At 50.9% G+C, this 72,089-nt stretch overlaps 2 non-coding genes across 2 annotated transcripts; one reads left to right on the top strand and one right to left on the bottom strand.

The window, feature by feature from the left end:
- Positions 1 to 31,244: 31,244 nt before the first annotated feature.
- Positions 31,245 to 31,317, bottom strand: TRNAV-AAC (transfer RNA valine (anticodon AAC)). Its single transcript has one exon. It is a non-coding gene; the product is annotated as a tRNA-Val (tRNA).
- A 26,563-nt stretch (positions 31,318 to 57,880) lies between these two features.
- Positions 57,881 to 57,952, top strand: TRNAE-CUC (transfer RNA glutamic acid (anticodon CUC)). The gene has a single exon. It is a non-coding gene; the product is annotated as a tRNA-Glu (tRNA).
- Positions 57,953 to 72,089: the final 14,137 nt, after the last annotated feature.

The raw sequence follows: 72,089 nt of genomic DNA, 5'->3' as shown, positions 1-72,089 counted from the left end.
AGAGCAACAGGGCCAGTGTCCACGGCACAGGGGAGAGTCCAATACAGCAGAGCAACAGGGCCAGTGTCCATGGCACAGGGGAGAGCCCAATACAGCAGAGCAACAGGGCCAGTGTCCATGGCACAGGGGAGAGTCCAATACAGCAGAGCAACAGGGCCAGTGTCCATGGCACAGGGGAGAGTACAACACGGCAGAGGAACAGGGCCAGTGTCCATGGCACAGGGGAGAGCCCAATACAGCAGAGGAACAGGGCCAGTGTCCATGGCACAGGGGAGAGTCCAATACAGCAGAGCAACAGGGCCAGTGTCCATGGCACAGGGGAGAGTACAACACAGCAGAGCAACAGGGCCAGTGTCCATGGCACAGGGGAGAGTACAACACAGCAGAGCAACAGGGCAAGTGTCCATGGCACAGGGGAGAGCCCAATACAGCAGAGCAACAGGGCCAGTGTCAATGGCAGGGGAGAGCCCAATACAGCAGAGCAACAGGGCAAGTGTCCATGGCACAGGGGAGAGTACAACACGGCAGAGCAACAGGGCCAGTGTCCATGGCACAGGGGAGAGTCCAATACAGCAGAGCAACAGGGCAAGTGTCCATGGCACAGGGGAGAGTACAACACGGCAGAGCAACAGGGCCAGTGTCCATGGCACAGGGGAGAGCCCAATACAGCAGAGCAACAGGGCCAGTGTCCATGGCACAGGGGAGAGTCCAATACAGCAGAGCAACAGGGCCAGTGTCCATGGCACAGGGGAGAGCCCAATACAGCACATCAGAGCAACAGGGCCAGTGCCCATGGCACAGGGGAGAGCCCAATACAGCAGAGCAACAGGGCCAGTGTCCATGGCACAGGGGAGAGTCCAATACAGCAGAGCAACAGGGCCAGTGTCCATGGCACAGGGGAGAGTACAACACGGCAGAGGAACAGGGCCAGTGTCCATGGCACAGGGGAGAGCCCAATACAGCAGAGGAACAGGGCCAGTGTCCATGGCACAGGGAAGAGTCCAATACAGCAGAGCAACAGGGCCAGTGTCCACGGCACAGGGGAGAGTACAACACAGCAGAGCAACAGGGCCAGTGTCCATGGCACAGGGGAGAGTACAGCACAGCAGAGCAACAGGGCCAGTGTCCACGGCACAGGGGAGAGTACAACACAGCAGAGCAACAGGGCCAGTGTCCATGGCACAGGGGAGAGTACAACACAGCAGAGCAACAGGGCCAGTGTCCACGGCACAGGGGAGAGCCCAATACAGCAGAGCAACAGGGCCAGTGTCCATGGCACAGGGGAGAGTCCAATACAGCAGAGCAACAGGGCCAGTGTCCATGGCACAGGGGAGAGTCCAATACAGCAGAGCAACAGGGCCAGTGTCCATGGCACAGGGGAGAGCCCAATACAGCAGAGCAACAGGGCCAGTGCCCATGGCACAGGGGAGAGTACAATACAGCAGAGCAACAGGGCCAGTGTCCATGGCACAGGGGAGAGGCCAATACAGCAGAGCAACAGGGCCAGTGTCCATGGCACAGGGGAGAGTACAACACAGCAGAGCAACAGGGCCAGTGTCCATGGCACAGGGGAGAGCCCAATGCAGCAGAGCAACAGGGCCAGTGTCCATGGCACAGGGGAGAGCCCAATACAGCAGAGCAACAGGGCCAGTGTCCATGGCACAGGGGAGAGTCCAATACAGCAGAGGAACAGGGCCAGTGTCCATGGCACAGGGGAGAGCCCAATACAGCAGAGCAACAGGGCCAGTGTCCATGGCACAGGGGAGAGCCCAATACAGCAGAGCAACAGGGCCAGTGTCCATGGCACAGGGGAGAGTCCAATACAGCAGAGCAACAGGGCAAGTGTCCATGGCACAGGGGAGAGTACAACACGGCAGAGCAACAGGGCCAGTGTCCATGGCACAGGGGAGAGCCCAATACAGCAGAGCAACAGGGCCCGTGTCCATGGCACAGGGGAGAGCCCAATGCAGCAGAGCAACAGGGCCAGTTTCCACGGCACAGAGGAGAGTACAACACAGCAGAGGAACAGGGCCAGTGTCCATGGCACAGGGGAGAGTACAACACAGCAGAGCAACAGGGCCAGTGTCCATGGCACAGGGAAGAGTCCAATACAGCAGAGCAACAGGGCCCGTGTCCATGGCACAGGGGAGAGCCCAATGCAGCAGAGCAACAGGGCCAGTTTCCACGGCACAGAGGAGAGTACAACACAGCAGAGGAACAGGGCCAGTGTCCATGGCACAGGGGAGAGTACAACACAGCAGAGCAACAGGGCCAGTGCCCATGGCACAGGGGAGAGCCCAATACAGCAGAGCAACAGGGCCAGTGTCTATGGCACAGGGGAGAGTACAACACAGCAGAGCAACAGGGCCAGTGTCCATGGCACAGGGAAGAGTCCAATACAGCAGAGCAACAGGGCCAGTGTCCATGGCACAGGGGAGAGCCCAATACAGCAGAGCAACAGGGCCAGTGTCCATGGCACAGGGGAGAGCCCAACACAGCAGAGCAACAGGGCCAGTGTCCATGGCACAGGGGAGAGTACAACACAGCAGAGCAACAGGGCCAGTGTCCATGGCACATGGGAGAGCCCAATGCAGCAGAGCAACAGGGCCAGTGTCCATGGCACAGGGGAGAGCCCAATACAGCAGAGCAACAGGGCCCGTGTCCATGGCAGGGGAGAGCCCAACACAGCAGAGCAACAGGGCCAGTGTCCATGGCACAGGGGAGAGTACAACACAGCAGAGCAACAGGGCCAGTGTCCACGGCACAGGGGAGAGTCCAATACAGCAGAGCAACAGGGCCAGTGTCCATGGCACAGGGGAGAGCCCAATACAGCAGAGCAACAGGGCCAGTGTCCATGGCACAGGGGAGAGTCCAATACAGCAGAGCAACAGGGCCAGTGTCCATGGCACAGGGGAGAGTACAACACGGCAGAGGAACAGGGCCAGTGTCCATGGCACAGGGGAGAGCCCAATACAGCAGAGGAACAGGGCCAGTGTCCATGGCACAGGGGAGAGTCCAATACAGCAGAGCAACAGGGCCAGTGTCCATGGCACAGGGGAGAGTACAACACAGCAGAGCAACAGGGCCAGTGTCCATGGCACAGGGGAGAGTACAACACAGCAGAGCAACAGGGCAAGTGTCCATGGCACAGGGGAGAGCCCAATACAGCAGAGCAACAGGGCCAGTGTCAATGGCAGGGGAGAGCCCAATACAGCAGAGCAACAGGGCAAGTGTCCATGGCACAGGGGAGAGTACAACACGGCAGAGCAACAGGGCCAGTGTCCATGGCACAGGGGAGAGTCCAATACAGCAGAGCAACAGGGCAAGTGTCCATGGCACAGGGGAGAGTACAACACGGCAGAGCAACAGGGCCAGTGTCCATGGCACAGGGGAGAGCCCAATACAGCAGAGCAACAGGGCCAGTGTCCATGGCACAGGGGAGAGTCCAATACAGCAGAGCAACAGGGCCAGTGTCCATGGCACAGGGGAGAGCCCAATACAGCACATCAGAGCAACAGGGCCAGTGCCCATGGCACAGGGGAGAGCCCAATACAGCAGAGCAACAGGGCCAGTGTCCATGGCACAGGGGAGAGTCCAATACAGCAGAGCAACAGGGCCAGTGTCCATGGCACAGGGGAGAGTACAACACGGCAGAGGAACAGGGCCAGTGTCCATGGCACAGGGGAGAGCCCAATACAGCAGAGGAACAGGGCCAGTGTCCATGGCACAGGGAAGAGTCCAATACAGCAGAGCAACAGGGCCAGTGTCCACGGCACAGGGGAGAGTACAACACAGCAGAGCAACAGGGCCAGTGTCCATGGCACAGGGGAGAGTACAGCACAGCAGAGCAACAGGGCCAGTGTCCACGGCACAGGGGAGAGTACAACACAGCAGAGCAACAGGGCCAGTGTCCATGGCACAGGGGAGAGTACAACACAGCAGAGCAACAGGGCCAGTGTCCACGGCACAGGGGAGAGCCCAATACAGCAGAGCAACAGGGCCAGTGTCCATGGCACAGGGGAGAGTCCAATACAGCAGAGCAACAGGGCCAGTGTCCATGGCACAGGGGAGAGTCCAATACAGCAGAGCAACAGGGCCAGTGTCCATGGCACAGGGGAGAGCCCAATACAGCAGAGCAACAGGGCCAGTGCCCATGGCACAGGGGAGAGTACAATACAGCAGAGCAACAGGGCCAGTGTCCATGGCACAGGGGAGAGGCCAATACAGCAGAGCAACAGGGCCAGTGTCCATGGCACAGGGGAGAGTACAACACAGCAGAGCAACAGGGCCAGTGTCCATGGCACAGGGGAGAGCCCAATGCAGCAGAGCAACAGGGCCAGTGTCCATGGCACAGGGGAGAGCCCAATACAGCAGAGCAACAGGGCCAGTGTCCATGGCACAGGGGAGAGTCCAATACAGCAGAGGAACAGGGCCAGTGTCCATGGCACAGGGGAGAGCCCAATACAGCAGAGCAACAGGGCCAGTGTCCATGGCACAGGGGAGAGCCCAATACAGCAGAGCAACAGGGCCAGTGTCCATGGCACAGGGGAGAGTCCAATACAGCAGAGCAACAGGGCAAGTGTCCATGGCACAGGGGAGAGTACAACACGGCAGAGCAACAGGGCCAGTGTCCATGGCACAGGGGAGAGCCCAATACAGCAGAGCAACAGGGCCCGTGTCCATGGCACAGGGGAGAGCCCAATGCAGCAGAGCAACAGGGCCAGTTTCCACGGCACAGAGGAGAGTACAACACAGCAGAGGAACAGGGCCAGTGTCCATGGCACAGGGGAGAGTACAACACAGCAGAGCAACAGGGCCAGTGTCCATGGCACAGGGAAGAGTCCAATACAGCAGAGCAACAGGGCCCGTGTCCATGGCACAGGGGAGAGCCCAATGCAGCAGAGCAACAGGGCCAGTTTCCACGGCACAGAGGAGAGTACAACACAGCAGAGGAACAGGGCCAGTGTCCATGGCACAGGGGAGAGTACAACACAGCAGAGCAACAGGGCCAGTGCCCATGGCACAGGGGAGAGCCCAATACAGCAGAGCAACAGGGCCAGTGTCTATGGCACAGGGGAGAGTACAACACAGCAGAGCAACAGGGCCAGTGTCCATGGCACAGGGAAGAGTCCAATACAGCAGAGCAACAGGGCCAGTGTCCATGGCACAGGGGAGAGCCCAACACATCAGAGGAACAGGGCCAGTGTCCATGGCAGGGGAGAGCCCAACACAGCAGAGCAACAGGGCCAGTGTCCATGGCACAGGGGAGAGCCCAATACAGCAGAGCAACAGGGCCAGTGTCCATGGAACAGGGGAGAGTACAACACACCCAGGTGGCAGACAATGGGCAGGACAAGTACACCTGTATGAGATACAGGTGTAGGAGGGGAACTGCCACTCACATTTGGCTGTCAGGTGAACTTGAAGCTGTCTGTGTGTCGGGGTCAGCAGGAACACTTGATTGGGGAGACAGAGAAGCCGGTGATATAGGGCTATCAGTCGTTTGGCAAGCTGGAGGGCTGTTTGGACCAGGTGGTGTAGTGGCACGTGGAGGTGGAGTCATGCAGACCTGTGACACAGTGTGGGTGGGAGAGGTTGGAGGGGTGCCCTTCCACTTTTTGGGAATACAAAATGGCTTCCCTGTCTTGGGGTTAATGGAAACTGGTGATGACACAACAGGCACACACACCAACTGTCCCGTATCAGGTGCAGACACTGGCACTCCCTGTGGTGACGTGCTGGATCCTGCGGAACGTTTTGTCTGGCTACATCTCTGGACCACCTTCCGCTGCTTGCCAAGTGTCCCACCTACAGTGCCCTCCTTTGCCACTTTGCCAGGGGTGGCCCCTACAGTGCCCTCCCTGGCCTCTTTGCAAGGGGTGGCCCCTACAGTGTCCTCCTTTGCCACTTTGCCAGGGGTGGCCCCTACAGTGCCCTCTTCCACCTGCTTCACTGGGCTTGGAATTTGAGTTGATGTTGTGGGGGGATGTGGCCCTGTGCCCTTCCTAGGTGTACCCTTGCTATACATCACCTCCTCAGTGGGCACAGACACTGCACGCCTAGCTCTGCGTGAAGTTTTAGGGACAGGATAGTCCTTTGCTGGTGATGCCTCAGAGGTATGTGAGCCTGATGTCAGCCTCATTGCTTTTTTGGCTTTGCTCTTCCCTGACGGGCTCTTGTCGTTGCATTCTGGGCTGGCTCTGCTCTTCTGTGGGGATGGTGTCTGTGGGCAAGACCGCTTGGGTTGTGTCTGCTTTGTGCTCCTTGTGCTGTATTGTGTCTGTGACGCATGCAAACCGTGGTCACTGTCCTCTGATGTGGCCACTGAATGGGGGGTGGACAAAGGCACCTGAGCGGGAATGGGAGCATGTGCCTGTTGGAGGGCAGACGTCACTGCGGTTGACAAAGCCTGGACTGTACGGTGGAGTCCACCCACGTCGGAGTGTATACCCTACTTGTAGGCAACTACCTGCCAGATCTTTCTAAATTTCAATATTGTCAACAGGAGGTCACCTACTTAGGTCAACTACTGTCAAAGGAGGGAGGGAGACTAACACCTGAGCCCGTGGCTGTCATAACTTCGATGCCTATCCCTAAGACACAGCGTGAGGTGCGAACGTTAATAGGCATCACTTCGTACTGTCGCTACTGGATCCCTAATTTTGCTTTACTAACAAAACCCTTATTGCAACTAATCACTAAAGATGTGCCTGAACCCCTGTCCTGGAAGCATGATTGCCAGAATGCTTTTGAGCAATTAAAAGCAGCGCTTTGCTTTGCACCTGTGCTTGGCACCCTAGACTATCAGAAGCCGGTCACGCTGTTTGTACATGAAATGGCTGGCTGCGCGCTGTCTGTCTGAACACAGGCCTTTGGAGGTAAGCAAAGGCCGGGTGCTTACTTCTCTGTTTTGCTTGACAGCTTCGCTAGAGCCCTCCCAAGCTGTCTGAGCGGGGCCGCAGCAGTGGCCATCTCCTTCCGACAATCGGCAGGGCTTATCCTTGATACTGATCTCACAGTCATGATTCCGCATGCTGTGGACATACTTTTGAACAGAACGAAGACACAGCATCTTACCAGTACACGTCTGACTGGTTATCAGTTGACCCTGTTTGCACCACACGTCACCAGCAAACGATGTACAACTCTGAACCCAGGCACGTTTCTAGCCCTCCCTTCTGAGAGTGAGGAAGCGGACGTGCATGATTGCATCTACTGCACGGAGGAAGAGACGAAAGGACGGGTATACCTTACTGAGGTTCCTCTATCTGAACCTCAAGGGGAGCTAAATGTTAATGGCTCTTGGTTTGAAATATCAGATCTCATGACAACAGCAGCCTATGCTATCACCACCTTACACACTGTTGTTGAAACATCACAAGTTCCCTACCAATCAGCACAGGCTGCAGAGCTAGTGGCCCTCCTTTGTGCCTGTGAGTTGAGTGAGCGACTGGCTGTCAATATATATATACTGACAGTCAGTAAGCATTCGGAGTGGCCCATAATTTTGTGCGGCTCTGTGCATACAGGTGGTTCTTGACATCCCATGGCATGAGAATACAGAATGGGCCATTAATACAAAGACATTTGTCAGCCTTGACGCTCCCTAAGAGACTAGCAATAGTGAAGTGTAGTTCTCATAAGGCAATAACGGATGATGTTGGAAGGGGGAATGCATTTGCAGACCGGACAGCAAAGGAGACAGCTCATACTAAAATGAAGTCGATATTTGTGGCAGGTCCAGCTAGATCGGTGCCTTAAAATGGGATGTTTGTGGATGCGTTAGAGAACGTGAAAGAGATCCAAAGTGAGGCAACAATTAAGAAATAGCAAGATGGCAAGAGAGTATGGGTACTTTGGATGAGAATGGGTGTTGGATGGACAAATTCGGGAAGCATAGATGGATGCTGTCCGATGCGTATGTCCTCCTGTGGTTACCATGGCGCATGGGCCAGCACATATTAGTGCGAAGGGTATCTGTAGACTGTTAGACCCTGTATGGCAAAATGACAATATTCCAGCTCATCTAGTAAAGTTTTGCATGGTTTGTTGAAAATATAACCATTGAAAAGGTACTCCCACTACTGTTTTCAGCTTTGCACCGCCCTCCAGAATGATTACATCAAAATGGAATGGTTCAATAACTTGAAATATGTACTGGTGGTTGTCTGTGCATTCAGTAAATGGGTGACGCCTACCCCACAAAAGAAAACACCGCCATGGTGACAGCGAAGGTACTCTTGAAAGAGTTCTTCCCGCGTATTGGTTTGCTTTGTTTGATCTGGAGTGACAACAGCAGCCATTTCAATGCTAACTTTATCCAGTTGGTGTGCGATGGATTGCACATTAGGCAGAAGTTTCATGCAGAGAACCACCCCCAATCAGCAGGCCTGGTCGAGAAGTACACTGGTACTCTCAAGGTGAAAATGGCCAAGATCAAGATTGATGCCCCGATTTCTCACGGGGATCAACCACGGACTTAGTTGAGTTGGTGATCTGATGCTGCTTAAATCATTTGGTGGCCTCCTGAATAACGACCTGCCTGGCGTGCCTTTATCATACTTCTGTGCAACTTTTCTGTCCTGAAGATGGTCCTACGGATCTTTCTGACCAACGAGGACCGAAACGTTAACGCCTAACACCTTTCATGCAATATACTGTACAATTCACTTAGAACAGAATCTGTGGATTTGACTGTGTATAATTTATTTGCCGGTGGTTCTTTGAATGTTTCCACATTATAAATTGAAGGTGTCTGTGTACTACCATATTAGCTGTTACATTTGCTTTGGTAGTATTTTTTGTTGCCAGATCTTTACTGTCAAAACAAGTATTCTATGCACCGAAAATTAAAAAGAAATATATTTTTGATACATACTGGAGTGTTGCTTTTGAAGCCCTTTGGTCGATGTGACACAGATAATTGTGAAAATATATCGTTAATGATTCCTTCCTGGACATTTAGCTTATACTGTCAAGATCAAAGAAAGCACAGGATTGCAGTGGCCCAATGCTTTACCCCTAGCATTAATGTCTACGAGAATCACAGCTCACTCTAGAACAGGATTGTCTCCGTATGAGGTCGTGTTTGGATGCCCGGCAAATGTGTGGAGCGTCCTGCGACCACGCAGATTCTCTGAAATTGAATACCCCTTGTTTATCGATTATCTTTATGAGTTAACCAAAAATTTGCGTTCTATTCACTAACAGATCACTGAGACGTTGCAGCAACTTCCAGAGGCTCCTGGTCATGAACTACGGCCCAGTGACTGGGTGTTGATACAGAACTATCAAAGGAGCAGCTTGGAGCCATGCTCGAAGGGACCTCTCCAGGTCCTTCTGGCCACCAGGCAGCAGTAAAAGTAGATGGGTGGAAGAACTGGATCCAAAGCACCCACTGCAAAAGGGGGCCCCTGCCGTTGCCCTATGACCAGTGGGTCGTGGATGGGATGGGGGACTGCGAGAAGGAGCAACTGCCACAGTTCATCCCCGTCTCGGATGCTTGGCTCACATGGGCACCGACAGAGCAGGAAAGTGATGCAGTGATGACTGAAGCAGGGCCACCTGAAATTAAGGCCATACACGAACACCAACATGCTGGCCCACCAGTGATTGAGTTGCGTCCAGCTGAGACCCAATCCACTGATGTGCCTGAGCCTGGCTCTTTGTCCCTTGCTCCCCTTGAGCTGGACCCTTTGTTCTCTGTCCCTGCTGTCCCTGGGGTGTTGAGATACAATTGGCGCCCCCGTAAGACGAACAGTGCACCAAAGGGAACGTCATGTTAGTAGGGATGGCCTGCATTGCTGAAGAATAGAGTGCATGTACACTGCTAGTGGATCCAACGATAACTCAGGGACAGAGGGATTGGTGCGTTAATTCGAGCAGTCACCAAACAGGGCAAATGCACTGTGTTTCTGAAGGAGGAGATACTTTGCCCTGCAAGTGGGATTTGAATACAAGCTGGATGAGCAGCTCCAGTGCTGGTGCTCAACAGCGCCAACGTTTAGTGGACAACATATTGTTTGATTTCTTTTTGTTTATTCCAGCTTCGCTCCAAGTGTAAGTCTTCCCACAGTTCTATGATGAAAAAAATATGTATCACTTTGGTCCCCCCATGCAGGAGGAGAAGCAGCATTTCACGGCTTCACATCCTGAGCGAAATGAGCCTGTTTGGTCCTCCTGGTCTGTTAGAAGCAAAATTGTGTTTGTAACAATTTTCCTGATTTCTTTGATATGAGTACTTAGGGTGACATACTTTCTTGAGGAGAAATATCCTGCTCATGCCCTGCTTGGTACTACGCCTGATCCCCCAAGCATATTTTTGTTACTCTGTCGCCACAAGGAGGAGCCAAGAAGTCCTATAAGGATAATTTGTTCATCTAGACCATGGGTACTCACAAACTTTCTCTCGGGGGCCAAATTTACAGTGTGGTTTGTGTCCGAGGGCCGCACCGGTGGGGGCGGGGTCAGTGGGGTAGGGGGCAGGCTTGAGCAACAAAACAAAACTGTGACCATAAGGTTGACCACAGGTCCCTGCAGCGGACGCCGTCATCCACCGAGCCACCAGACCCGGCATACACACATCTCTCTCTCTCTCTCTTTCTCTCTCTCTCTCTCTCTTTCTCTCTCTCTCTCTCTCTCTCTCTCTCTCTCTCTCTTTTTCTCTTTCTTTCTCTTTTTCTCTCTATCTGTCTCCCTCCCTCTCTCTCCCTCTCTCTCCCTCCTTCTCTCCCTCTGTCTCACTCACTCTGAATCACTCCCTCTCACTCCCTCTCTCCCTCTGTCTCACTCACTCTGACTGTCTCCCTCTCTCTCTGTCTTCCTCTCTCTCTGTTTTTCTCTCCCTCACTCTGTTTCCCTCTCCCTCACTCTGTTTCCCTCTTCCTCACTGTTTCCCTCTCCCTCACTCTGTTTCCCTCTCCCTCACTCTGTTTCCCTCTCCCTCACTCTGGCTCCCTCTCTCTCCTTCCCTCTCCCTCCTTCCCTCTGTCTCTCTCCCTCTCTCCTTCCCTCTCCCTCCTTCCTTCTGTCTCCCTCTCTCTCCTTCCCTCTCCCTCACTCTGAGGTCTCCCTCACTCTGAGGTCTCCCTCCCTCACTCTGTCTCTCTCCCTTTCTGTGTCTCCCTCTCCCTTTCTTCCTCTCCCTCCCTTTTCCGACCTCCCTCTCTCTCTGTCTCCTTCTCCCTCCCTCCCTCTGTCTCCCTCTCCCCCTCCCTCTGTCTCCCTCTCCCTCCCTTTCCCTCTGTCTCCCTCACCCTCCTTTTCCTTCCCTCCCTCTCCCTCCCTTTCCCTCCCTCTGTCCCCTCCCTCCCTCTCGCACCCTCCCTCTGTCTTCATCCCTCCCTCTGTCACCCTCTCCCTCCCTTTCCCTCCCTCCCTCGCTCTCCCTCCCTTTCAATCCCTTCCTCGCTCTCCCTCCCTTTCCCTCCCTCCCTCTCCATCTGTCTCCCTCCCTTTCCCTCCCTCCCTCTGTCTCCCTCCCTCTCTCTGTCTCCCTCCCTCCCTCTCTCTGTCTCCTTTCCCCTCCCTCCCTCCTTGTCTCCCTCCCTCTCTCGCTCTCCCTCTGTCTGCCTCCATTTCCCTCCCTCCCTCGCTCTCCCTCTGTCTGCCTCCCTTTCCCTCCCTTCCTCTCTCTCGCTCGCTCTCCCTCCCTTTCCCTCCCTCCCTCCCACTCTGTCTGCCTCCCTTTCCCTCTCTCCTTTCCCTCCCTCCTTTCCCTCTTTCCCTCCCTCGCTCAACCTCGCTCCCCCTCGCCCGCTCTCCGTCTGTCTGCCTCCCTTTCCCTCCCTCCCTCCCTCTCCCTACCTCCCTCTTCCTCCCTTTCCTGCCCTCGCTCGCTCTCCCTCCCTCGCTCTCTCTGCCTCCCTTTCCCTCCCTCGCTCTCCCTCCCTTTCCCACCCTCGCTCTTCCTCTGTCTGCCTCCCTTTCCCTCCCTCCTTTCGGTCCCTCCCTCGCTCTCCTTCTCTCTGCCTCCCTTTCCCTCCCTCCGTCGCTCTCCCTCCCTTTCCCTCCCTCCGTCGCTCTCCCTCCCTTTCACTCCTTCCCTCGATCTCCCTCTGTCTGGCTCTGTCACCCTTCTTTCACCTCCCCCCTCTGTCTCCCTCCCTCTACCTCCCTCATTGTTCAATATCTACATGGCACCACTCTCTCATCTCACCCTGCCTGTGTGTCAGCCGGGCTGAGACAGCTTCCAGGCACACGCACAGCCGCACCCGAGCACTTCACAGGTCTTTCAAAGACCATTTGCATGTTAATGAGGCTTTGTGCACCTCTTAGCTCGCCTCCGGCATCACTCTGACTATGCCGGGAATCGCCCGGCCCCCACAGAGCAGCAGAGTCTCTGAGGTCTCCGAGTCACACTGCCGTTTGCTGAAACTCTTTTTAAAAAATATATATAAAGCACGATGTCTCAAGGGTTGCTGGGCCGCTGGCAGCCCGCGGACCGTACTATGAGTACCCCTGATCTAGACCTTACACCAGATGCATGCTGCTTATAATATGTAGTGGTGGGCGGACAACTCAGTTCCGCCCACGGAATGTGCGGAGATCTTCCATTTCTGCCTTCCGCGATATAGGCGGAGAAACAAGGCAAATCTCATCACACTCTGGTGTAACGGAAGTTGGCCTCCCGCCCGCAGTATTAAATAACTTTAAAAAGCATGATATATAACATTTGAAATAATCTTACCTTATCAGCGGCGTCCCCAGGCTTCCATTCGTCTCCATTGCTTCTTCTTCTGGGAACTGCGCATGCGCATTCTACTCCACGCATGCACCATCCACTCTGGCTTTCCATCAGACTCATAACCACACATCATCTTCAAAAAAGCCAGGTACATCATTGCACCCCATCTTCGCAAGGCCATCAACATCTCCTTCGAGATCGCGACCTTCCCGAAAAGCTGGAAACACGCCGAGATCAACGCCTTACTCAAAAAACCCAAGACGGATCCCAAAGACCTCAAGAACTTCCGACCCAACTCCCTGCTCCCGTTCCCAGCGAAGGTCATCGAGAAGACCGTCAACAATCAACTGACATGCTACCTCGAGGAGAACAGCATCCTGGATCCGTCCCAGTCTAGGATTCCGCAGCAACCACAGCACCGAAACTGCCCTCATCCCTGCCACTTATGACATCAGGATCCTACTGGACAACGGCGAAACCATGGCCCTCATCCTCCTGGACCTGTCAGCCGCCTTCGACACTGTCTGCCACCGCACCCTATGCACACGCCTCCACAACGCTGGGATCCGAGACAAAGCACTGGACCACCTCCTTCCTCTCCGTCAGAACCCAGAGCGTCCGCCTCTCCCCTTTCCAATCCAAAGCCACCGAGATCATCTGTGGTGTACCCCAAGGATCATCCCTCAGCCCAACATTGTTCAACATCTATATGGCACCACTTGCTCATGTCGCCCAACTGCACAACCTCAACATCATCCCCTACGCCGATGACACCGAGCTGATCTTCTTCTTCACCAAGGTCCCCCTCACTGCCAAAACCAACCTTCACGAAGGAATGAAAGCCGTCATCCAGTGGATGAAGATCAGCTGTCTGAAGCTGAACTCAGACAAGGCAGAAGTCCTCATCCTCGACTCCACTCCTTCGGCGTGGGATGACTCCCCACACTGGGAGCAGCACCAACACCCACCGACCACGCACACAACCTAGGGTTCATCCTCGACTCAACACTCTCCATGACCAAGCAAGCCAACACCGTCTCGTTCTCCTTAAACACCCTCCGCATGCTCCGCAAGATCTACAGGTGGATCCCAAATGAAACAAGAAGAACGGTCACCCAGGCCCTCGACAGCAGCAGGCTAGACTACGGAAACACCCTCTACGTAGCAGCCTCGGCCAAACTCCTGAAATGACTACAACACATACAGAACGCCTCTGTACGCTTGATCCTCGACAGCCCTCGCCGTAGCCACATCACACCCCACCTAAAAGACCTGCACTGGCTTCCCGTCAACAAGAGGATCACATTCAAGCTCCTCATCCACGCACACAAAGCACTCCACAACACCGGACCGACTTACCTCAACAGACAACTCACCTTCTACACCCTGAACTGCCAGCTCCTCTCCACCGGCGTCGCCCTTGCCGTCATCCCCTGCATCCGAAGAGAGACCACCGGTGGTAGATTGTTCTCCCACCTGGCTGCCAAAACCTGGATCACCCTACCCATCCTCTTACAGCAGACCCTTTACCTACTTACCTTCAGGAGGCTACTTAAGACCTGGCTATTCGAGCCGAAGCAGCACACTCCCCCCAGCGCCTTGAGACCCTCACGGGTGTGTAGTGCGCTTTACAAATGTTATGATTGATTGATTGATTGATTGATTGAAGTTTGAGGCAAGGGACATAGTGGGGGCTGCCCCCAGGTATACCCAGAGCAGTAAATTGCAGGGCATTGACCTGGAGGCACAGATACGGGAGCAGTGCCTCCTCATGCAGCAGACAGAGGAAAGGTGGGCACACACATGCGCGTCCAGGGAGAGGGCCGCCACCCTCCCACCTGTGTTGGAAGATCCCAAGCCCAAAGATGCCCAGGGAAAAGAAGTTAGGGCAGGAGGGCAAGGAAGTAAAGGTAGTGGGTGTGGGTCCCAGAATATCAAGACAGAGAGGGGAGTAAGGTGATAGTCAACACAGATGGGGGGCCCGGTGGTGCTTGGGACCTCCCAGGTTGGAGTAGCCTGGTGGGGGAGAGAGGTACGAGACCGGCGAGCGAGGCTGGGAGAAAGGTGGAGATGCCAACGGGCAACAAGAGAGCCTCAGGACGTTGGCCCGAAGCAGCAGGGTAGACCACGGCGGCCCACCCTCCGCTGAGGGCTAGTGTGCAAGGCCTGGTGGCCAAGGACGGACCAGCACGGAATGAATGATTTGTTCAATGGAAAAAGAGTGTGGGGCAGGAGCCTGTGTGTGATGAGGTTGAAGGTGATGCGGAGCTGGTACTTGATTGTGAGAATAATAGTGATGAATGAGAGGAAGGAGAGTTGCATGATGATGAAGAGGATGCAGGGTCAGGGGCAGCGGCGCAGACAACCAGAGATGTTGCTGTTTTTCAGGTGGCAAGCGCAGCCAAAGGGAGCGGCAAACCTATGGGGCCCGAGCAGTGGAGCTCGACGCACGGACAAAGCTGTCAGCAGTGCAGTGATCCCGGGTGGTGGACTGCATGGGATGTGGGGGATGCGGGTGCAAAAAAGAAACCTTGCAGGTAATTATGGGTGGGGGATGGGGTGGTTGGGGTACCGCGGGCCGTGCAGGCAGGCACAATCGTGGTACCTGCGGAACCCAAGAAAGGGGACGGCAGGAAACGGCTGGTAGGTACCGGGGTCCAGACAGACGGTACAGTGGGGGCAGATGGGAAGGAAGAGGATCAAAATAACAAGAAATTGCCCTGCATGGGTTTGGCGATGGCGCTGGGGTCTCATTTGTCCAAAAAGTAGAATTTGGAAGCATCACGAGAAAGGTGCCCTGGGCTTTTTCAGGTCGGGCAGATAACCGCCCTCTGGGGGTCTCCTGGTTGGCGGTACATTGGAGGGGTGGTGAGTCACATACAGGGAGGGGGGAGAGGGCACAGGTGACTGACAGCGGGGCGCGGGATGCAGTAAGCAATGGAAAGAACTTCAAGGGAGGATAATTGGAGGGCAAGTGAAGGAGAGATTGGAGATATGGAATGAGGTCAGCGAGGGAACTGTGGAGGAGTGAAGCAAATGAGATGGTGAGTTGAAATGGCGCGGGGAGAATGAAACGGTACCTGTCATCAGGAGTTAGATTTGGAATTGCTGTTAAGTTTAATAAAGTTTTTTTTTTTACTTGTTTTTATTGACATTTTGTTATTTGGACATTACAAATTAACGTAATCAGACATATAAGCAATACAATGTACTGCATTCACAAAAGCCCATAATGACATCAGTAACATGTGGAGCGGATCTGTAGGCTTCATGCAACAGTATTATTTAAAACTGGGGTGTAAACTGGGGGAGGAGCATGTAAGTGCAGAGTGCGGGCATAGGAGGTATAATCCATGTCTGGGTGACGTACGATTCACTGAGTTGTGCAGCAGCATACTAGTGTCATGTGAGAAGGGGCTACGTTGGGCCATTGGCAGGGTTCGATTGTCTAATATGACAGGATGTGAGGTACAACTGTCAGCAGCATTAATATGCCGTCAGGGGGGGTTCAAGGTCCGCAGTCGTGCCTGCGTTGGTGGGTGAGGGGTAGTGGGATTGGATGGGCTAGCATCCGGCTCCTCATCGCGTGTTGCTTATTTAAAACGGTGTAATAACACGGCCCACTCCATGGAGATAGGGTGTTTTCGGATTCACTTGACCTCTTCTTCGCGTAGCGCGTCCTCCTCAGCCGCCGCCCACTTACATACCGCTCCCACCCATGCCGCTAGAGAGGGGCCCGTGGGGGATCGCCACTGCATGGCTATACTCAGTTTTGTTAGCAATAACGCTAGTGAGATGAAATGCTTGTGTGCTTTAAGATGTTTCTTTACCCTGAATAAGCCCAGCGCGCTAACTTCCCACGTGTCCAGGGTTGTGAGTCCTGTGAGGACTCTCAGAGTGTCATGGACAGTTTGCCACAAGGATCGAAGAGCGAAGCAGCTCCGGAACATGTGGTGAAAGTCAGCTTCTGGGGAGTGGCATCTGGGACAGAGGAATTGAGTGTCGGGGTAGAATTTTTGTAAGCGTCCCGGTGTCAGATACGCCCTATGGAGTATATAAAATTGTATATTTTTAAATCGGGCATTCCTAGACACCTTTTTTGGAGATTCAAGGGCTCTAGCCCATTCGGTCTCATGTAGTGGACGTCTGATTTCGTCCTCTCAGGTGGCACGCAAGGTCGTTAGGGGTGCGTTTGCAAGTTCACTTATTGCCTTGTATAGCCAGGTGGTTAAATGTTGTCCACACCCCATGTGTAAGATCGTATGTATGACCGGGTGCGTGTTTGGCTCTCCGGCCTGGAGGTTGTTATGGGGACGGAAGCCTTCGAGGAGTTGGTGATACCATAGGAACTGACCTGGGGGGAGACCGTATTCCTCTACAAGGCGTTGGAATGGTTTAACCTGCCCGTCTTTGAAGAGGGATTCCATGTCTGTGATCGCACATGCTGTCCATGCCGTTAGCATGTTGGCCAGATAGTATGTTTCGAGCCAGTGGGACCAGTGGGAGTAATGGGGAGTATGGGGGAGTTCCTGGCGACATGCGGTGAACCCGTAGCCTGCATTGGCGCGCCACCGTTACCTGTAAGGGGTATGTACGCCGCGGTTTGGTGCTGGGGAGGAGGAGACGGGTGAGTTCCAGAGTGGGAATCCCACCCGCCGGGGTGTGTGTCTCATTCGCGTGTCGACCCGCAGTCCAGTAAGCTAGCCATTGAAGTTGTGCTGCTAAAAAGTAAGACTCAAAGGATGGGGCTCCTAGGCCTCCCTGAGTGGTAGATAATTGTAGTGTCTTCAGTGCTATTATGTGACTGCCCGATCCCCAAATGAGCGTGTCAAGAAGGGAGTTGAGGTCGCGAAAGAAGGTTTTGGGTGGGATCACCGGTAGGTTCGTAAAGTGATATAAGAGCCGGGGGAGCATTATCATTTTAGCTAAAGCCACTCGGCCAATTGGGGCTAGCGGGAGTCTGTTCCAAAATCCGAGTGCCAACCTCATGCTAGCAAGTGCTCTACAGTGGTTGCCCTAAAAAATGTCGGCAGTGGAATGGTAAAGACGGATCCCGAGGTACCGGGTGCCTCCGTACTCCAGGACACTCTCTGAGTCCCCATCCATATGTTGCGAGGGGGTAGGTCCGGATGGAATGGATATACTGTGGATTTGTCCCAGTTTACTTTGAGTCCGGAGGCGTTGTCGAATTCCGCGAGCGTCGTCCATATGGGAGTCAGGTTATCTGTGATGTCCCGTACATATATTAAAAAGTTTTCAGCGTACATGGAGATGCTATGAGTGACGTCCGCGATTGGAATGCTCCATTGTATGCCCTCCTGACGTAATCCTATGGCCAGTGGTTCGACCGCGAGGGCGAAGAGGAGGGGTTAGAGGGGGCAGCCTTGCCTCGTGCCCTTCCGGACCTCGAAGGCTGTGGAAATGTGTCTCCCTATCTGGACCCGTGTGGTAAGGCCTGTATATAATAGTCGCGTGTACGCTAGAAGAACGGGGCCAATGTTAAGTCGGTGTAGGACAGAAAATAGATATTGCCAGGTGAGGGTGTCGAAAGCCTTCTCGAGGTCTAGGATGAGACAGGCTGAACGTGGGTACGTGTTTTTCACCTGATCCTGCACATGGAAGATGCGGCGGATGTTCTGGGATGTGTTTCTGCCGGGGACGAACCCGCATTGATCCAGGTGAACCAGGGGGCGTATTACTTGTATATATCTATCGGCTAATATTTTCCCTAGGATTTTACAGTCGGTGGATAGGAGTGTAATGGGACAATACGATGCCATGAGTTGTGGGTCCCGATGCGGCTTCAAAAAGGTCCCAATTACAGATTCCCAAAGGGATTTGGGTAACATCCCTTGTGCAAGGGCTGACGCAAACATTAGTGTTAACTGTGGGACTAATAGGGGAGAAAATGCTGTGTAATACTGCAGTGGGAGTCCGTCTAGACCTGGTTCCTTGTTACGAGAGAGGGCACGCAGCGCTTGGGTGACATCCACGGACACTATCGTCGAGTCTAGTGCGAGCTTGTCTGCTTTCGTGATTGTGGACAGCGTTAGAGGGTCAAGGAAAGGATCTATTAAGGACTGTGAGGGCGGGATCGGGGGGCTAAACACCGTCTCGTAATAGTGTTGGAACGCTAAAAGGATCTCATCCTGGGAGCGCACCAGGGTGCCTCCAGGGTTGATGATTTCGGTAATTGGTTTAATGTTGGTGTCCTGCCGCGCTAACCAGGCGAGCATCGTGCCCGTTTTATCTCTTTCTTTATGCATCCGGGTGGCATAGGCCCTGAAATTATATTTGCGAAGGTCAGCACAAGCCGCTTGGTAGGCCGTTTTGGTTTTGGCCGTGAGTGTAGCTTGTTCCTCGGAGAGGTTGTCTCGTTTAGTGGTTGTGGCGAGGTGCTGTTCCGCTTTAATGAGTGCCTGCTCTAGTGTCCGTTGAACCGCTGTTATTTGTTTAATACATCCCCCGGGCCACCACTTTGAATACATCCCATTCCACCAGTACCGATGAAGCTGTGCCTGCATTGTGGGTGAAGAAGTTTTGTATACTTTGTGTATGATCCTGCTTAAAGACCTGGTCAGTTAGGCATTCTCGGGGCAGTCGTCAGGTGGGGGATGCCAGTTGAGTCATAGTATATGGGCATCATGGTCCGATACGATCCTGCCCATATAATCTGTGGTTAAGATCTTGGGGAGGATCGGCGCGGAGCAGAGGAATCTGTCTAGGCGCACCCGTAACTTGTGGGGGATGGAGTGAAATGAGTATATTCGGGTGTGTGGGTGATGGAGTCGCCATGCATCTGTGAGAGCCCAGTGTGTGGTCCAAGCTCAGAACTTCTCCGTTTGCCTGGGAGCCGGGGAGCGCAGGGGTGGGGGATGTGAGCGGTCTAGGGCGATGTCAAGTGTGCAATTATAATCCCCTCCCAAGAGCCAGGGAACAGCGGTGAACTGGGCCAGGATCCCCGTGAGATGGTCCCAAAATTTGTCCTGTTCCAGGTTGGGGGTGTAAATGCTACCTAAGAGGACCGCTTGGCCATCGAGGCGCCCCTCTAGTAAAGCGTACCTGCCTTCTTTGTCCACCACCCTTCTGAGTTCCCGGAAGGGAGTCCCTGGCCTAACCCAGATCAGGGCGCCACGTGCATATGCTGAATAAGTCGTGGCGCAGACCGTGCCACGCCATTTAGCCTGTAGTTTGCCTACTTCAGTGCCATTGAGTTGGGTTTCCTGTAGGAATGCGATTCTGGTATTTTGGTGTTTTATGTACGAGTATACGGTGTAGCGATTTCTCGGTGTGTGTAGGCCCTTGACATTGGGTGTAAGGATATTAATGTCCGGCTGTTGTTTTGCCATTATCCAACATCCTTGTTACGGTATTCAGGGGGGGGCCTGCAGTTAGTAAGATCCCCAATCCAATAACCCTCTTGTTGGGGGAAGCACCCATGTGACCCGTCAAAGTACTGTCTAATGCGTTTCGTGTACCCTGACTAGTGCCATGCTATGAGGGGGGTGGGATGGTAGTAAACTGGGGTTAGAACTAATGGAACTGGGGCCGGGAAACAGTCCCAATATATAGGACATGTCGCCGGTGGCGATATATCCAAACAAATTCCCTGCTAGGGGAAAAGATGTAACAAGAATCTGTAGGGGTGGCAGTGTGTGTGCAGGCGAGACTGCGCACGGCTCGCGCCTTTGGAGCATCAGTGAATGTCGCGCTTGAGCCAATACATCATAGTGAGATCGTATATTCAATGCTAAGGGAGTTCAGTGTGAGCCGGGTGCTTGTGATAATATCTATGAGGATAATTCATGTTGAAGAGGTACCCAATTGTCCGTCCAGGATAGCATCAGCTGTTTGTGGGGTGACCAGGGGGGGAGTGGTGGAGCCGCCGCCGGACAATGTGTCGTCGCTGTAATTTTCCCCCTCCGATGTGAATATGTGTGGGGTCGATCAGTGTTTTGCGTGAGGGGCGATGCTTGTAGATCAATCACCGCCTGCAGGGCCTCCTGGCGTTCCCGTACTATTTGTGTCAAATCTGGGGACTCTTGGGGAGAAGACCCATATCTTCTAGTGGTGCCATTGTGGAGTCACTTCGGACCGCGTCTTCTGGATTGTGGTGGCTTGGGGCTGGGGTTGCGCTGAGTCTCTGCTCTGGACTGTAATGGGCAGTGCTGGTCCGCCCATTCCTGTGCGTCCTCGGCGTTGGCAATGAAAATGGCGGAGCCCTTGTGTAGGACCTTGAGGCGAGCTGGGTACAGCAAGGAGTACTGGACATTGTTCGTGCGGAGTCTCCTCTTTATATCAAGAAAGGAGGATCTCTTTTGTTGAACTGCACGTGCATAGTCCGGGGAAATCATTATTTGTTTGTTCTCCACTTGTAGGGGACCTGCCACTCGAGCCGCTCTGAGCACTGCGTCCCGGTCGCGGAAGTGTAAAAACTTTGCGAGCATCGGTTTTTGGGCCAATCCTGGCCGTGGCCTCCGAGCTGGAACTCTGTGGGCGCGTTCAATGGAAAAGAATGGAGTGCGGTCCGTGGCTGGGGTAAAGGATTTAATCCATGTCTACATATAGTCTAGGGGGTTCGAACCTTCAATTCCCTCCGGCAGACCAAGCACCCGGATGTTACAGCGCCTCAACCGTTCTTCCAAATCATATGCGCGCTCTTCCATGACCGCCATGCGGTGTAGGACCTCCTGAAGCATGGTTTGCTGCGTCTTAACCATGGGTTGTAGGTCGACCAGTGTCTTCTCCCCATCCTTTACCTTAACCGCGAGTTTCCGGTGGTCGTCATGGATCAGGCTAATGTTGATTGCCAGGGTACCTAGTTGTTTCTCCATGGACAGCCGGGACAATTCGATGGTGGCTAACACTTGGTCCAGTTTCGCTGATAGAGTTAGGTCAGCTTGCGACGTGTTAGTTTGCGACCATGCCCGCGTGTGGGGCATATTTTCTGGAGCAGTTTCTGGCACAGAGGGTGTCTGTGTAACCTTCGGTTTCCTCATGGCGGCAATCCCGGGGAATACTGCTTGGTGTCAGAGGCGAGGAGGAGTGTGTCGCTCTGCGGGTGTCTTGCTCAGGTTAGTGAGGGCGAGGTGTTGACCGGTGCTCATCAGAGAATCACGAGGCTTGGGTTGTCAGCGTGCTGTCCAGGATAAGTTTGCTGTAGCCCGCAGTTCCTTTGGTGTAGCGCTCTCTGGATGGGCAGGGGGGAGAAACAAGAGACAGGATCCCCAGATGACATGTAGCTTGTATGTCGAACGGGGGCCCCAGCTCTGCGACCCAACGGTAGGAGTAGTCCGATTTATGAGGTAGGGAGAGTTTTTACTCCTCCATGTTAGGGTCAGACAGCGCTTGTTGCAGTCATGGGAGGAAGTTGGCAGTTCGACAATGCGGCCTCGACGGGCCTTCCACTCAGGGGAGTGCTGAGGGAGGGATATGGGGGCGTTCGGCTCACCTTCAGGTAGCAGGTACACGAGCGCTTCCTGGGGACTGCCGTGTCCATTCCTTCACTCGCGGCTCTCGCCGGGCGCCATCTTGGGGTCAGGCGAGCCGAATGTGTAGAGTCTCCTAGGAGGATTCTGGCAGCACGATGCTCGATGGTGGGCCCCAGGTCTTGGTGTCTGTGAGCAGGTACCTCTTCGTAGTGTGGTGCCGTTGCGTGGTTCACTTCGGCTGCGACTCTGCTCGGGAAGGCGGCAGCTCGGCAGCTCGGCTCCTCTAAAATGACGGGATTGCGTCTACCCGGGACCTGTTTTCCTCAGTGCGGATGGTTCTGGTGCGGGAAGGCTTCTTGGTAGCGGGCCCCCGCTGGTTTCGCCGTCATTGCGGGGATGGTGGTAGGGAGGCGTGAGGCATGAGGCGTGAGGCGAGAGGCTCCCGACGTCTGAGTGAGGCCGCTGGCGCGGATTCACTGGACCGCAGGCACCATCTTAAGTCTCAGCGCGCGTCTCCGGTGGGCTAATCGTCGTTTCCCATAGCTGTTGTGCAGGTTGCCAGGGACTGCGGGATCGCTTCGGCCGTCGGGTATGTCCCGAATGTAGATTCCAATGTGTGTGGTTCTCAGCGACCACGGGAACCGGGTAGGATGCCGGCCCAATCACGGAGCCTCAGCGGGACACAACCGCCATCGTGGCTTGCTTAGCCACGCCCCGTTTAATAAAGTTCATTAGTATGTTTGCAGCCTTATCCTAATAAATGGTCTTTTACGCTTCTGTACAGCTTGGAGTGTGGTGATTGCACGAGCATCTCTTCCACAGCTCATCGGGGGCTGAAAGAGGGCGAGTTGCTTCTTCTTTGAAAGTTCCCTTCCCTTACACATGCCTGGGAGGCTGAGGAGAGAGAGGCCCCTCCCCTGGGCCTCGCAGAGCTGCAGCACAGGCGCGAGGCACAGGCGGGGCTGAGGGGGACACTGGCACGAGGCCCATATTTATGGGCAGAGTGCGGGGCCTTGAACAGCTGCGCATGTCTAGCGCCAGCCCTGTGCTGTGAGCGTGAACATTGGCATCACTGCCTGTCAGAGCCCGACACCAACCACTTTAAATGCATCCTTCTCAACACCCGGTCGATTCACAAACACGCCATCGACCATCACCATAGCCATCCCAGACGGCTACAAGATCATCCGTAAGGACCGCCCCATCCAAACAGGAGGAGGCATCGCCATGGTCCACAAGAACACCATACGCGTCTCAATTAGCTCAAAAGACAACCTCGCGATCGCCGAACACCTACACTTCCAGATCCACACCGACCCCAAGACCACACTCAGAGGCACCCTCCTCTACAGGCCACCAGGACCCCGTACAAAATTCAGCGACATCATCACTGACTTCATCACCCCACACGCCCTCCCCTCGGAAGAATACATTCTACTGGGAGACCTCAATTTCCATCTGGAAAAGAGCAACAACAGTAACACTGCCACCCTTCTGGACAATCTCGCCAATCTCGGACTCAAACAACTTGTCAACATCCCCACTCATTGTGCAGGACACACACTCAACCCTATCTTCACTTCCAGCAAGCACATCTCCTTCACTCACATCACACCCCTCCACTGGACGGACCACAGTTGCGTCCACTTCACTTACAACAAGACCACGATCCACAACCACCCTCAACCAACTTTGCGAAGAAATTGGAACAAAATCACCATCGACCAGATTTCCTCATCGCTTCTTCAAAAACCACCTGCCTATTCAACGAACCTTAACCAAGCCGCTATCAACCTCACACAATGGCTAACCCAAACCGCCGACAAACTAGCACCCCTGAAAAAACATCAAATCAAGCAAGGAAGCAAGAACGCTCCCTGGTTCAACGATGACCTCAAGAAATCCAAGAAGCTATGTCGCTCCCTCGAAAAAACTTGGAAAAAAGACCCAAAAAATATCACCCAAACCGCCTTCAAAAACGCCATCCGCAAACACCACCAACTAATCCGAACAGCCAAGAAATCAGCACTCAAAGACCGACTAGACAACAACACTCGCAACAGCAAGGAACTTTTCAACATCATCAAAGAATTCACCAACCCCACCGCCAGCTCAAACGGCATCACCCCCTCTCAAGTCCTCTGCGACTCCCTTGCCTCATTCTTCCACGACAAAATCGCCGACATTCATAACAGCTTTGACAACCAACCTGTAAACCAGTCCACCCCACTCACCTCCGAACCTGTACCTCCTCCGAACAACCTTTTTGACTGGAACCTAATCACCACAGAAGACACCATTCACCTGATGAACTCCATCCACTCAGGATCCCCGAGAGACCCATGCCCCCATCACATCTTCAACAAAGCAAACTCCGTTATCGCACCCCATCTCCGAGACGTCATCAACTGCTCCTTCAACTCCGCCACATTCCCAGAAAGCTGGAAACACGCCGAACTCAGCGCCCTTCTGAAGAAACCTACAGCTGACCCCTCCGAACTCAAAAACTACCGCCCCATCTCGCTCCTCCCATTCCCTGCCAAAGTCATTGAGAAAGCCGTCAACAATCAACTCGCCGCCTTCCTCGAAACCAACAAATCACTCGACTCCTCACAGTCTGGCTTCCGAGCCAAACACAGCACCGAAACCGCCCTCATCGCAGCTACAGACGACATCCGAACTCTACTGGACAATGGAGACACAGTCGCCCTCATCCTCCTCGACCTCTCCGCAGCCTTCAACACAGTCTGTCATAGCACCCTGATACAACGCCTTAGAAACATCGGAATTCAAGGAAAAGCATTGGACTGGATCATCTCGTTCCTCGCTGGAAGAACTCAGAGAGTCCGCCTCCCCCCTTTCAAGTCAAAGGCCTCCGAAGTCATCTGCGGCGTCCCGCAAGGATCATCACTCAGCCCCACCCTCTTCAACGTCTACATGAGCCCCCTCGCAACCATCGCACGGAAACACAACCTCAACATCATCTCCTACGCTGATGACACTCAGCTGATCCTCTCACTCACCAAAGACCCAATCACCGCCAAAACCAACCTACATGAAGGGATGAAAGAAGTAGCCGAGTGGATGAAGCACAGCCGTCTGAAACTGAACTCGGACAAAACGGAAGTCCTCATCTTAGGTACATCCCCTTCCGCATGGGACGACTCATGGTGGCCAACGGCCCTAGGAACAGCCCCCATGCCGACGGACCACGCACGGAACCTGGGCATCATCCTGGACTCCTCACTCTCGATGACCAGACAAGTCAACGCCGTCTCATCATCATGGTTCAATATCCTACGCATGTTCAAAAAAACATTTCGCTGGATCCCCACCGAAACAAGAAAAACGGTCACCCACGCTCTGATTACTAGCCGTCTGGACTACGGAAACACCCTTTACGCCGGTACAACCGCAAAACTGCAGAAAAAACTCCAACGCATCCAAAATGCTTCAGCCAGACTCATACTAGACATCCCTCGCAAAGACCACATCTCCGGTCACCTGAAAGACCTGCACTGGCTCCCCGTCAGCAAATGGATAACTTTCCGTCTCCTCACCCACGCACACAAAGCCCTCTACGAACTCGGACCGGATTGCCTCAACACGCGCCTTTCCTTCTACACCCCCACCCGCCAGCTGCGTTCGTCCAACCAAGCCCTCGCCGCGGTCCCGCGCATCCACAAAGCCACCATGGGGGGAAGATCCTTCTCCTACTTAGCAGCCAAAACCTGGAATTCCCTCCCCACCCACCTCCGCCTCACTCAAAACCACCTAGCCTTCAGAAACCAGCTTAAAACCTGGATATTCGATAAGTAAACCTCCCCCCCTTCCTCAAGCGCCTTGAGACCCTCTGGGTATGTAGTGCGCTATATAAATTATGACTTGACTTGACTTGACTTGTCAGTGTGCGCATGGCTGTTTGTACCACATCCTGTATTGCATGTAATGTTTGTGAGCCCGCGCCCAGCTGTTTGCATCAGTGCCTGTAGACTTGAGCCTGTGATACCTCTGAGTGTGTCAAGGCTGTGTGCAAGGATGCATGTGGAGCCTGTGATGCCTCTGAGTGTGCGCACGGCCGTTTGCACCAGTGCCTGTAGAGCCTGTATTGACAGTCATGCGTGCGCATGTCCGTTTGCACAGGTTCCTGTAGAGCCTCTGATGTGTTTCGGCGCTCTTAGCTGTTTTTACCACTGCCTGTAGAGCCTGTAATATCTGAGTGTGTTCTTAGCTGTTTGTGCCACTGTCTGTAGAGCCTGTAATATCTGAGTGTGTTCTTAGCTGTTTGTGCCACTGTCTGTAGAGCCTGTAATATCTGAGTGTGTTCTTAGCTGTTTGTGCCACTGCCTGTAGAGCCTGTAATATCTGAGTGTGTTCTTAGCTGTTTGTGCCACTGCCTGTAGAGCCTGTAATATCTGAGTGTGTTCTTAGCTGTTTTTACCACTGCCTGTAGAGCCTGTAATATCTGAGTGTGTTCTTAGCTGTTTGTGCCACTGTCTGTAGAGCCTGTAATATCTGAGTGTGTTCTTAGCTGTTTGTGCCACTGCCTGTAGAGCCTATAAAGCCGGAGGAGGGGGTGCTGGGTCCCTTGTCCTGTGCCAGTGTGCTGTAAACAGGTGCCCGCACAGGTATGTTTGCCAGAGAAGGGTTGTGTTAGTTCTGTTAATCTGTCACGGTGCAGAAAGGTTGCACAGTTGAGTCATGACACCTTTTAAAGCCATCTGGGTCAGAGGTCACCTGGTCAGTGTTTTCTCTGAGCGGATTCCCTCACACTGTGCATGGATTTACTTCGATGACGTCACCATCGCGTCACATTTGTGTGTCATCTTCTAGCAATATCATCAATATGCAATATGTGGTTGTGAGACTTGAACCCCTCCTGCCTCTGTGCGGTCTCAGAATGGGAGCCGATTTATGGAAACAGACTTGGGCGCCAGGAACTCTTAAAGTGAGAGTCCAGGCGCTGGCTTCAGGGGGGCTGGAGTGTGCAGTGTGTGTTTAGGGAGGTTGAAATCCCACGTGGACCAAGGATAGAAAGTACTTCTGTAGTATCCTGGTTTGGATGTCATGTGCCTTTCCCATTAACCTGTCTTGCTACTCAGCCTATCTGGGTGAATGATAGAATGTTGAGTGTGTGAGGTAATATGGAATGTGTGGTGTGCCTGGTGGATGGATGACAGTTGGATGAGAGGGCTGAGTAGCAAGGGAGCTGCTCCTGGTGGGGCTTAGGAGAGACTTGAATGATACTTAAATGATTACATGATTTAACCTTGAAATCCATCAATAAACCTTCATCAATCAATACTACTCGGCTACAGATCATCTTATTACATTTGGCGACTTTGGACTTACCTGCCCGGCTTACAACTTCAAGGATCTCCATGAAACTTCATGATCAAGATTTTCAAGTAAGAAAAAAGAATTTCTTTAAAGCTATTTGAACTTTACTGGCACCCTTTAATTAGCCCCACCAGTGACCTACCACCGGTCGCCCTCCGAATTGGATGTGCCAGTCTATGCTTGCATACATCTTTAGTATGCCTGTCCCTGCCTATTCACAGTGGAACGCTTCTTCCAGCCTGCTCCTACTTGTTATTGAAGGCATTAACTGGTTAATTCAGATGAGCGCCAGGGACTACAGTAATTTCTACCTTGCCCACAGTCTACATATGGTTTAAGTTTGCCAGTCCAGGTCTGTGAGCAGCATAACGCTGGGATTAGCGTTAAGGACTTTTACTGTTTTCTCCCTGCACGCAGTTTTTACTTTGCTGCATCCCTACTGCTTTCCGAGAATAGGAATGAGAGAAGGAAAACAGAACCTGGGCATGAATCAGTCTTCTCTGACTTGTTTCATAAGAATTATACCAGGGAAAACCCCCCGTAATTTCATGGTCCATTTCGAAGGGAATGTATGGTTTCAGCTGCCTACTCTCTTAATTAACGATTTTCTTAGCAGAGAAAATACTTTAAAGTCCTCTTTGATGCTATTCTGCCTTCTTCCTGTTCTAAAAAAAAAACGGATCGAAGGGTGGACACGATGATGAAATTCCTACATGTTTGCAACAGAGAATCAGATCAAAAGGAGGAAATCTAGCAGATCTTGTGTCCACTTGCTGCCATCTACTGGACGATATTTTATTAGCATCACAAAGTCATCGTCACACGATCTTAATTTTCTCTATGTCTCCGGTGTGAACATATTCGTTGTAAAGGTTGCTATTACATGGTACAGGCAATGTTTGAACAGCTGTGTGGAGGCGGTAGGTTTAATCTAGATAGGTCTGTTCATATGCGGGGAGTGCTTTTATTTGTTTTACATAGGCGCGTCGTACAATTTTATTTTACGTTTGATCGCCTTTGACTATTTCCCTCATGTCGACAGTTAAACCACCGCCTTCCATTTTAAATCAATACACGAGCTGTTCAATACACACTCACGCAGAGAGCGCGCTGACTTACCTCAATTCCATGGTCTTTGACATCGGAACTTCTGTGACGTCTGTTCCTTTATGAGGCTTGTGACTGAACTTCGACGTTGAGGGGCTTCTGCACACCTTGAACCACCCGGCCTTACGTGAACAACGTGCTTCCATTTTGTGAATGTCATGCAATCAATCATTCACACAGCTTTCTATCATACGCTGCCAACCACGTCCTGTAATCCCAATCATCTTGGTTTGGGGTGATTTCGGCAAATTTCTGGACATTCTATCCAGACTTATTGATGTCATAGTCTATATTAATCCCTTACAACAGCGACGCACACGCTTAACTTCAATTAATTAAATTAAGTGCGTTTTACTTCAGCGATGCGCACGCTAATTGGTTGTAATTAAATATAGCTCATTTTTCATCAGCGACGCGCACGCTAAATTTATGATTTAAATACAGCGCGTCCAACTCTTCAGCGACGCGCACGCTTTCCTATAATTAATTAAATACAGCAGTCGTCAAGATTTAAGCCTGCCTCAAGTTTATGATATCTGATCTTCATCTCATTATGACAGCGGTGTCTACTTTATTTATTTTAATTTGTTGTTTTAAAAGGAGACTGAATTTTAAGATTTGAATATGTATTGTACATCATTTATTTTATATGATACCTTATTTCTTTAATGCCTATTGCTGCATAGGATTTGGAATGGTTATGTGGCATGTGTTTAATGCATCGCATTTTTAATATGCACTGTTAATATGTTTTGAACACTCTTTACGATCTGTTTATCGAATTTAGCCTGTGTTCCTCAAGATTAACACAATGTAGGTATAGCATTCTAAAGGTTACTATTTGCTATTTTTAATGGTTTGTCTACATAAGTTTTAAATGTAGCATGAACGGAAGAATGGCATTCTAAAATTAATTTGCTATTTTGAATGATAAAGTACTAGCCTGTGTTAAACATGTAAAAAACAGTGGTGACATGAAGGAGCGGAAGAATAGCATTCTAAAGTTAATTTGCTATCCGATTTTTACATGAATTTTAATAGCATTCTAAAGTTAATTTGCTAGCCTAGAAGATTATTACAAGAATTTTAAAAGCATTCTAAAGTTAATTTGCTGTTTTGTATAGTAAAGTCAATGCTATACACATATGTATTCTTTTTAGTTAAATGCTACACGTTAGCATATGTGCTGCATACATTGCATGTGACTCTATAGTTTAGTCACCTTCATATCTCTTTATTTACTTTATACAAATTGCATACATTGCATGTGATTTTTTAGTCACCTACATATTCCTATTGAGTGTACGTTGTGCACACGTCACTTTATAGGAATTGTAATTTATTTAAGTTCTTTTTGGTGATTTTCTCGTTCGCATATTTTAATTGTTGACTTTTCCGTTTCTTTCACTTTGCTGGTCTGGCCAACTGGCATGTGTGTGAGTTTCGGTAATTCTATTCATTACATCTTGTGAATTTCATTGCGAAAACATTGCGAAATATCAATTATTCCTGTTTTACGTGTAAAGGGGGAAGGGGTGGTCGCATTGTATACTTTTATGTTTTATGATTGTTAAATTTTACAATGCTAGTTTCTATTGTAGAATGACCATTCTAATTTTTACACTTTTCATTTGTTTGTTCCTTCTAAGGGGGAAGGTGGTGTAGTATCCTGGTTTGGATGTCATGTGCCTTTCCCATTAACCTGTCTTGCTACTCAGCCTATCTGGGTGAATGATAGAATGTTGAGTGTGTGAGGTAATATGGAATGTGTGGTGTGCCTGGTGGATGGATGACAGTTGGATGAGAGGGCTGAGTAGCAAGGGAGCTGCTCCTGGTGGGGCTTAGGAGAGACTTGAATGATACTTAAATGATTACATGATTTAACCTTGAAATCCATCAATAAACCTTCATCAATCAATACTACTCGGCTACAGATCATCTTATTACAACTTCCGAGATAACATGAACACATAAACACTATGCTAATCATCAGGAACACCAATTCTGTGCAATTTGAAGCCCGGATAGCTCAGTCGGTAGGGCATCAGACTTTTAATCTGAGGGTCTAGGGTTCAAGTCCCTATTCGGGCGGAAGAGATTTTTTTTATTGTTATTCAGCAGATTTGAAATGGAGGCTTTTAACAGAAAATGATTTTGCTTTTTACTCTTTTATTTCGATCGCTCTAACTTTCCTCTGTTGTCATTCGGGTTTCTTAAAACAAGCAGCGATTCCACCTATTATATAAGGTTCCACTTACATTGAAGAATCAGACACTGCTTTCTGCCCACGCGGCCAACTGTGACGACCAAAATTCTGCATTCAATACATTTATGGTCTCTCAGTGATTGAAAACGTAGGCAAAGCCCTCTGATCACAAGCAAACCTCTAATTTATTCCAAACCACCCGTCCTGCCAGTGCTGCCAGGGGACCGTGTCGAGCTTTGTCACCAGTTTATATTTTATTACCCTTATGCTTGTCTGCTCGCTTTTCGGTGGAACACCTGATACACTGTTTGCAACAATGTGTCAAGATGATTTCTCCACTAGGGAGGGGAGAATTGTTTTCCATCTGACCCCACTTTTTATTTCCATAACTTTTACTTTTTTGCCACAACTTGGATTACATTCTAATAATAAAGTAATTAACTGTTGTGAGTTACTTTTTCTCAAAGGAAAAAAGTGTTTCCGCCCGGTCTCGAACCGGGGACCTTTCGCGTGTTAGGCGAACGTGATAACCACTACACTACGGAAACTGATAAGAGGCTATGGGGCACCTTTACATCCAATGAGCAGAGAGCACTGGAGACAGCTGGACTGACGCGGTGGTATGGAAGCTTCTCTATCGTCCTCTCACTGAATGCATGAACTCAATGCTGCACAAGCATCACCTCTCACTGAATGCACAGTACTCAATGCTGCACTAGCATCGCCTCTCACTGAATGCACAGTACTCAATGCTGCACAAGCCTCATCTCTCACTGAATGCACAGTACTCAATGCTGCACTAGCATCGCCTCTCACTGAATGCACAGTATTCAATGCTGCACAAGCATCGCCTCTCACTGAATGCACAGTACTCAATGCTGCGCAAGCATCGCCTCTCACTGGATGCATGAACTCAATGCTGCACAAGCATCGCCTCTCACTGAATGCACAGTACTCAATGCTGCGCAAGCATCGCCTCTCACTGGATGCATGAACTCAATGCTGCACAAGCATCGCCTCTCACTGAATGCACAGTACTCAATGCTGCACTAGCATCGTCTCTCACTGAATGCACAGTACTCAATGCTGCACAAACCTCATCTCTAACTGAATGCACAGTACTCAATGCTGCACTAGCATCGCCTCTCACTGAATGCACAGTACTCAAGGCTGCACAAGCATCGCCTCTCACTGAATGCACAGTACTCAATGCTGCACAAGCCTCATCTCTCACTGAATGCACAGTACTCAATGCTGCACTAGCATCGCCTCTCACTGAATGCACAGTACTCAATGCTGCACAAGCATCGCCTCTCACTGAATGCACAGTACTCAATGCTGCGCAAGCATCGCCTCTCACTGGATGCATGAACTCAATGCTGCACAAGCATTGCCTCTCACTGAATGCACAGTACTCAATGCTGCACAAGCATCGCCTCTCACTGGATGCACAGTACTCAATGCTGCACAAGCATCGTGTCTCACTGAAAGCACAGTACTCAAAGCTGCACAAGCATCGCCTCTCACTGAATGCACAGTACTCAATGCTGCACAAGCATCGCCTCTCACTGGATGCACAGTACTCAAGGCTGCACAAGCATCGCCTCTCACTGAATGCACAGTACTCAATGCTGCACAAGCATCGCCTCTCACTGGATGCACAGTACTCAATGCTGCACAATTATCGCCTCTCACTGGATGCACAGTACTCAATGCTGCACAAGCATCGTGTCTCACTGAAAGCACAGTACTCAATGCTGCACAAGCCTCATCTCTCACTGAATGCACAGTACTCAATGCTGCACTAGCATCGCCTCTCACTGAATGCACAGTACTCAATGCTGCGCAAGCATCGCCTCTCACTGAATGCACAGTACTCAATGCTGCGCAAGCATCGCCTCTCACTGGATGCATGAACTCAATGCTGCACAAGCATCGCCTCTCACTGAATGCACAGTACTCAATGCTGCACAAGCCTCATCTCTCACTGAATGCACAGTACTCAATGCTGCACTAGCATCGCCTCTCACTGAATGCACAGTACTCAATGCTGCACAAGCCTCATCTCTCACTGAATGCACAGTACTCAATGCTGCACTAGAATCGCCTCTCACTGAATGCACAGTACTCAATGCTGCACAAGCATCGCCTCTCACTGAATGCACAGTACTCAATGCTGCGCAAGCATCGCCTCTCACTGGATGCATGAACTCAATGCTGCACAAGCATCGCCTCTCACTGAATGCACAGTACTCAATGCTGCACAAGCATCGCCTCTCACTGAATGCACAGTACTCAATGCTGCACTAGCATCGCCTCTCACTGAATGCACAGTACTCAATGCTGCACAAACCTCATCTCTAACTGAATGCACAGTACTCAATGCTGCACTAGCATCGCCTCTCATTGAATGCACAGTACTCAATGCTGCACAAGCATCGCCTCTCACTGAATGCACAGTACTCAATGCTGCACAAACCTCATCTCTCACTGAATGCACAGTACTCAATGCTGCACTAGCATCGCCTCTCACTGAATGCACAGTACTCAATGCTGCACAAGCATCGCCTCTCACTGAATGCACAGTACTCAATGCTGCGCAAGCATCGCCTCTCACTGGATGCATGAACTCAATGCTGCACAAGCATTGCCTCTCACTGAATGCACAGTACTCAATGCTGCACAAGCATCGCCTCTCACTGGATGCACAGTACTCAATGCTGCACAAGCATCGTGTCTCACTGAAAGCACAGTACTCAATGCTGCACAAGCATCGCCTCTCACTGAATGCACAGTACTCAATGCTGCACAAGCATCGCCTCTCACTGGATGCACAGTACTCAAGGCTGCACAAGCATCGCCTCTCACTGAATGCACAGTACTCAATGCTGCACAAGCATCGCCTCTCACTGGATGCACAGTACTCAATGCTGCACAATTATCGCCTCTCACTGGATGCACAGTACTCAATGCTGCACAAGCATCGTGTCTCATTGAAAGCACAGTACTCAATGCTGCACAAGCCTCATCTCTCACTGAATGCACAGTACTCAATGCTGCACTAGCATCGCCTCTCACTGAATGCACAGTACTCAATGCTGCACAAGCATCGCCTCTCACTGAATGCACAGTACTCAATGCTGCGCAAGCATCGCCTCTCACTGGATGCATGAACTCAATGCTGCACAAGCATCACCTCTCACTGAATGCACAGTACTCAATGCTGCACAAGCATCGCCTCTCACTGAATGCACAGTACTCAATGCTGCACTAGCATCAACTCTCACTGAATGCACAGTACTCAATGCTGCACAAGCCTCATCTCTCACTGAATGCACAGTACTCAATGCTGCACTAGCATCGCCTCTCACTGAATGCACAATACTCAATGCTGCACAAGCATCGCCTCTCACTGAATGCACAGTACTCAATGCTGCGCAAGCATCGTCTCTCACTGGATGCATGAACTCAATGCTGCACAAGCATCGCCTCTCACTGAATGCACAGTACTCAATGCTGCACAAGCATCGCCTCTCACTGAATGCACAGTACTCAATGCTGCACTAGCATCGCCTTTCACTGAATGCACAGTACTCAATGCTGCGCAAGCATCGCCTCTCACTGAATGCACAGTACTCAATGCTGCGCAAGCATCGTCTCTCACTGGATGCATGAACTCAATGCTGCACAAGCATCGCCTCTCACTGAATGCACAGTACTCAATGCTGCACTAGCATCGCCTCTCACTGAATGCACAGTACTCAATGCTGCACAAACCTCATCTCTCACTGAATGCACAATACTCAATGCTGCACTAGCATCGCCTCTCACTGAATGCACAGTACTCAATGCTGCACAAGCATCGCCTCTCACTGAATGCACAGTACTCAATGCTGCGCAAGCATCGCCTCTCACTGGATGCATGAACTCAATGCTGCACAAGCATTGCCTCTCACTGAATGCACAGTACTCAATGCTGCACAAGCATCGCCTCTCACTGGATGCACAGTACTCAATGCTGCACAAGTATCGTGTCTCACTGAAAGCACCGTACTCAATGCTGCACAAGCATCGCCTCTCACTGAATGCACAGTACTCAATGCTGCACAAGCATCGCCTCTCACTGGATGCACAGTACTCAAGGCTGCACAAGTATCGCCTCTCACTGAATGCACAGTACTCAATGCTGCACAAGCATCGCCTCTGTCTGGATGCACAGTACTCAATGCTGCACAATCATCGCCTCTCACTGGATGCACAGTACTCAATGCTGCACAAGCATCGTGTCTCACTGAAAGCACAGTACTCAATGCTGCACAAGCCTCATCTCTCACTGAATGCACAGTACTCAATGCTGCACTAGCATCGCCTCTCACTGAATGCACAGTACTCAATGCTGCACAAGCATCGCCTCTCACTGGATGCACAGTACTCAAGGCTGCACAAGCATCGCCTCTCACTGAATGCACAGTACTCAATGCTGCACAAGCATCGCCTCTGTCTGGATGCACAGTACTCAATGCTGCACAATCATCGCCTCTCACTGGATGCACAGTACTCAATGCTGCACAAGCATCGTGTCTCACTGAAAGCACAGTACTCAATGCTGCACAAGCCTCATCTCTCACTGAATGCACAGTACTCAATGCTGCACTAGCACCGCCTCTCACTGAATGCACAGTACTCAATGCTGCGCAAGCATCGCCTCTCACTGGATGCATGAACTCAATGCTGCACAAGCATCGCCTCTCACTGAATGCACAGTACTCAATGCTGCACAAGCATCGCCTCTCACTGAATGCACATTACTCAATGCTGCACTAGCATCGCCTCTCACTGAATGCACAGTACTCAATGCTGCACAAGCCTCATCTCTCACTGAATGCACAGTACTCAATGCTGCACTAGCATCGCCTCTCACTGAATGCACAGTACTCAATGCTGCACAAGCATCGCCTCTCACTGAATGCACAGTACTCAATGCTGCGCAAGCATCGCCTCTCACTGGATGCATGAACTCAATGCTGCACAACCATCGCCTCTCACTGAATGCACAGTACTCAATGCTGCACAAGCATCGCCTCTCACTGGATGCACAGTACTCAATGCTGCACAACCATCGTGTCTCACTGAAAGCACAGTACTCAATGCTGCACAAGCATCGCCTCACACTGGATGCACAGTACTCAAGGCTGCACAAGCATCACCTCTCACTGAATGCACAGTACTCAATGCTGCACAAGCATAGCCACTCACTGGATGCACAGTACTCAATGCTGCACAATCATCGCCTCTCACTGGATGCACAGTATTCAATGCTGCACAAGCATCGTGTCTCACTGAAAGCACAGTACTCAATGCTGCACAAGCCTCATCTCTCACTGAATGCACAGTACTCAATGCTGCACTAGCATCGCCTCTCACTGAATGCACAGTACTCAATGCTGCACAAGCATCGCCTCTCACTGAATGCACAGTACTCAATGCTGCGCAAGCATCGCCTCTCACTGGATGCATGAACTCAATGCTGCACAAGCATTGCCTCTCACTGAATGCACAGTACTCAATGCTGCACAAGCATCGCCTCTCACTGAATGCACAGTACTCAATGCTGCACTAGCATCGCCTCTCACTGAATGTACAGTACTCAATGCTGCACAAGCCTCATCTCTCACTGAATGCACAGTACTCAATGCTGCACTAGCATCGCCTCTCACTGAATGCACAGTACTCAATGCTGCACAAGCATTGCCTCTCACTGAATGCACAGTACTCAATGCTGCACAAGCCTCATCTCTCACTGAATGCACAGTACTCAATGCTGCACTAGCATCGCCTCTCACTGAATGCACAGTACTCAATGCTGCACAAGCATCGCCTCTCACTGAATGCACAGTACTCAATGCTGCGCAAGCATCGCCTCTCACTGGATGCATGAACTCAATGCTGCACAAGCATCGCCTCTCACTGAATGCACAGTACTCAATGCTGCACAAGCATCGCCTCTCACTGGATGCACAGTACTCAATGCTGCACAAGCATCGTGTCTCACTGAAAGCACAGTACTCAATGCTGCACAAGCATCGCCTCTCACTGAATGCACAGTACTCAATGCTGCACAAGCATCGCCTCTCATTGGATGCACAGTACTCAAGGCTGCACAAGCATCGCCTCTCACTGAATGCACAGTACTCAATGCTGCACAAGCATTGCCTCTCACTGGATGCACAGTACTCAATGCTGCACAATCATCGCCTCTCACTGAATGCATGAACTCAATGCTGCACAAGCATTGCCTCTCACTGAATGCACAGTACTCAATGCTGCACACAAATCGAATCTCACTGGATGCACTGTACTCAATGCTGCGCAAGCATCGCCTCTCACTGGATGCATGAACTAAATGCTGCACAAGCATCGCCTCTCACTGAATGCACAGTAATCAATGCTGCACATGAATCGAATCTCACTGAATGCACAGTACTCAATGCTGCGCAAGCATCGCGTCTCACTGAATGCACAGTACTCAAGGCTGCACAAGCATCGCCTCTCACTGAATGCACAGTACTCAAGGCTGCACAAGCATCGCCTCTCACTGAATGCACAGTACTCAATGCTGCACAAGCATCGCCTCTCACTGAATGCATGAACTCAATGCTGCACAAGCATCGCCTCTCACTGAATGCACAGTACTCAATGCTGCACATGAATCGAATCTCACTGAATGCACAGTACTCAATGCTGCGCAAGCATCGCGTCTCACTGAATGCACAGTACTCAAGGCTGCACAAGCATCGCCTCTCACTGAATGCACAGTACTCAATGCTGCACAAGCATCGCCTCTCACTGGATGCACAGTACTCAATGCTGCACAAGCATCGTGTCTCACTGAAAGCACAGTACTGAATGCTGCACAAGCATCGCCTCTCACTGAATGCACAGTACTCAATGCTGCACAAGCATCGCCTCTCACTGGATGCACAGTACTCAATGCTGCACAAGCCTCATCTCTCACTGAATGCACAGTACTCAATGCTGCACTAGCATCGCCTCTCACTGAATGCACAGTACTCAATGCTGCACAAGCATCGCCTCTCACTGGATGCACAGTACTCAATGCTGCACAAGCATCGTGTCTCACTGAAAGCACAGTACTCAATGCTGCACAAGCATCGCCTCTCACTGAATGCACAGTACTCAATGCTGCACAAGCATCGCCTCTCACTGGATGCACAGTACTCAAGGCTGCACAAGCATCGCCTCTCACTGAATGCACAGTACTCAATGCTGCACAAGCATCGCCTCTCACTGGATGCACAGTACTCAATGCTGCACAATTATCGCCTCTCACTGGATGCACAGTACTCAATGCTGCACAAGCATCGTGTCTCACTGAAAGCACAGTACTCAATGCTGCACAAGCCTCATCTCTCACTGAATGCACAGTACTCAATGCTGCACTAGCATCGCCTCTCACTGAATGCACAGTACTCAATGCTGCGCAAGCATCGCCTCTCACTGAATGCACAGTACTCAATGCTGCGCAAGCATCGCCTCTCACTGGATGCATGAACTCAATGCTGCACAAGCATCGCCTCTCACTGAATGCACAGTACTCAATGCTGCACAAGCCTCATCTCTCACTGAATGCACAGTACTCAATGCTGCACTAGCATCGCCTCTCACTGAATGCACAGTACTCAATGCTGCACAAGCCTCATCTCTCACTGAATGCACAGTACTCAATGCTGCACTAGAATCGCCTCTCACTGAATGCACAGTACTCAATGCTGCACAAGCATCGCCTCTCACTGAATGCACAGTACTCAATGCTGCACAAGCATCGCCTCTCACTGGATGCACAGTACTCAATGCTGCACAAGCATCGTGTCTCACTGAAAGCACAGTACTCAAAGCTGCACAAGCATCGCCTCTCACTGAATGCACAGTACTCAATGCTGCACAAGCATCGCCTCTCACTGGATGCACAGTACTCAAGGCTGCACAAGCATCGCCTCTCACTGAATGCACAGTACTCAATGCTGCACAAGCATCGCCTCTCACTGGATGCACAGTACTCAATGCTGCACAATTATCGCCTCTCACTGGATGCACAGTACTCAATGCTGCACAAGCATCGTGTCTCACTGAAAGCACAGTACTCAATGCTGCACAAGCCTCATCTCTCACTGAATGCACAGTACTCAATGCTGCACTAGCATCGCCTCTCACTGAATGCACAGTACTCAATGCTGCGCAAGCATCGCCTCTCACTGAATGCACAGTACTCAATGCTGCGCAAGCATCGCCTCTCACTGGATGCATGAACTCAATGCTGCACAAGCATCGCCTCTCACTGAATGCACAGTACTCAATGCTGCACAAGCCTCATCTCTCACTGAATGCACAGTACTCAATGCTGCACTAGCATCGCCTCTCACTGAATGCACAGTACTCAATGCTGCACAAGCCTCATCTCTCACTGAATGCACAGTACTCAATGCTGCACTAGAATCGCCTCTCACTGAATGCACAGTACTCAATGCTGCACAAGCATCGCCTCTCACTGAATGCACAGTACTCAATGCTGCGCAAGCATCGCCTCTCACTGGATGCATGAACTCAATGCTGCACAAGCATCGCCTCTCACTGAATGCACAGTACTCAATGCTGCACAAGCATCGCCTCTCACTGAATGCACAGTACTCAATGCTGCACTAGCATCGCCTCTCACTGAATGCACAGTACTCAATGCTGCACAAACCTCATCTCTAACTGAATGCACAGTACTCAATGCTGCACTAGCATCGCCTCTCATTGAATGCACAGTACTCAATGCTGCACAAGCATCGCCTCTCACTGAATGCACAGTACTCAATGCTGCACAAACCTCATCTCTCACTGAATGCACAGTACTCAATGCTGCACTAGCATCGCCTCTCACTGAATGCACAGTACTCAATGCTGCACAAGCATCGCCTCTCACTGAATGCACAGTACTCAATGCTGCGCAAGCATCGCCTCTCACTGGATGCATGAACTCAATGCTGCACAAGCATTGCCTCTCACTGAATGCACAGTACTCAATGCTGCACAAGCATCGCCTCTCACTGGATGCACAGTACTCAATGCTGCACAAGCATCGTGTCTCACTGAAAGCACAGTACTCAATGCTGCACAAGCATCGCCTCTCACTGAATGCACAGTACTCAATGCTGCACAAGCATCGCCTCTCACTGGATGCACAGTACTCAAGGCTGCACAAGCATCGCCTCTCACTGAATGCACAGTACTCAATGCTGCACAAGCATCGCCTCTCACTGGATGCACAGTATTCAATGCTGCACAATTATCGCCTCTCACTGGATGCACAGTACTCAATGCTGCACAAGCATCGTGTCTCATTGAAAGCACAGTACTCAATGCTGCACAAGCCTCATCTCTCACTGAATGCACAGTACTCAATGCTGCACTAGCATCGCCTCTCACTGAATGCACAGTACTCAATGCTGCACAAGCATCGCCTCTCACTGAATGCACAGTACTCAATGCTGCGCAAGCATCGCCTCTCACTGGATGCATGAACTCAATGCTGCACAAGCATCACCTCTCACTGAATGCACAGTACTCAATGCTGCACAAGCATCGCCTCTCACTGAATGCACAGTACTCAATGCTGCACTAGCATCAACTCTCACTGAATGCACAGTACTCAATGCTGCACAAGCCTCATCTCTCACTGAATGCACAGTACTCAATGCTGCACTAGCATCGCCTCTCACTGAATGCACAATACTCAATGCTGCACAAGCATCGCCTCTCACTGAATGCACAGTACTCAATGCTGCGCAAGCATCGTCTCTCACTGGATGCATGAACTCAATGCTGCACAAGCATCGCCTCTCACTGAATGCACAGTACTCAATGCTGCACAAGCATCGCCTCTCACTGAATGCACAGTACTCAATGCTGCACTAGCATCGCCTTTCACTGAATGCACAGTACTCAATGCTGCGCAAGCATCGCCTCTCACTGAATGCACAGTACTCAATGCTGCGCAAGCATCGTCTCTCACTGGATGCATGAACTCAATGCTGCACAAGCATCGCCTCTCACTGAATGCACAGTACTCAATGCTGCACTAGCATCGCCTCTCACTGAATGCACAGTACTCAATGCTGCACAAACCTCATCTCTCACTGAATGCACAATACTCAATGCTGCACTAGCATCGCCTCTCACTGAATGCACAGTACTCAATGCTGCACAAGCATCGCCTCTCACTGAATGCACAGTACTCAATGCTGCGCAAGCATCGCCTCTCACTGGATGCATGAACTCAATGCTGCACAAGCATTGCCTCTCACTGAATGCACAGTACTCAATGCTGCACAAGCATCGCCTCTCACTGGATGCACAGTACTCAATGCTGCACAAGTATCGTGTCTCACTGAAAGCACCGTACTCAATGCTGCACAAGCATCGCCTCTCACTGAATGCACAGTACTCAATGCTGCACAAGCATCGCCTCTCACTGGATGCACAGTACTCAAGGCTGCACAAGCATCGCCTCTCACTGAATGCACAGTACTCAATGCTGCACAAGCATCGCCTCTGTCTGGATGCACAGTACTCAATGCTGCACAATCATCGCCTCTCACTGGATGCACAGTACTCAATGCTGCACAAGCATCGTGTCTCACTGAAAGCACAGTACTCAATGCTGCACAAGCCTCATCTCTCACTGAATGCACAGTACTCAATGCTGCACTAGCATCGCCTCTCACTGAATGCACAGTACTCAATGCTGCACAAGCATCGCCTCTCACTGGATGCACAGTACTCAAGGCTGCACAAGCATCGCCTCTCACTGAATGCACAGTACTCAATGCTGCACAAGCATCGCCTCTGTCTGGATGCACAGTACTCAATGCTGCACAATCATCGCCTCTCACTGGATGCACAGTACTCAATGCTGCACAAGCATCGTGTCTCACTGAAAGCACAGTACTCAATGCTGCACAAGCCTCATCTCTCACTGAATGCACAGTACTCAATGCTGCACTAGCACCGCCTCTCACTGAATGCACAGTACTCAATGCTGCGCAAGCATCGCCTCTCACTGGATGCATGAACTCAATGCTGCACAAGCATCGCCTCTCACTGAATGCACAGTACTCAATGCTGCACAAGCATCGCCTCTCACTGAATGCACATTACTCAATGCTGCACTAGCATCGCCTCTCACTGAATGCACAGTACTCAATGCTGCACAAGCCTCATCTCTCACTGAATGCACAGTACTCAATGCTGCACTAGCATCGCCTCTCACTGAATGCACAGTACTCAATGCTGCACAAGCATCGCCTCTCACTGAATGCACAGTACTCAATGCTGCGCAAGCATCGCCTCTCACTGGATGCATGAACTCAATGCTGCACAACCATCGCCTCTCACTGAATGCACAGTACTCAATGCTGCACAAGCATCGCCTCTCACTGGATGCACAGTACTCAATGCTGCACAACCATCGTGTCTCACTGAAAGCACAGTACTCAATGCTGCACAAGCATCGCCTCACACTGGATGCACAGTACTCAAGGCTGCACAAGCATCACCTCTCACTGAATGCACAGTACTCAATGCTGCACAAGCATAGCCACTCACTGGATGCACAGTACTCAATGCTGCACAATCATCGCCTCTCACTGGATGCACAGTATTCAATGCTGCACAAGCATCGTGTCTCACTGAAAGCACAGTACTCAATGCTGCACAAGCCTCATCTCTCACTGAATGCACAGTACTCAATGCTGCACTAGCATCGCCTCTCACTGAATGCACAGTACTCAATGCTGCACAAGCATCGCCTCTCACTGAATGCACAGTACTCAATGCTGCGCAAGCATCGCCTCTCACTGGATGCATGAACTCAATGCTGCACAAGCATTGCCTCTCACTGAATGCACAGTACTCAATGCTGCACAAGCATCGCCTCTCACTGAATGCACAGTACTCAATGCTGCACTAGCATCGCCTCTCACTGAATGTACAGTACTCAATGCTGCACAAGCCTCATCTCTCACTGAATGCACAGTACTCAATGCTGCACTAGCATCGCCTCTCACTGAATGCACAGTACTCAATGCTGCACAAGCATTGCCTCTCACTGAATGCACAGTACTCAATGCTGCACAAGCCTCATCTCTCACTGAATGCACAGTACTCAATGCTGCACTAGCATCGCCTCTCACTGAATGCACAGTACTCAATGCTGCACAAGCATCGCCTCTCACTGAATGCACAGTACTCAATGCTGCGCAAGCATCGCCTCTCACTGGATGCATGAACTCAATGCTGCACAAGCATCGCCTCTCACTGAATGCACAGTACTCAATGCTGCACAAGCATCGCCTCTCACTGGATGCACAGTACTCAATGCTGCACAAGCATCGTGTCTCACTGAAAGCACAGTACTCAATGCTGCACAAGCATCGCCTCTCACTGAATGCACAGTACTCAATGCTGCACAAGCATCGCCTCTCATTGGATGCACAGTACTCAAGGCTGCACAAGCATCGCCTCTCACTGAATGCACAGTACTCAATGCTGCACAAGCATTGCCTCTCACTGGATGCACAGTACTCAATGCTGCACAATCATCGCCTCTCACTGAATGCATGAACTCAATGCTGCACAAGCATTGCCTCTCACTGAATGCACAGTACTCAATGCTGCACACAAATCGAATCTCACTGGATGCACTGTACTCAATGCTGCGCAAGCATCGCCTCTCACTGGATGCATGAACTAAATGCTGCACAAGCATCGCCTCTCACTGAATGCACAGTAATCAATGCTGCACATGAATCGAATCTCACTGAATGCACAGTACTCAATGCTGCGCAAGCATCGCGTCTCACTGAATGCACAGTACTCAAGGCTGCACAAGCATCGCCTCTCACTGAATGCACAGTACTCAAGGCTGCACAAGCATCGCCTCTCACTGAATGCACAGTACTCAATGCTGCACAAGCATCGCCTCTCACTGAATGCATGAACTCAATGCTGCACAAGCATCGCCTCTCACTGAATGCACAGTACTCAATGCTGCACATGAATCGAATCTCACTGAATGCACAGTACTCAATGCTGCGCAAGCATCGCGTCTCACTGAATGCACAGTACTCAAGGCTGCACAAGCATCGCCTCTCACTGAATGCACAGTACTCAATGCTGCACAAGCATCGCCTCTCACTAGATGCACAGTACTCAATGCTGCACAAGCATCGTGTCTCACTGAAAGCACAGTACTGAATGCTGCACAAGCATCGCCTCTCACTGAATGCACAGTACTCAATGCTGCACAAGCATCGCCTCTCACTGGATGCACAGTACTCAATGCTGCACAAGCCTCATCTCTCACTGAATGCACAGTACTCAATGCTGCACTAGCATCGCCTCTCACTGAATGCACAGTACTCAATGCTGCACAAGCATCGCCTCTCACTGGATGCACAGTACTCAATGCTGCACAAGCATCGTGTCTCACTGAAAGCACAGTACTCAATGCTGCACAAGCATCGCCTCTCACTGAATGCACAGTACTCAATGCTGCACAAGCATCGCCTCTCACTGGATGCACAGTACTCAAGGCTGCACAAGCATCGCCTTCTCACTGAATGCACAGTACTCAATGCTGCACAAGCATCGCCTCTCACTGGATGCACAGTACTCAATGCTGCACAATTATCGCCTCTCACTGGATGCACAGTACTCAATGCTGCACAAGCATCGTGTCTCACTGAAAGCACAGTACTCAATGCTGCACAAGCCTCATCTCTCACTGAATGCACAGTACTCAATGCTGCACTAGCATCGCCTCTCACTGAATGCACAGTACTCAATGCTGCGCAAGCATCGCCTCTCACTGAATGCACAGTACTCAATGCTGCGCAAGCATCGCCTCTCACTGGATGCATGAACTCAATGCTGCACAAGCATCGCCTCTCACTGAATGCACAGTACTCAATGCTGCACAAGCCTCATCTCTCACTGAATGCACAGTACTCAATGCTGCACTAGCATCGCCTCTCACTGAATGCACAGTACTCAATGCTGCACAAGCCTCATCTCTCACTGAATGCACAGTACTCAATGCTGCACTAGAATCGCCTCTCACTGAATGCACAGTACTCAATGCTGCACAAGCATCGCCTCTCACTGAATGCACAGTACTCAATGCTGCGCAAGCATCGCCTCTCACTGGATGCATGAACTCAATGCTGCACAAGCATCGCCTCTCACTGAATGCACAGTACTCAATGCTGCACAAGCATCGCCTCTCACTGAATGCACAGTACTCAATTCTGCACTAGCATCGCCTCTCACTGAATGCACAGTACTCAATGCTGCACAAACCTCATCTCTAACTGAATGCACAGTACTCAATGCTGCACTAGCATCGCCTCTCATTGAATGCACAGTACTCAATGCTGCACAAGCATCGCCTCTCACTGAATGCACAGTACTCAATGCTGCACAAACCTCATCTCTCACTGAATGCACAGTACTCAATGCTGCACTAGCATCGCCTCTCACTGAATGCACAGTACTCAATGCTGCACAAGCATCGCCTCTCACTGAATGCACAGTACTCAATGCTGCGCAAGCATCGCCTCTCACTGGATGCATGAACTCAATGCTGCACAAGCATTGCCTCTCACTGAATGCACAGTACTCAATGCTGCACAAGCATCGCCTCTCACTGGATGCACAGTACTCAATGCTGCACAAGCATCGTGTCTCACTGAAAGCACAGTACTCAATGCTGCACAAGCATCGCCTCTCACTGAATGCACAGTACTCAATGCTGCACAAGCATCGCCTCTCACTGGATGCACAGTACTCAAGGCTGCACAAGCATCGCCTCTCACTGAATGCACAGTACTCAATGCTGCACAAGCATCGCCTCTCACTGGATGCACAGTACTCAATGCTGCACAATTATCGCCTCTCACTGGATGCACAGTACTCAATGCTGCACAAGCATCGTGTCTCACTGAAAGCACAGTACTCAATGCTGCACAAGCCTCATCTCTCACTGAATGCACAGTACTCAATGCTGCACTAGCATCGCCTCTCACTGAATGCACAGTACTCAATGCTGCACAAGCATCGCCTCTCACTGAATGCACAGTACTCAATGCTGCACAAGCATAGCCACTCACTGGATGCACAGTACTCAATGCTGCACAATCATCGCCTCTCACTGGATGCACAGTATTCAATGCTGCACAAGCATCGTGTCTCACTGAAAGCACAGTACTCAATGCTGCACAAGCCTCATCTCTCACTGAATGCACAGTACTCAATGCTGCACTAGCATCGCCTCTCACTGAATGCACAGTACTCAATGCTGCACAAGCATCGCCTCTCACTGAATGCACAGTACTCAATGCTGCGCAAGCATCGCCTCTCACTGGATGCATGAACTCAATGCTGCACAAGCATTGCCTCTCACTGAATGCACAGTACTCAATGCTGCACAAGCATCGCCTCTCACTGAATGCACAGTACTCAATGCTGCACTAGCATCGCCTCTCACTGAATGTACAGTACTCAATGCTGCACAAGCCTCATCTCTCACTGAATGCACAGTACTCAATGCTGCACTAGCATCGCCTCTCACTGAATGCACAGTACTCAATGCTGCACAAGCATTGCCTCTCACTGAATGCACAGTACTCAATGCTGCACAAGCCTCATCTCTCACTGAATGCACAGTACTCAATGCTGCACTAGCATCGCCTCTCACTGAATGCACAGTACTCAATGCTGCACAAGCATCGCCTCTCACTGAATGCACAGTACTCAATGCTGCGCAAGCATCGCCTCTCACTGGATGCATGAACTCAATGCTGCACAAGCATCGCCTCTCACTGAATGCACAGTACTCAATGCTGCACAAGCATCGCCTCTCACTGGATGCACAGTACTCAATGCTGCACAAGCATCGTGTCTCACTGAAAGCACAGTACTCAATGCTGCACAAGCATCGCCTCTCACTGAATGCACAGTACTCAATGCTGCACAAGCATCGCCTCTCATTGGATGCACAGTACTCAAGGCTGCACAAGCATCGCCTCTCACTGAATGCACAGTACTCAATGCTGCACAAGCATTGCCTCTCACTGGATGCACAGTACTCAATGCTGCACAATCATCGCCTCTCACTGAATGCATGAACTCAATGCTGCACAAGCATTGCCTCTCACTGAATGCACAGTACTCAATGCTGCACACAAATCGAATCTCACTGGATGCACTGTACTCAATGCTGCGCAAGCATCGCCTCTCACTGGATGCATGAACTCAATGCTGCACAAGCATCGCCTCTCACTGAATGCACAGTAATCAATGCTGCACATGAATCGAATCTCACTGAATGCACAGTACTCAATGCTGCGCAAGCATCGCGTCTCACTGAATGCACAGTACTCAAGGCTGCACAAGCATCGCCTCTCACTGAATGCACAGTACTCAAGGCTGCACAAGCATCGCCTCTCACTGAATGCACAGTACTCAATGCTGCACAAGCATCGCCTCTCACTGAATGCATGAACTCAATGCTGCACAAGCATCGCCTCTCACTGAATGCACAGTACTCAATGCTGCACATGAATCGAATCTCACTGAATGCACAGTACTCAATGCTGCGCAAGCATCGCGTCTCACTGAATGCACAGTACTCAAGGCTGCACAAGCATCGCCTCTCACTGAATGCACAGTACTCAATGCTGCACAAGCATCGCCTCTCACTGGATGCACAGTACTCAATGCTGCACAAGCATCGTGTCTCACTGAAAGCACAGTACTGAATGCTGCACAAGCATCGCCTCTCACTGAATGCACAGTACTCAATGCTGCACAAGCATCGCCTCTCACTGGATGCACAGTACTCAATGCTGCACAAGCCTCATCTCTCACTGAATGCACAGTACTCAATGCTGCACTAGCATCGCCTCTCACTGAATGCACAGTACTCAATGCTGCACAAGCATCGCCTCTCACTGGATGCACAGTACTCAATGCTGCACAAGCATCGTGTCTCACTGAAAGCACAGTACTCAATGCTGCACAAGCATCGCCTCTCACTGAATGCACAGTACTCAATGCTGCACAAGCATCGCCTCTCACTGGATGCACAGTACTCAAGGCTGCACAAGCATCGCCTCTCACTGAATGCACAGTACTCAATGCTGCACAAGCATCGCCTCTCACTGGATGCACAGTACTCAATGCTGCACAATTATCGCCTCTCACTGGATGCACAGTACTCAATGCTGCACAAGCATCGTGTCTCACTGAAAGCACAGTACTCAATGCTGCACAAGCCTCATCTCTCACTGAATGCACAGTACTCAATGCTGCACTAGCATCGCCTCTCACTGAATGCACAGTACTCAATGCTGCGCAAGCATCGCCTCTCACTGAATGCACAGTACTCAATGCTGCGCAAGCATCGCCTCTCACTGGATGCATGAACTCAATGCTGCACAAGCATCGCCTCTCACTGAATGCACAGTACTCAATGCTGCACAAGCCTCATCTCTCACTGAATGCACAGTACTCAATGCTGCACTAGCATCGCCTCTCACTGAATGCACAGTACTCAATGCTGCACAAGCCTCATCTCTCACTGAATGCACAGTACTCAATGCTGCACTAGAATCGCCTCTCACTGAATGCACAGTACTCAATGCTGCACAAGCATCGCCTCTCACTGAATGCACAGTACTCAATGCTGCGCAAGCATCGCCTCTCACTGGATGCATGAACTCAATGCTGCACAAGCATCGCCTCTCACTGAATGCACAGTACTCAATGCTGCACAAGCATCGCCTCTCACTGAATGCACAGTACTCAATGCTGCACTAGCATCGCCTCTCACTGAATGCACAGTACTCAATGCTGCACAAACCTCATCTCTAACTGAATGCACAGTACTCAATGCTGCACTAGCATCGCCTCTCATTGAATGCACAGTACTCAATGCTGCACAAGCATCGCCTCTCACTGAATGCACAGTACTCAATGCTGCACAAACCTCATCTCTCACTGAATGCACAGTACTCAATGCTGCACTAGCATCGCCTCTCACTGAATGCACAGTACTCAATGCTGCACAAGCATCGCCTCTCACTGAATGCACAGTACTCAATGCTGCGCAAGCATCGCCTCTCACTGGATGCATGAACTCAATGCTGCACAAGCATTGCCTCTCACTGAATGCACAGTACTCAATGCTGCACAAGCATCGCCTCTCACTGGATGCACAGTACTCAATGCTGCACAAGCATCGTGTCTCACTGAAAGCACAGTACTCAATGCTGCACAAGCATCGCCTCTCACTGAATGCACAGTACTCAATGCTGCACAAGCATCGCCTCTCACTGGATGCACAGTACTCAAGGCTGCACAAGCATCGCCTCTCACTGAATGCACAGTACTCAATGCTGCACAAGCATCGCCTCTCACTGGATGCACAGTACTCAATGCTGCACAATTATCGCCTCTCACTGGATGCACAGTACTCAATGCTGCACAAGCATCGTGTCTCACTGAAAGCACAGTACTCAATGCTGCACAAGCCTCATCTCTCACTGAATGCACAGTACTCAATGCTGCACTAGCATCGCCTCTCACTGAATGCACAGTACTCAATGCTGCACAAGCATCGCCTCTCACTGAATGCACAGTACTCAATGCTGCGCAAGCATCGCCTCTCACTGGATGCATGAACTCAATGCTGCACAAGCATCGCCTCTCACTGAATGCACAGTACTCAATGCTGCACAAGCATCGCCTCTCACTGAATGCACAGTACTCAATGCTGCACTAGCATCAACTCTCACTGAATGCACAGTACTCAATGCTGCACAAGCCTCATCTCTCACTGAATGCACAGTACTCAATGCTGCACTAGCATCGCCTCTCACTGAATGCACAATACTCAATGCTGCACAAGCATCGCCTCTCACTGAATGCACAGTACTCAATGCTGCGCAAGCATCGTCTCTCACTGGATGCATGAACTCAATGCTGCACAAGCATCGCCTCTCACTGAATGCACAGTACTCAATGCTGCACAAGCATCGCCTCTCACTGAATGCACAGTACTCAATGCTGCACTAGCATCGCCTCTCACTGAATGCACAGTACTCAATGCTGCGCAAGCATCGCCTCTCACTGAATGCACAGTACTCAATGCTGCGCAAGCATCGTCTCTCACTGGATGCATGAACTCAATGCTGCACAAGCATCGCCTCTCACTGAATGCACAGTACTCAATGCTGCACAAGCATCGCCTCTCACTGAATGCACAGTACTCTATGCTGCACTAGCATCGCCTCTCACTGAATGCACAGTACTCAATGCTGCACAAACCTCATCTCTCACTGAATGCACAATACTCAATGCTGCACTAGCATCGCCTCTCACTGAATGCACAGTACTCAATGCTGCACAAGCATCGCCTCTCACTGAATGCACAGTACTCAATGCTGCGCAAGCATCGCCTCTCACTGGATGCATGAACTCAATGCTGCACAAGCATTGCCTCTCACTGAATGCACAGTACTCAATGCTGCACAAGCATCGCCTCTCACTGGATGCACAGTACTCAATGCTGCACAAGTATCGTGTCTCACTGAAAGCACCGTACTCAATGCTGCACAAGCATCGCCTCTCACTGAATGCACAGTACTCAATGCTGCACAAGCATCGCCTCTCACTGGATGCACAGTACTCAAGGCTGCACAAGCATCGCCTCTCACTGAATGCACAGTACTCAATGCTGCACAAGCATCGCCTCTGTCTGGATGCACAGTACTCAATGCTGCACAATCATCGCCTCTCACTGGATGCACAGTACTCAATGCTGCACAAGCATCGTGTCTCACTGAAAGCACAGTACTCAATGCTGCACAAGCCTCATCTCTCACTGAATGCACAGTACTCAATGCTGCACTAGCATCGCCTCTCACTGAATGCACAGTACTCAATGCTGCACAAGCATCGCCTCTCACTGGATGCACAGTACTCAAGGCTGCACAAGCATCGCCTCTCACTGAATGCACAGTACTCAATGCTGCACAAGCATCGCCTCTGTCTGGATGCACAGTACTCAATGCTGCACAATCATCGCCTCTCACTGGATGCACAGTACTCAATGCTGCACAAGCATCGTGTCTCACTGAAAGCACAGTACTCAATGCTGCACAAGCCTCATCTCTCACTGAATGCACAGTACTCAATGCTGCACTAGCATCGCCTCTCACTGAATGCACAGTACTCAATACTGCGCAAGCATCGCCTCTCACTGGATGCATGAACTCAATGCTGCACAAGCATCGCCTCTCACTGAATGCACAGTACTCAATGCTGCACAAGCATCGCCTCTCACTGAATGCACAGTACTCAATGCTGCACTAGCATCGCCTCTCACTGAATGCACAGTACTCAATGCTGCACAAGCCTCATCTCTCACTGAATGCACAGTACTCAATGCTGCACTAGCATCGCCTCTCACTGAATGCACAGTACTCAATGCTGCACAAGCATCGCCTCTCACTGAATGCACAGTACTCAATGCTGCGCAAGCATCGCCTCTCACTGGATGCATGAACTCAATGCTGCACAACCATCGCCTCTCACTGAATGCACAGTACTCAATGCTGCACAAGCATCGCCTCTCACTGGATGCACAGTACTCAATGCTGCACAAGCATCGTGTCTCACTGAAAGCACAGTACTCAATGCTGCACAAGCATCGCCTCTCACTGAATGCACAGCACTCAATGCTGCACAAGCATCGCCTCACACTGGATGCACAGTACTCAAGGCTGCACAAGCATCACCTCTCACTGAATGCACAGTACTCAATGCTGCACAAGCATAGCCACTCACTGGATGCACAGTACTCAATGCTGCACAATCATCGCCTCTCACTGGATGCACAGTATTCAATGCTGCACAAGCATCGTGTCTCACTGAAAGCACAGTACTCAATGCTGCACAAGCCTCATCTCTCACTGAATGCACAGTACTCAATGCTGCACTAGCATCGCCTCTCACTGAATGCACAGTACTCAATGCTGCACAAGCATCGCCTCTCACTGAATGCACAGTACTCAATGCTGCGCAAGCATCGCCTCTCACTGGATGCATGAACTCAATGCTGCACAAGCATCGCCTCTCACTGAATGCACAGTACTCAATGCTGCACAAGCATCGCCTCTCACTGAATGCACAGTACTCAATGCTGCACTAGCATCGCCTCTCACTGAATGTACAGTACTCAATGCTGCACAAGCCTCATCTCTCACTGAATGCACAGTACTCAATGCTGCACTAGCATCGCCTCTCACTGAATGCACAGTACTCAATGCTGCACAAGCATTGCCTCTCACTGAATGCACAGTACTCAATGCTGCACAAGCCTCATCTCTCACTGAATGCACAGTACTCAATGCTGCACTAGCATCGCCTCTCACTGAATGCACAGTACTCAATGCTGCACAAGCATCGCCTCTCACTGAATGCACAGTACTCAATGCTGCGCAAGCATCGCCTCTCACTGGATGCATGAACTCAATGCTGCACAAGCATCGCCTCTCACTGAATGCACAGTACTCAATGCTGCACAAGCATCGCCTCTCACTGGATGCACAGTACTCAATGCTGCACAAGCATCGTGTCTCACTGAAAGCACAGTACTCACTGCTGCACAAGCATCGCCTCTCACTGAATGCACAGTACTCAATGCTGCACAAGCATCGCCTCTCATTGGATGCACAGTACTCAAGGCTGCACAAGCATCGCCTCTCACTGAATGCACAGTACTCAATGCTGCACAAGCATTGCCTCTCACTGGATGCACAGTACTCAATGCTGCACAATCATCGCCTCTCACTGAATGCATGAACTCAATGCTGCACAAGCATTGCCTCTCACTGAATGCACAGTACTCAATGCTGCACACAAATCGAATCTCACTGGATGCACTGTACTCAATGCTGCACAAGCATCGCCTCTCACTGCATGCACAGTACTCAATGCTGCACAAGCATCGCCTCTCACTGAATGCACAGTACTCAATGCTGCACAAGCATCGCCTCTCACTGGATGCACAGTACTCAATGCTGCACAAGCATTGCCTCTCACTGAATGCACAGTACTCAATGCTGCACAAGCATCGCCTCTCACTGAATGCACAGTACTCAATGCTGCGCAAGCATCGCCTCTCACTGGATGCATGAACTCAATGCTGCACAAGCATCGCCTCTCACTGAATGCACAGTACTCAATGCTGCACATGAATCGAATCTCACTGAATGCACAGTACTCAATGCTGCGCAAGCATCGCGTCTCACTGAATGCACAGTACTCAAGGCTGCACAAGCATCGCCTCTCACTGAATGCACAGTACTCAAGGCTGCACAAGCATCGCCTCTCACTGAATGCACAGTACTCAATGCTGCACAAGCATCGCCTCTCACTGAATGCATGAACTCAATGCTGCACAAGCATCGCCTCTCACTGAATGCACAGTACTCAATGCTGCACATGAATCGAATCTCACTGAATGCACAGTACTCAATGCTGCGCAAGCATCGCGTCTCACTGAATGCACAGTACTCAAGGCTGCACAAGCATCGCCTCTCACTGAATGCACAGTACTCAATGCTGCACAAGCATCGCCTCTCACTGGATGCACAGTACTCAATGCTGCACAAGCATCGCCTCTCACTGGATGCACAGTACTCAATGCTGCACAAGCATCGTGTCTCACTGAAAGCACAGTACTCAATGCTGCACAAGCATCGCCTCTCACTGGATGCACAGTACTCAATGCTGTACAAGCATCGCCTCTCACTGGATGCACAGTACTCAAGGCTGCACAAGCATCGCCCCTCTCTGAATGCACAGTACTCAATGCTGCACAAGCATCGCCTCTCACTGGATGCACAGTACTCAATGCTGCACAATCATCGCCTCTCACTGGATGCACAGTACTCAATGCTGCACAAGCATCGTGTCTCACTGAAAGCACAGTACTCAATGCTGCACAAGCATCATCTCTCACTGAATGCACAGTACTCCATGCTGCACAAGCATCGACTCTCACTGAATGCACAGTACTCAATGCTGCACAAGCATCATCTCTCACTGAATGCACAGTGCTCAATGCTGCACAAGCATCGCCTCTCACTGGATGCACAGTACTCAATGCTGCACAATCATCGCCTCTCACTGGATGCACAGTACTCAATGCTGCACAAGCATCGTGTCTCACTGAAAGCACAGTACTCAATGCTGCACAAGCATCGCCTCTCACTGAATGCATGAACTCAATGCTGCACAAGCATCGCCTCTCACTGAATGCACAGTACTCAATGCTGCACATGAATCGAATCTCACTGAATGCACAGTACTCAATGCTGCGCAAGCATCGCGTCTCACTGAATGCACAGTACTCAAGGCTGCACAAGCATCGCCTCTCACTGAATGCACAGTACTCAAGGCTGCACAAGCATCGCCTCTCACTGGATGCACAGTACTCAATGCTGCACAAGCATCGCCTCTCACTGGATGCACAGTACTCAATGCTGCACAAGCATCGCCTCTCACTGGATGCACAGTACTCAATGCTGCACAAGCATCGTGTCTCACTGAAAGCACAGTACTCAATGCTGCACAAGCATCGCCTCTCACTGGATGCACAGTACTCAATGCTGTACAAGCATCACCTCTCTCTGGATACACAGTACTCAAGGCTGCACAAGCATCGCCTCTCACTGAATGCACAGTACTCAATGCTGCACAAGCATCGCCTCTCACTGGATGCACAGTACTCAATGTTGCACAATCATCGCCTCTCACTGGATGCACAGTACTCAATGCTGCACAAGCATCGTGTCTCACTGAAAGCACAGTACTCAATGCTGCACAAGCATCATCTCTCACTGAATGCACAGTACTCCATGCTGCACAAGCATCGACTCTCACTGAATGCACAGTACTCAATGCTGCACAAGCATCATCTCTCACTGAATGCACAGTACTCAATGCTGCACAAGCATCGCCTCTCACTGGATGCACAGTACTCAATGCTGCACAATCATCACCTCTCACTGGATGCACAGTACTCAATGCTGCACAAGCATCGTGTCTCACTGAAAGCACAGTACTCAATGCTGCACAAGCATCATCTCTCACTGAATGCACAGTACTCCATGCTGCACAAGCATCGACTCTCACTGAATGCACAGTACTCAATGCTGCACAAGCATCATCTCTCACTGAATGCACAGTACTCAATGCTGCACAAGCATCGTCTCTCACTGAATGCACAGTACTCAATGCTGCACACGTATCGTATCTCTCACTGAATGCACAGTACTCAATGCTGTACAAGCATCGCCTCTCACTGGATGCACAGTACTCAAGGCTGCACAAGCATCGCCTCTCACTGAATGCACAGTACTCAATGCTGCACAAGCATCGCCTCTCACTGGATGCACAGTACTCAATGCTGCACAAGCATCGCCTCTCACTGGATGCACAGTACTCAATGCTGCACAAGCATCGCCTCTCACTGGATGCACAGTACTCAATGCTGCACAAGCATCGTGTCTCACTGAAAGCACAGTACTCAATGCTGCACAAGCATCATCTCTCACTGAATGCACAGTACTCCATGCTGCACAAGCATCGTGTCTCACTGAAAGCACAGTACTCAATGATGCACAAGCATCGCCTCTCACTGAATGCATGAACTCAATGCTGCACAAGCATCGCCTCTCACTGAATGCACAGTACTCAATGCTGCACATGAATCGAATCTCACTGAATGCACAGTACTAAATGCTGCGCAAGCATCGCGTCTCACTGAATGCACAGTACTCAAGGCTGCACAAGCATCGCCTCTCACTGAATGCACAGTACTCAAGGCTGCACAAGCATCGCCTCTCACTGAATGCACAGTACTCAATGCTGCACAAGCATCGCCTCTCACTGGATGCACAGTACTCAATGCTGCACAAGCATCGCCTCTCACTGGATGCACAGTACTCAATGCTGCACAAGCATCGTGTCTCACTGAAAGCACAGTACTCAATGCTGCACAAGCATCGCCTCTCACTGGATGCACAGTACTCAATGCTGTACAAGCATCACCTCTCACTGGATGCACAGTACTCAAGGCTGCACAAGCATCGCCTCTCACTGAATGCACAGTACTCAATGCTGCACAAGCATCGCCTCTCACTGGATGCACAGTACTCAAAGCTGCACAATCATCGCCTCTCACTGGATGCACAGTACTCAATGCTGCACAAGCATCGTGTCTCACTGAAAGCACAGTACTCAATGCTGCACAAGCATCATCTCTCACTGAATGCACAGTACTCCATGCTGCACAAGCATCGACTCTCACTGAATGCACAGTACTCAATGCTGCACAAGCATCATCTCTCACTGAATGCACAGTACTCAATGCTGCAGAAGCATCGCCTCTCACTGGATGCACAGTACTCAATGCTGCACAATCATCGCCTCTCACTGGATGCACAGTACTCAATGCTGCACAAGCATCGTGTCTCACTGAAAGCACAGTACTCAATGCTGCACAAGCATCATCTCTCACTGAATGCACAGTACTCCATGCTGCACAAGCATCGACTCTCACTGAATGCACAGTACTCAATGCTGCACAAGCATCATCTCTCACTGAATGCACAGTACTCAATGCTGCACAAGCATCGTCTCTCACTGAATGCACAGTACTCAATGCTGCACACGTATCGTATCTCTCACTGAATGCACAGTACTCAATGCTGTACAAGCATCGCCTCTCACTGGATGCACAGTACTCAAGGCTGCACAAGCATCGCCTCTCACTGAATGCACAGTACTCAATGCTGCACAAGCATCGCCTCTCACTGGATGCACAGTACTCAATGCTGCACAAGCATCGCCTCTCACTGGATGCACAGTACTCAATGCTGCACAAGCATCACCTCTCACTGGATGCACAGTACTCAATGCTGCACAAGCATTGTGTCTCACTGAAAGCACAGTACTCAATGCTGCACAAGCATCATCTCTCACTGAATGCACAGTACTCCATGCTGCACAAGCATCACCTCTCACTGAATGCACAGCACTCAAGGCTGCAGAAGCATCGCCTCTCACTGAATGCACAGTACTCAATGCTGCACAAGCATCGCCTCTCACTGAATGCACAGTACTCAATGCTGCACAAGCATCGCCTCTCACTGAATGCTCATCACTGTGGGCTGCAGTAAGAGATCTCTCACTCAATGCACATTTCGCTGATCGCTCCATGGTAAACAGACTCTCACTGACTGCATGTCACTGAAAACATGAGAGCACGTGAGCTCTCAATGGATGCTCATGCCTGAACCCTGCACAGATGAAATATCCGACAGTGAATATGTGCGAGTGAAAGCTGCAGAGCTATGGCCTCTCTCACTGAATCCAGGTCACTGACCCTGCGCAGCTGAGTGTACCACACTCACATCTAATAGGAATCTCACTGAACACCAGTGAGCGATGCACAGAAAAGAGCTCCCTGTGCACGTGAGTAGCTCTCACTGAATGCAGATCACTGACCCTGCGCAGCTGAGTGTACCACACTCGCATCTAATAGGAATCTCACTGAACACCAGTGAGCGATGCACAGATAAGAGCTCCCTGTGCACATATGTAGCTCTCACTGATCGGAGGTCACTGAATGCTGCACAGCTGAGGTCTCTCACTGAAGGGAGATCCTTGGACCTTTCCCTGTCACCCCGACCTCGGTCTCTCTTAAATGCGTCTTTATTTTGTCCGTTTCCTTACGTTGTAGTCTGCTACAGTTTTGTAACTTCTTTATGATACTTACCTGTTTTTGGGGTTTTCTGTAAAAGCATTGGTAGGATGAAAATGATTATACATAGCGCCTCCATCCAACATTGTCACATCGAAACCCAGCGCTGCATCTTTGTAGTCATGAGGGGCTGTACAAGAAATGTGTACCAGCGCTGCCTGGTGGTCTAGTGGTTAGGATTCGGCGCTCTCACCGCCGTGGCCCGGGTTCGATTCCCGGTCAGGGAAGCGGACTTTTTTACTCTTTATTTCAAAACTGTTCGATTGATTGTGCTTTTGGTGGAATTTTAAAATAGAATCTCATGTTTTATGACACTGATTACTTAATAATGGGCCCAATATTCGATGCATGTATAACACATGGTTAAAATTTTAAACATCTTAGTGACATAGGGGTTTTTATTAATCTTTTGATTTCTGTTGTCGCCCCCTCCCCCCACTGATGGGCCATTGGAAGCCCTGGACACTGACTGAAAGAGGTTAAACTAAAACAATACTCAAACTACAGAAATACTTCAAGTATGTATAGAAATTAAGAAATACTAATAATAATAAATCGAAATTCTATTGAGAACTTTGCAGTTTAATTTTTCAGCGATAAGCCCATGAACTGGGCTCCCCCACACCTCCTTTTCTTTTAAGCTCCTAAACCAGCCTCTGTCACTTCCTCGGAGCAGTCAGTGCCTCAGTGAGGCCAACAGCGTCCACATCACTCTGGCTCGACTCGTGCTGCTCCAACTTCGATTTTAGCCTCCGATTTAAAATCCCTTCACATGTACAGGGAATTGTTATTTTAATTTTAAACTCTAAGAGCAGATTTACAACAAAGTAATGCAGCGCGGTGCAGCAAGTCATTTCGCTGCGTTGTGCTGCGTTAGTTTGGAAAGCACAGAGATGCAACATATTTACAAGAATATGCCGCATCTCTGTGCTTCCCCTGCGCTGGCGCACCTACTGCAGCCATGCGCCGACGAAGGCATCCCTGCGCCATGGTGCAAGGGTGCCTGCGTCGAGGGGAGATTGCTTTTGTGCAGGAAGGGGCCCCTTCCTCCACAAAAACAATCACAAGAGGCTTTTTCCTCTTTCAACGCGTGCTGTAGAATGCAGCACGGATTGAAAGAGGAGAAAACGAGGAGAAATTATAACATTTCTCCTGGATGCGCCTCGCTCTGCCACCTCTAGGGTGACGTAGCATTCACACGCATCTCCAGATTTACGATTTCTCGTAAATCTGGAGATGTGTCTTGCTCCATGGCTGTTGCGTGGGGACACCCATAGCAGCACTGGTGCATGGGGCTGGGGTCTACATTGAGCCCATGCGCACAAGCTGTGTCAGACGCTTCAATGTTAACAGATGGAGCAACTGGGAATCACAGAGCAAACCTCTGACTCTAGAGGCTACTTTCAGGAAGAAAAAATGTAATTGCAAATGAAAATGAACAGGCGTGGGGAATGCAGCCATTAATCCCACTGTATCCCGCACAACAAACGGGAGGGGAATTAGCGCAATGGTAGAGCGCTCGCTTAGCATGCGAGAGGTAGCGGGATCGATGCCCGCATTCTCCAACTTTATGCCTTTTACTCATTTAATTTGTTTTTCAGAGAGTGTTATGGGATTAAGTGCGTTTTTACTCATTTAATTGCATTTATTGGTTTTTCAGAGACTGTTATATGATTAAGTGCTCATTTAGTTGCTATTATTAAAATAAAAAAAACTTCTAGTGCAATTTTATACGTTAAATTTGCCAAAACCAACCGTTGGTGTTTGGAAAATGGTTAATTTGGTTATGCTAAACGTAGTGTGTAAAGAGGTAAAAAGTTTATGGGGACCGGTATGGGCTTCTCATGGAGAAAAACCCGGAGGTTGCGGGGCCTGTGCTGTCACCAACTGAGTTATCTTCCAAATAATCAGAAGGTGCCGCAGCGAGGACACTGGACACTGCCTGAGGATAGAGCTGGACCACTATGGGCCCTGCAAGCTGATGGATTGCATGAACCCACAGTAAGGGTAGTTCCTGCAGACCCCTGGCCCCCAGGGATTGCAGCTGCTGCCCACCTCTGTTAAATGAAGGGGGGGCAAGACGTCTCCTCCCGAACCCCCGAGACACCTGCGCCCCTGGTGTGTGTATGGAGGTGAGTGGAGACACCTGCTCCCCTGGTGTGTGTATGGAGGTGAGTGGAGACACCTGCTCCCCTGTTGTGTGTATGGAGGTGAGTCGAGACACCTGCTCCCCTGTTGTGTGTATGGAGGTGAGTCGAGACACCTGCTCCCCTGGTGTGTGTATGGAGGTGAGTGGAGACACCTGCTCCCCTGTTGCGTGCATGGAGGTGAGTGGAGACACCTGCTCCCCTGTTGCGTGCATGGAGGTGAGTGGAGACACGTGCTCCCCTGTTGCGTGCATGGAGGTGAGTGGAGACACGCGCTCCCCTGTTGTGTGTATGGAGGTGAGTGGAGACACGTGCTCCCCTGGTGTGTGTATGGAGGCGAGTGGAGACATGCGCGCCCCTGTTGTGTGCATGGAGGTGAGTGGAGTCACCTGCTCCCCTGTTGTGTGTATGGAGGTGAGTGAAGACAAGTGCGCCCCTGTTGTGTGTATGGAGGTGAGTCGAGACACGTGCTCCCCTGTTGTGTGTATGGAGGTGAGTGGAGTCACCTGCTCCCCTGTTGTGTGTATGGAGGTGAGTGAAGACAAGTGCGCCCCTGTTGTGTGTATGGAGGTGAGTGGAGACACATGCTCCCCTGTTGTGTGTATGGAGGTGAGTGGAGACACCTGCTCTCCTGGTGTGTGTATGGAGGTGAGTGGAGACACCTGCTCCCCTGTTGTGTGTATGGAGGTGAGTGGAGACACGTGCGCACCTGTTGTGTGTATGGAGGTGAGTGGAGACACATGCTCCCCTGTTGTGTGTATGGAGGTGAGTGGAGACACCTGCTCTCCTGGTGTGTGTATGGAGGTGAGTGGAGACACCTGCTCCCCTGTTGTGTGTATGGAGGTGAGTGGAGACACGTGCGCACCTGTTGTGTGTATGGAGGTGAGTGGAGACACCTTCTCCCCTGGTGTGTGTATGGAGGCGAGTGGAGACATGCGCGCCCCTGTTGTGTGCATGGAGGTGAGTGGAGACACGTGCGCACCTGTTGTGTGTATGGAGGTGAGTGGAGACACCTGCTCCCCTGTTGTGTGTATGGAGGTGAGTCGAGACACGTGCTCCCCTGTTGTGTGTATGGAGGTTAGTGGAGACACGTGCTCCCCTGGTGTGTGTATGGAGGTGAGTGGAGACACGTGCGCCCCTGGTGTGTGTATGGAGGTGAGTGGAGACACGTTCTCCCCTGTTGTGTGTATGGAGGTGAGTGGAGACACCTGCTCCCCTGTTGAGTGTATGGAGGTGAGTGGAGACACGTGCACCCTGTTGTGTGTATGGAGGTGAGTGGATACACCTGCTCCCCTGTGGTGTGTATTGAGGTGAGTGGAGATATGTGCTCCCTTGTTGTGCGTATGGAGGTGAGTGGATACACCTGCTCCCCTGTGGTGTGTATTGAGGTAAGTGGAGATATGTGCTCCCCTGTTGTGTGTATGGAGGTGAGTGGATACACCTGCGCCCCTGTTGTGTGTATGGAGGTGAGTGGAGACACCTGCTCCCCTGTTATGTGTATGGAGGTGAGTGGAGACACCTGCTCCCCTGTTGTGTGTATGGAGGTGAGTGGAGACACCTGCTCCCCTGTTGTGTGTATGGAGGTGAGTGGAGACACGCGCTCCCGTGTTGTGTGTATGGAGGTGAGTGGAGACACGTGCTCCCCTGTTGTGTGTATGGAGGTGAGTGGAGACACGCGCTCCCCTGTTGTGTGTATGGAGGTGAGTGGAGACACCTGCTCCCCTGTTGTGTGCATGGAGGTGAGTGGAGACACGCGCTCCCCTGTTGTGTGTATGGAGGTGAGTGGAGACACCTGCTCCCCTGGTGTGTGTATGGAGGTGAGTGGAGACACGTGCTCCCCTGTTGTGTGTATGGAGGTGAGTGGAGACACGCGCTCCCCTGTTGTGTGTATGGAGGTGAGTGGAGACACCTGCTCCCCTGGTGTGTGTATGGAGGTGAGTGGCCCGTGTCCTGTCATGGGGAGAGCAGGCACTGGGTGCCTTTAACAGGTGCATGGGTCTGAAGTCACGTTGCCTCACCACGACTTCAATCTACAGCAGATGTATCAAGGTACTGTAAGGGCACAAGTCTTAAACAAGCTTTGGCATAGCTAATAGATCTCGCTTTTGGGACCTTATAAGTATTTAGTTATGCAGCACAATATCCGTGGTGCAACACCATCAACTGTTGCATGGCGAAACACTTATAAGGTCCCAAAGGCGAGACCTATTGGCTATGCCAATGCTTGTTTTTTTTTTTGCTGTCAGCGTAAACTCGGCCCACTGCCATTAGAGCGCTTTACGCGACAAAGAGATTATATTTCACTTTTTTCCCAACAGTTCTGGTGGAATTGTCATCACCCTTCATATGTTGTGTAGTTACCAATAAAGTGCAGAAATAAAACAAAAAGCATTTTTAATTTGTATCCGTTCACACTTTATTTAAGCCTTTCTTTTACACACTGCTTTCCTGTCTGTGTGTCTCTTTGTGAGTTATCCGGTGTGAAGGGCGCTGGAGTCCGGTCCACACTGTGTGTGTTACTGTTGTGCAGCCACAGGAGAAAGGTGTCCACACAGGCACAGGAATGATAAAACACCTGTGTGCAGCATCACGTGCCGCCCAGCACTGCCTAAAGATAATGTATAGATTTCCACAGAGACCAGGAGAATGAAAACAGGAAGGGAGGGGTATGTTAGAAATACAAATGCTCCACTACTTACGACCTAGAATAATTGGATACCAAAGGGAATGATGGACAGAGCGTTTGAGTAAATCAAACACTCACCCCAGTCAACTGATCTGGGTTTAATCCATCACCATTCTTTAGCTCACTCCACCACCCCAGTTCAGACATGGCCATATGCAAATCAGTCTGACCCTGTGCCCGAACTGCCAAGCCATGTCTTCCCTGGACCGGAAACAAGCATCCTGGGACCGGTTTCGGATTCATAATCCTCATCAGCCAGGCTATCTTGAATCCAGTGGTAGAGTGAGCAAGGGACCCACGTCTGGGCATACCCTGCCAACTTAGGGCTTACAAAGCGATACCAAAGGGAATGATGGCCGGAGCGTTTGAGCAAATCAAACACTCACCCCATTCAACTGATCTGGGTTTAATTTATCACCATTCTTTAGCTCACTAAATAACAATGGATTGAACCCAGATCTGTGACTGGGGGTGAATGTTTTGCCATTGTGCAACATTCCGTCCATCATCTTGTGTGTTTTGCTCTTCACCCTATTTGGGAAGGGTATCCCCAGACGTGGGTCCCGTGCTCACTAAGCCACTGGAATCAAGCTATCCTGGCTGATGACGGCTGATAGCCAGAAACCGGTCACGGATTCTTGATTCTGGTCCAGGGAGACATGGCTTGGCAGTTCGGGCTGGAGTCAAGTCAAGTCAATAAATTTATATAGCGCGCTACATACCCAGAGGGTCTCAAGGCGCTTGGAGAAGGGAGGGGAATTACTTGTCAAATATCCACGTTTTAAGTTGCTTTCTGAATGCTAGGTGGTTCTGAGTAAGGCGAAGGTGAGTGGGAAGTGAGTTCCAGGTTTTAGCTGCCAGGTAGGAGAAAGATCTACCTCCCATGGTGGTTTTGTTGATGCGAGGTACAGTGGCAAGGGCTTGGTTGGCGGATCGTAGCTGGCGGGAGGGGGTGTAGAAGGACATTCTTGTGTTGAGGCATTCGGGTCCGATTTCGTAGAGCGCTTTGTGTGCGTGGGTTAGGAGTCGGAAAGTAATTCTCTTATTGACGGGGAGCCAGTGGAGGTTTTTCAGGTGTCCAGATATGTGATCTTTACGCGGGATGTCTAGTATGAGCCTGGCTGAAGCGTTCTGGATGCGTTGGAGTTTTTTCTGGAGTTTTGCGGTGGTGCCGGCGTAGAGGGTGTTTCCATAGTCCAGACGGCTCGTGACCAGAGCGTGGGTGACTGTTTTTCTAGTATCAGTGGGGATCCAGCGAAATGTCTTTTTGAGCATGCGAAGAATGTTGAAGCAGGATGAAGAAACGGCGTTGACTTGTCTGTTCATCGAGAGTGAGGAATCCAGGATTACGCCCAGGTTCCGTGCGTGGTCCGTCGGGATGGGTGCTTTTCCAAGGGCCTCTGGCCACCAAGAGTCATCCCAGGCGGAGGGGGAGGTGCCTAGGATGAGGACTTCTGTTTTGTCTGAGTTCAGTTTCAGACGGCTGTGCTTCATCCATTCGGCTACTTCTTTCATTCCTTCATGCAGGTTGGTTTTGGCGGTGTTAGGGTCTTTGGTGAGTGAGAGGATCAGTTGAGTGTCATCAGCGTAGGAAATGATGTTGAGGTTATGTTGGCGTGCGATGGCCGCGAGGGGGCTCATGTAAACGTTGAAGAGGGTGGGGCTGAGTGAAGATCCTTGTGGTACGCCGCAGATGACTTCAGTGGCCTCTGACTTGAATGGTGGAAGGCGGACTCTCTGGGTTCTTCCGGTGAGGAACGAGGTGATCCATTCCAATGCTTTTCCTTGTATTCCGACGTTTCTGAGGCGTTGTAAAAGGGTGCTATGACAGACCGTGTCGAAGGCTGCGGAGAGGTCGAGGAGGATGAGGGCTACTGTGTCTCCATTGTCCAGTAGAGTTCGAATGTCGTCTGTTGCTGCGATGAGGGCGGTTTCAGTGCTGTGTTTGGCTCGGAAGCCGGATTGTGAGGAGTCGAGGGATTTGTTGGTTTCGAGGAATGCGGCGAGCTGGTTGTTGACCGCTTTCTCGATGACTTTGGCCGGGAATGGAAGGAGTGAGATAGGGCGGTAGTTTTTGAGTTCGGTGGGGTCAGCTGTGGGTTTCTTCAGGAGGGCGCTGAGTTCGGCATGTTTCCAGCTTTCCGGGAAGGTTGCAGAGTTGTGGGAGCAGTTGATGACGTCTCGGAGGTGCGGTGCTATAATGGAGTTTGCTTTGTTAAAGATCTGGTGGGGGCATGGGTCTGTGGGGGATCCTGAGTGGATAGAGTTCATCAGACGGATGGTGTCCTCAGTGGAGATTGGCTTCCAGTCATTGAGGATGTTCAGGGGGGGTGGGGGTCCTGCAGGGGGTTAGGTGGGTTGGTCTTCGGGTTGTTTGTCAAAGTTGTTGTGGATGTCAGCGATTTCGTTGTGGAAGAATGAGGCTAGGGAGTCGCAGAGGGCTTGAGAGGGGGTGATGTCGTTGGAGTTGGCTGAGGGGTTGGTGAATTCCTTGACGATGTTGAATAATTCCTTGCTGTTGTGGGCGTTGTTATCTAGTCGGTCCTTGAAGGCGGCTTTCTTGGCATTCCGGATCAGTCGGTGGTGTATGCGGGTGGCGTTTTGGAAGGCGTCCTTGGTGCTGGTGGTTGGGTCTTTTTTCCAGGCCTTCTCCAGGGAGCGACAGAGTTTCTTGGATTTCTTAAGATCATCGTTGAACCAGGAGGCCTTCTTGCTGCCTAGTTTGATTTGTCGTTTTTTCAGTGGTGCTAGGATGTCGGCGCTGTTGGATAACCATTGGGTGAGGTTGGTGGCTGCTTGGTCTGGGTTTGAGGAGTGGGCTGGGGGGTTTTGAAGAAGCGATGAGGAGATCTGGTCGATGGTAATTTTGTTCCAGTTTCTTTGCAGAGTGGGTTGGGGGTGGTTGTTGGATGTGGGCTTGTTGTAGGTAAAGTGAACGCAGCTGTGGTCAGTCCAAAGGAGAGCTGTGGTGTGGCTGAAGGAGACATGTTTGCTGGAGGTGAAGATAGGGTCGAGTGTGTGACCTGCGATGTGGGTGGGGGAAGTGACAAGTTGTTTAAGTCCGAGGATGGCGAGGTTGTCCAAAAGGGATGTGGTGTTGCGGTCGTTGTTCTTTTCAAGGTGAAAGTTGAGGTCTCCCAGAAGGATGTAATCCTCGGAGGGGAGCGCGTGTGGAGTGATGAAGTCCGTGATGTCTTCACTAAATTGTGCGCTGGGTCCTGGTGGCCTGTAAAGGAGGGTGCCTCTGAGTGTGGTCTTGGGGTCGATGTGGATCTGGAAGTGAAGGTGTTCAGAGTTGGCGAGATTGACGTCTGAGCTGGTTGAGATGCGGATGGATTTCTTATGGACAATAGCGATGCCTCCTCCTGTGTGGCCGGTACGGTCCTTGCGGGTGATCTTATAGCCTTCCGGAATGGCAATGGTGATGTCTGGGGCTGATGAGGCGTTCATCCATGTTTCTGTTAGGAAGGCGACGTCCGGAGAGATGGTGTCTAGTAGATTCCAGAGGTCAATGGAGTGCCTGTGGACCGAGCGGGTGTTGAGCAGGATGCATTGTAGGTGGTTGGGGTCGGATATCTGTTGTGTGTTCGTAGATGAGGAGTTGTTCTTGGTGCCGTCGAACTTGCAGGAGTTGCAGGAGAAGGGTCAATGGGTGTGTCCAGGAGCGGCTTGGACGCAGTTGGGGGAACGGCCGGGGTTAAGGGTTAGGAGGGTGGTGGCATCGTGGGTAATGCGGGAGGGGTGGACTTTACGAGGACCAGGGGCTATGGCGCTGGGCGCGGTCCAGGCGCGGACGGGCGTAGACGGGCTTACCTTTGGCGCACCTTCGGCGCGAATGGGGCGCGGACGCTGCGCGTGGACGCTGCACGCATGAGCTACTGCCATATATGGATGGTGGGAAGGGGGAGGGGCGAGGGCGGCTCAGCTGGGAGGCGGGGTGAGCTCAGGGAAGGCACACGGAGCCCAACAACAACAACAAAAACAAAATGGAGGGGGGAGCAGAGCAGGGCGCCGGGGGATATTGCCTGATGGAGCTGCAGGTCGGAAATGGAGCAAGCCAGCAAGCGGCAACCAGGTAACGTTAGCGCGGTGAAATTCAAGGCGCTGAAATCGTAAACATACACAGAGCAGGCACAGAGCAACTGAGGCGCTGAAATCACACTGAAACACAGAGTAGGCACAGAGAAACTGAGGCGCTGAAATCACAAGTCACACTGAAACACAGAGTAGGCACACAGTAACTGAGGCGCTGAAATCACAAATCACAATGATACACAGAGCAGGCAGAGAGCAACGATACCGCGTCTCGTCACTGATTTGCATATGGCCATGTGTGAACTGGGGTGGCGTCATTAAACCCAGATCTGTGACTCGGGCCATTGTGCAACATTCCGTCCATTATCTTGTGTGTTTTGCTTGAATAATGGGAAGCAAATAACAAAATCTACAGGTCCCGCCAAGATTTGAACTCAGATCACTGGATTCAGAGTCCAGAGTGCTAACCATTATACCATGAAACTGTCTGGGTGCTGCTTTCATCACTTTTAAATCATGCAAGGATGCAGTGTCAGTCACTTGCTGACTTTTTATTGGTCAATAGGGTATGCTTAAACATCCAACTAAAAAAGTCTATTTCACAATTAAATCCTTAAACAGGACACACACAACTTTTTTTAACCAACAGATGGAAAATGACACATTGATGCTTTAAACTATCCTTTTCGGGCAGTGCTTTTCTTGCTCTAAGAGTTGGTGTAAAGCGGAGAAACGGCGCACACAGGAGCTGCCCCCACAGAGGAGACAAAACACAAAGGGGCATATTTACGAGTTCTGGCGCATCTCTTCATATCAGCAGAGATACGCCAGAAAATGTGTCACGCAAAACTACCCTTGCGTCACGGCAGATGCGTCGCATTTACAATGCGGTGCGCCGTGGCGCAGGGGTAGGCAGATCATGACGCATCTCGTGACATAAGGGCGGCGCACACAGAAGCTGCCCCCACAGAGGAGACAAAACACAAAGGGGCAGATTTATGTTAACTGGCGCATCCCCAGGGATGCGCCAGTTAACGTGCGCCACAGTGCGCCACTGCTCCGCCACCCATGGTGCGCCGCATTTAAGATGCGACGCACCATGGTGCAAGACAGTGAAGATGCGTGACGCATCTCTCGGCGCACGGGCGGCGCATTGCAGGAGTCATGTCGCAAGTGCGACATGACTCCTGCAATGCACAGGAGCCACCTCTACAATGCATGGTGCGTCACCCTTACACCTGCTTCAAGCAGGCGTAAGGAATTGACGTAGAAAGTGACTGAGTGAAATCCCATAGATTTCACTCAGCCACTTTTTGGAGGCGTTCTTGCGCAGGAACGCCCCCCTGCGCAGGAACCCCTCCTTATGGCGCAGGGCTTTCCAACGTGACGCATCTCCTAGATGCGTCACGTTGTAAATAGGGCACATAGCTTGCGCCGCCGTTGCGTCACATTAAGTGACGCAATTGCGGCGCAAGGGCATCATAAATCTGCCCCCAACTTCCTAACTCTTAATCTGCTAGAAATCAACACAGCGCGAGATTAATGTTACAAATAGGGTGACCAACTGGCATTGGTGCAAATTCAGGACGGTGAGTGTAAAAATTCAGGACAAAGGGTCAAAATTCAGGACACAAATTCAGGACAGGAGGTCAAAATTCAGGACAAAACTTCAGGACAATGGGTACGTTTTACAGACACATCAGAGGTCACGCAATAGTATATAAGTAAGCCCAGCCATTTCCAAACATATTCAACCATTTGCAAACCTATCCATCATGTATCCTTCCATCTATCATGTCACTCATCCATCCCTTCATCCATCCTTTCACTCATCCTCCATTATCCATTCATCCACCCTTTCACCCTATCCATCTGTACACTTATCCATCCACTCTTCATCCCATCCATCCATTCACTCATTCATTCAGCCATTTACCCTTTCACCAATCCAGCCATCCTTTCACTTACTAATCCTTCCACCCATCCACTCTTTTAGTCATCCATCCATCCTCCCTTTCTCTCTCCATCGACCCTTTCACTTAGCCTTCCTTCCATCCATCCATCCACCCACCCATCCATCCATCCATCCATCCATCTACTCATCCACTCATGAATCCATCCATTGCCCCTATCACTCATCCATCTATCATTTCACTCCTTCACACATCTATTCATCCTTTTGTCCATCTACCCTCCCTTTCACTCACTCATCCATCCTTACACCCACCCTTTCACTCATATGTCCATTCATTCACCCTTGCACTTATCAATCCATCAATCCATCCATCCATTCATCATTTCACTCATCCACCTACCCACCCACCATCCACCCACCTACCCACTCATCCATCCTTTCACCCACCCACTCATCATCCATCCATCCTTTCACCCACCCACTTATCCATCCATCCATCCATCCTTTTACCCACCCATCATCCATCTGTCCTTCCCCTCATCATCCATCCATCCCCTCATCATCCATCCATCCTTCCCCTCATCATCCATCCATCCTTTTGCCTCATTATCCATCCACCCTTTTCCCTCATCATCCATCAATCCTTCCCCTCATCATCCATCCATCCTTTTCCCTCATCATCCATCCATCCATCTGTCCTTCCCCTCATCATCCATCCATCCTTTTCCCTCATCATCCATCCATCCTTTTCCCTCATCATCCATCCATCCATCCTTCCCCTCGTCATCCATCCATCCTTCCCCTCATCATCCATCCTTCCCCTCATCATCCATCCATCCTTCCCCTCATCATCCATCCTTTCACCCACCCCCTCATCATCCATCCATTCATCCTTCCCCTCATCATCCATCCATCCATCCTTCCCCTCATCATCCATCCATCCATCCTTCCCCTCATCATCCATCCTTTCTCGTCATCCATCAATTCTTCCCCTCATCCATCCTTCCCCTCATCCATCCTTCCCCTCACCCATCCATCCCCTCACCCATCCATCCCATCGATTTATCCTGCCTCATCCATCCATCCTTCCCCTCCATCCATCCATCCTTCCCCTCCATCCATCCATTCATCCTTCTCCTCATCCATCATCCTTCCCCTCCATCCATCATCCTTCCCCTCATCCATCCTTCCTTTCATCCATCCTTCCCCTCACCCATCCATCCATCCCATCCATTTATCCTGCCCCTCATCCATCCATCCTTCCCCTCCATCCATCATCCTTCCCCTCCATCCATCATCCTTCCCCTCATCCATCCTTCCTTTCATCCATCCTTCCCCTCACCCATCCATCCATCCATCCATCCCATCCATTTATCCTGCCCCTCATCCATCTATCCTTCCCCTCCATCCATCCATCCATCCTTCCCCTCACCCATCCATCCATCCCCTCATCCAATTATCCTTCCCCTCACCCATCCATCCTTCCCCTCCATCCATCCATCCTTCCCCTCATCCATCCATCCTTCCCCTCATCCATCCTTCCTTTCATCCATCATCCATCCTTCCCCTCACCCATCATCCATCCTTCCCCTCACCCATCCATCCACCCCATCCATTTATCCTTCCCCTCATCCATCCATCTATCCATCCATCTCCTGATCCATCCATCCTTCCCCTCGATCCATCCACTCCATTCATCCACCCTTCCCCTCATCCATCCATCCTTCCCCTCATCCATCCATCCTTCCCCTCCATCCATCCATCCATCCATCCTTCTCCTCACCCATCATCCTTCCCCTCACCCATCCATCCATCCCATCCATTTATCCTGCACCTCATCCATCCTTCCTTTCATCCATCCTTCCCCCTCACCCATCCATCCATCCATCCATCCCATCCATTTATCCTGCCCCTCATCCATCCATCCTTCCCCTCCATCCATCCATCCATCCCCTCATCCATTTAGTCTTCCCCTCATCCATCCATCCTTCCCCTCCATCCATCCATCCATCCTTCTTCTCATCCATCATCCTTCCCCTCACCCATCCATCCATCCCATCCATTTATCCTGCCCCTCATCCATCCATCCTTCCCCTCCATCCATCATCCTTCCCCTCCATCCATCCTTCCTTTCATCCATCCTTCCCCTCACCCATCCATCCATCCCATCCATTTATCCTGCCCTTCATCCATCCATCCTTCCCCTCCATCCATCCATCCATCCCCTCATCCATTTATCCTTCCCCTCATCCATCCATCCTTTCCCTCCGTCCCTCATCCTTCCCCTCATCCATCTTTCCCCTCATCAATCATCCAGCTACCCTTCCACCCATACATCCAGCTATTTACATTTTCTCTCCATCCTTCCCCTCACTCATCAATCCATCTATCCTCTCTCATTATCCATGTATTCAATCTTTCATTCATCCATTCACCCTTTCACTAATTCATCCAGCCATTCACACATCCCTTCACTTACTTACTCGCCCACCTTTCCATATTAATTTTGAGCTGAGCCCTTTTGAGAAGAGACCCATCAAGAACTTCACCCTCGCTGCAGGGGCCGTTCCAGGACTGGGGCAGAAGCCACCCAGGGTGGAGACAGGATCCACCACAGGGGGAAAGGAGCCATCACAGGCGGGGGTGGACTGGAGCCACAACATGGGGGACAGGAGCCATCACAGGCGGGGGGCTGGAGCCACCACATGGGGGGACAGGAGCAGGAGTCATCACAGGAGAGGGAACGTGATCCACCAGGGTGGGCACAGGGGTGGGCATGCAGTATTCTAGTATCATCTTGGGCTTCTCGCCCCCTCCTGCACAAGACAACGAGAAGACAGGCTCTCTGTCCAAAATGCCATCCCCCACTGTGATGTACAGTACTTACAGGAGATACTCTTAGAGAACTGATCGAGCTGATTGTCCTCCATACTTTGTTAATCAGTGTGGGTGCGATTGTGCCATTTCTTTATTGTATTACATTATGCATGTTTGAAGAACCGAGGTTTGCTTACAAATTAGTGACAGTAATTAAGCTCGGTGAAGAGAAGCAGGTGCTGCCTCGGTGTAATCAGGGGTGTAATCTGGCCGAGTCTAGGATGTTTGGGCCCCTGGGTAGAAATGGAATGTGTGAGGCGGCGGCCCCTCTAAATAGCAGATACAAGACGCATTCAGGGCTGTTTGCATGTGAATGGATGCCTCCTGCTCCTGAACCTGCAGCCCCTCCCTCTGTCACCTTCGAGCACCTCTTAACAGCTCATCAAGGGCTGGAGGTGTGAGGGTTGCCATCCCGCTGTGCCTCTACAGTGCTGCTGGGGGTCTGAGCTTTCATACAGCATCGGAGTCAAGAAGGGAGGTGGGGGCAAGCTGTGCCCGGTTAAAATTACGGACAAATGGCGTCCGTTAAAGAATCCTTCACGGACAACGGACAGACGGCCGAAATTACGGACTGTCCGTGAAATTTACGGACGGTTGGTCACCCTAAGTTACAAAACAGAGTCTGAAACGCAACACAGCGGGTTATTAATATCACAACACAGACTCTAAAAGCGCCTCTCCCATAGCACGGGCGGAGCAGGAAA

Source organism: Lissotriton vulgaris, chromosome 1_1 (assembly GCF_964263255.1).
Source record: "Lissotriton vulgaris chromosome 1_1, aLisVul1.2, whole genome shotgun sequence".
NCBI lineage: Eukaryota > Metazoa > Chordata > Amphibia > Caudata > Salamandridae > Lissotriton > Lissotriton vulgaris.
The sequence above is the reverse complement of the archived record's forward strand: the minus strand, read 5'-3'. Positions and strand labels throughout refer to the sequence as shown.